This window comes from Eretmochelys imbricata, chromosome 1 (genome assembly GCF_965152235.1).
Source record: "Eretmochelys imbricata isolate rEreImb1 chromosome 1, rEreImb1.hap1, whole genome shotgun sequence".
Classification (NCBI taxonomy): domain Eukaryota; kingdom Metazoa; phylum Chordata; order Testudines; family Cheloniidae; genus Eretmochelys; species Eretmochelys imbricata.
The window spans coordinates 318,493,155-318,565,243 of NC_135572.1; the positions used below are offsets into that span (position 1 = coordinate 318,493,155).

Consider the following 72,089-nt stretch of genomic DNA (forward strand, 5'->3'; position numbering starts at 1 on the left):
CCTGGGCCCTTTAAATCGTCCCCGGAGCCCCCCTGCCGCTTCCCCAGGGCTCTGGCAGCAGGGCTCCGGGGACGGGGCTCCGGCCGCCACTACCACCCCGGACCCTTTAAATCATCCCTGGAGCCTGCAGGAGTGCTGGGAAAGCGGCGGCGGGGCTCCGGGGACGATTTAAAGGGCCCAGGGCTCGGCTGCCGCTACTGCCCCAGGCCCTTTAAATCGCCTTCCAGCCCCGCCGCCGCTACCCCAAGGCTCTGGCAGCAATTTAAAGGGCCGGGGGCTCCAACTGCTGCTCGAAGCCGTAGGCCCTTTAAATTGTGCCTGGGGAAGCCAGTCCACCCCAGTACGGCGCACCGGCTCTTGTACTGAGGCATACTGGCTTACTTTCACCTCTGCCCAAACCTAAAGACAATGCCTCCAGCATGGACCCCAGGCCATCACCTGTCACATCACATCCTCCTCCCCCACACTGTACCAGTCTTGTCTATCTTAGGTACTTCTCTGGCCCCATCACTGTAATATCGGAGTGCTTTACAATGTTAATGTATTGATTCTCCCACTATTTTGTGAGGCAAGGCAGGTCTACAATCCCCATTGTACAGATGGGAAACTGAGGCACAGAGGGGCTAAGTGACTTGCTTAAGGTCACACAGGAAGTCAATGGCAGAGTGGGGAACTGACCCTTGATTCTCCCAAGAACTAGGCTAGTGCCATAAGACCCCAAGAACTAATTTGCTTCTGCTGCACAACACCCATATACAGAGCCAGTGCCTTGCCCCGCCAGTGACCCTCCATGAAGACCCACCTTGTCAACCCTCACGATTCCCCTACCCCTCGGTGGCCCCCTTGTGAGGACCCACCCTATGGCCCCCCACATGATCCCCACTCTTTGTCAGGGCCCACCCCATAAGGATCCACTCTTTCGCTCCTTATGTGACCACACCTCCATCCCGCCACCCGCCCTTCAGTAATAAACCCCTTGAAGTAGGTTTCAGAGTAACAGCCCTGTTAGTCTGTATTCGCAAAAAGGAGTACTTGTGGCACCTTAGAGACTAACCAATTTATTCGAGCATAAGCTTCCGTGAGCTACAGATAAATTGGTTAGTCTCTAACTTGCCACAAGTCCTCCTTTTCTTTTCCCCTTGAAGTAGGGTTGCCAACCCTTCAGGATTGTTCTGGAGTCTCCAGGAGTTAAAGACTAATTTTTAATTAATGATTATGTCATGTGATGAAACCTCCAGGAATAGGGCCAGCCAAACTGGGCAACCCTACCTTGAAGGGGCCCACTCTAACACCCCTCATATGACCCCCGCAGTAACACCCGCCCTCTGACCCCCTCATGTAATCCCACCGCTCCATGACCCCCTCCCCCCAGGACCCACCCTGCCAGCCCTCATGTGATTCCCCGCCCCTCACGTGACCCCCCCACCGCCCCTCAATGACACCCCCGCAGAGACCCAGCCTATCACCCCCAGGCTCATCCCCCCCCCCTTTCCCGCAGCCCACGTGCCGCTGAGACCCGCCCGGCCGCGCCGTCCCGAGCCCCTCCCAGTCTGCGGCGACTCAGCCAGCGGCAGCCTGGGGAGAAGGGCGGTGGCTGGGATCACGTGCGTCTGCCCGCTCAGCTGCTCCGACTCCGGTGCTGTCCCCAGCGCAGCCGCCGCAGCGACCGGAGCCGCCGGAGTTGGGAGGCGGGACGGGGGCGCTGGCCGGGATGCTGGCGCTGGTGGCCCGGCTGCTGGAGTGGCTGCGCTCGCTGTTCTGGAAGGAGGAGATGGAGCTCACCCTGGTGGGGCTGCAGTACTCGGGCAAGACCACCCTGCTCACCGTGCTGGCGGTACGGCCCCGGCCCCGGCCTCCCCGCGGCGTGGTTGTCGGTCTCCGGGAGAAGGGGGCCATGGCGCTGGCCCTCCGGCGGGTTGGGGGGGGGGCTGGCTCCAATGAGGCGGGGGAGGGGGGCTCTGTCTTGTGGCTGTGCCTTTAATGAGATGGGAGAGTGTCTGTAGGGCAGGCGGGGGAGATCTGTGTCTGGATGGGTGGGGGGCGGCGTCTCGGGTGGGGGTGGTGCGCCTCTTTAAGGAGGCGGGGGGGGAGGCTGTGTCTGGTACACTGTCACTGGGGTTGGGGGGGGTGTCTCTCTTTAAGGGGGCAGGAGGACCCTATCTGCTGCCAGAGGGCCGTGTCTGGGATTGTCTCTCTTTAGGGGAAATGGAGGCGGTCTGTCCCTGGGTTTGGATGCAGCAGGCCCCCAGCCCTGCCTGCTGGATGAACCTTGCCTGTGGTTGGTTCCCCCTCCTTGGGAGTGAGCCCTTGGGACGGTGTGTAGTAGTACTGTGGTTTGGGGTCTGCGATCCCCTGGGGGGAGAGGGGGGAGGCTGCAAGCAGGTTTCAGGTGGTCTGCCAAGCATGGCTGGCATTAGACTTGCTACGGCCCAGGACAGAAAGCCGAAGCCCTGCCACAGGGTATTGCAGCTCAGGGCCCCAAGTCCCACTGCCCCAGGCTGAAGCTGAAGTCTGAGCAACTTAGCTTTACGGTTTCCCCTGTAGTGTGGGGCCCCAGGCAGTTGCCCTCCTTGCTATTCTCTAATGCCGGCCCTAGCCTTTATATGCAGAAAAACAGTTGTGGCACAGCTGGGCCAGTGAAGTTTTTATAGCCTGTTGGGTGAGGGGGCCCCAGAAGGAAAAAGGTTGAGAACCCCTGTAGTAGTATATGGGGGAACATGGCTTGTATTTGAAGCTGGAAAGCAGATGGTAGCTAGAAAATTTGTTAGGATTTCTAGTGCCTTGTAGCTGAATGCCTGGCATTGCTCTTCCCTCCTGCTCACCTCCCCATGCCCTCAGGAGAGAGGGTTATTGCTTGTGGTGAAGTCCTCATCCTGTCATAAGATCTCTGTAGTGAGTGGGGGATGGGAAGAACCCTGGGACAGTGATCATTTTGCAACTGCTTTAATATCACACCAACAACAGATGTGAGTTTAAAGTAGGTTAGAGATGAGAAAATAGCTATTTGATTATCAGGTTCATCTATCTCACTCTGAATCCCCCAGGCAAAGGATATTTGTACATTATACAAAGTCACTTTTTCTACAATAAAATAGTGTTTGTTTTATATAAATCATCACAGCAACACCGCCTATCTAGCCAAAATTCACCTGATAAAATAATGTTCTAGTCTGTCACTGAGACTTTATCACCACCTTCACTGAATCCCTTCAGTGACTCCCACTCATCCATCACATCAAGTTTTAAACTTTTTTCACCTTACTTTCAATAGGTTTACATCAGCTTGTGTGTCTGATCTGCAGTATTATTGTGTCCTCCTCACACGATGCTGCCCTTAATGTCCTGTTCATCTCCTCTTCTCATTTCCACTTACATGCCCTTTTCCATTCTGTCCCTGTGCTTAGAATGCCCACTCCATATCAGTTTGTCAAACCACCACTCTTCACATCCAAGTCCTTCCTAAAGATTTGCTTCCCTGATGCCAAAAAGTACACATTGAATATTGAGCTGTTTGGAACATGGAATACTTATTTTGTAGGAAATTCCAAAATCTATGTAGAATAGGAATGTAACAATTTTTCAAAATGTTCATTGGAGTAAAATTCTGTAAGTTCATTTTGGAAGAATTCAAATGACATTTTGACTGTGTCCAAACATTTAGTTTTGACTTTTATAACAATGCATAAAAGTCTTGTTGATTGTAATGGAATATAAAGATTGAAAGATTTTTACTACTATGTCATGGCAGCCAAGGAACTAGGTAATAGGCAAGCTGGCCAGCAGGTAGCGATCTGAGGAGCTGACCAGTGTTCCCTCTTAATTTTTCCCACATGTGTGCGGAATGAATTTTGTTATGTGCACCAGTACAAAGGTGATGTGTGACACATCACCTCCATATTGGTGCACATAACAAAATTCATATGTGGGGGTGGGGCTGAGGGGTTCAGGGTGTGGTAGGGGGCTCAGGGCTGGGGCAGAGGGTTGGGATGTGTAGGGGGGTGAGGACTCTGGGGTGGAGCCAAGGATGGCAGGTTCAGGGCTGGGGCGGAGTGTTGAGGTGTGGGGGGGGGGAGTGAGGGCTCCAGCTGGGGGTGCAAGCTCTGGGGTGGGCCCAGGAATGAGGAGTTTGGGGTGCAGGCTGCCTCAGGGCTACAGTTCTCCCAGTTCTCTCTCCCTGCAGCACCACCTGTGCTGGGGCTGCAGGATAGGCTCCTTTCCCCTGGCTGTGGCAGGTCCAGGCCAGGGCTAGGGGAGGGACGCCTCTTCCCCTGGCCACAGCAGGTCTGGGGCTGTGCTGGGTTGGGGCTGGTGGGGAAAGGCATCTCTCCCCGCCGCAGCCCTGAGCGCCTGCACAGCGCTTAATAGGCTGCTGTGCAGCTTTGAGGGCACTTTGGCAACCTGGCTGGTCAACTCCTTTCTGCCTGATTTCTTTCGAAAGTTTCAATGGACTTGACACATTTGCATGGAACACTTTGATTCCATCAAATCAGCATTTTCTGATGGAAAATGTTGACCAGCCCTACCTGTCAATATGTACTGATCAGCTAAACTATCTTGTCTGTCTGTCTATCTATTTATCTATTGTTACTCAAAGTTAATCTTTCCTTTGGGCTTCCTAATGGATCCCATTGTCTCCATTTTGCCTGTCATTGTTACTGTGATAAATGAAAGGGGGGTAGCTCTCTTTTGTGGACACGCAGCCAGCCAGTTAGCTATAGAATCCCTCTTGGTAGCTGTTCTCTACTTGCTTTATCTGTAAATGGTTTAAAAAGTCTGACTGCATGCCTAGGTAAAGGAAAGTGAGTGGGCACCTGACCAAAAGAGCCAATGGGAGGGCTAGAACTTTTTAAAATTGGGGAAAAAACTTTCCCTTTGTCTGTCTGTCCTTTTCTCTGGAGAGAGGAGACAAATAGCAGCAATGCTATAAGAAGCTTTAAGCCAGGTATGGAAAATCATCAGATCATATCTAGAACTACTTATCTGAACCCCAGATATGGGAATGTCTAGGAAGACGCGATTAGAGTTATTTCTTTTATTTTTTTATTGGCTCGTGGACTCCTCTGTGCTAACCCCAAATGCTTTTGTTTTGCTTGTAATCTTTAAGCTGGACCTTAAGAAAACCATTCTTGATGCTTAATTATTATATTTGCTCTTTTTAATTCTAGCAATAGCCTAAGTTCCAGATATATTTTCTTTCTTTTTGTTTTTAATAAAATTTACCTTTTTTAAGACCAGGTTTGGCTTTTTTTGTATGTCTTAAGAGGTTTGTGCATATGGTGTTTAATTAGCTGTTGGCAACAGCTGATTTCCTTTGTTTTCTTTCTCAGCTCTTCCCCAGAGGGTAGGTGAAAGGGCTTGAGGGTACCCCCACAGGAAGGAATTCCCAAGTGCGCCTTCCTAGGTTCTCAAAAGGGTTCTGCACTTGGGTGGTGGCAACATCTACCCATCCAAGGTCAGAGAAAAGCTGGAAACTTGGGAGATCAATACCAGCGTGGAGTGGCCAGTATTAATATTTAGAATCCTTGTGGGCCCCCACCTTCTGCACTCAAAGTGCCAGAGTGGGGAATCAGCCTTGACAGTTAGTACTAACTTATGTTGCGGTATCATCCATATAGACACTTGATGAGTCAGTCCCTACCCTGAAAAGATGGCAGCTTAAGAAGACAGAAAACAGAGGAAGCATGTGAGGAAGAGATTGGGGTGGTGATAAGCACACAACTTCAGTCCACATTTGTTTCTTGTTTTACTTTATAATATGGGGACCAAGGTGCGTTGAAGGGAAATGGCAGCGGGGGTGAGATCAGAGGAGGAAGGAAGCAGGATAGAAGAGGAAAAAGATGAAAGGATGAAGAGAAGCATGCAGGTGTTGGAGAGTGAGGCTAGCAGTGGGGCCACTGGGAGGGTATGTTGTGGGGAAGACCATCAATCAGCAAACAGAAAAGGACGTCTGCAGTTCAGATTGTAAAAGGCAGTTTGCTAACATATCTGGCATTCAGGTGATCTGATGATATGGGCCTCAGCGGTGCTGCTGTTAATCTAGTCTTGTTCTGCTCGCAAGGGCTTGCTATGCCCTGGGGAGTTCTTGCCTGGCAAACAATAAATCATCTTGCCGCTTGCAACCATTGCAAAAATGGAAATAGTCTTACGATAAGACAACAGCACCAGTGTAATAATAAGTGCGGGTGTTAGCGCTTAATGATTTACAAGGAGTTCGCTTCCCACTAGCAGTGTGTTTATGGTGCTCTGTGCAGGTACACTGGGACTGGCACAAACTCTAAACCTTCTGCTGTAGGTTAGAGGAGAACAAGTTAGCTAAGAAATAACACCTTTTGGTCTTGGGCTGCATTTACATTAGCAAACTCTGTGGCTGTAAGTCATCACGTCACAGCTCAACCAGTTGTAGCGATGTTGGAAGTGGAGCACAGACAGGACCCTCAACTTCTTGTTGTCATGTTATGTAATTCTACTCAGAATGTGCTAGACAATATGGTGGTACAAAATGGGCTAGACAATATAGTGGTACTGTGTATGCTACAGTTTCTGCCATTACTATAATCAGTGGAGATACACTACTGAAAAATTACGTGTCTAATTTCTGCCAGCACAGATGCAGTCTAAGAAGAATGTTATGAGATGAATCACTTTTAACCATATTTTCTGATTTGGGGAAGGGCACAGATTGCAGCTATGGAAAAGAACATGTATTGTGTCCTTCAAGTTGGAGATAAGGTATCATGATAGAGAAGGGTTGTTTGGGAACCAGTTCTGAAGTAAACAGTCCATGATAAGTGGTTCACAGTGGATTATTCTTGAATACAATAGACCTGAGGGGATTGGAAGTGTGTGGGCAGGGGGAGGGGACAGGTTGAGTGGGAAAAGAGAAACCATCATGACAAAGGACTGAGTGTATTAAACTCAAACTGTGGTGGACCATAAAACACAGGGATAGGATGTTGTTTGTATTGCAGTAGCTTTAGATCCTTGTTAGGGTCCCACTGTGATAAGCCATGTACAAACATATTGTGAGACAGTCCTTGCCCTGAAGAGCTTGGACAAGATTTTGCCCTGTTCTACCAGTGTAAATCCAGACAAATTCCACTGTATGTAAAGGAGTTATTTGGGATTGAGCCTGTATAACTGAGCAGAATCTGGGCCATTGTTAATGGTAAGAGTGACTGTTAATGAAAATAGTCCATGTAGTTAACTCGGGTTTCAGAGTAGCAGCTGTGTTAGTCTGTATTCGCAAAAAGAAAAGGAGTACTTGTGGCACCTTCGAGACTAACAAATTTATTTGAGCATAAGCTTTTGTGAGCTAGAGCTCACAAAAGCTTATGCTCAGATAAATTTTTAGTCTCAAAGGTGCCACAAGTACTCCTTTTCTTTTTATAGTTAACTCAGTATTTGGAACTATTTAATTCAGTATGCCAAAGCATTTATAAATCCAATGCCAAAGCATTTATAAATTTGTAAGCATGTATAACACAGGCACTCAGACTAGATGATCACAATAGTCACTTCTGGCTTTGGAAGCTATGAAAAATTCATTTCAAAACCCTCAAGCATCAAGTCTTTTGTCTCCTTCAGATTGTCGTTTGTTTTATTGAAATATGATAGAATAAGGATGTCTGACTGCACACCCCTGAATATTTACAAAAACAAGATACGTATCTTGTTTTATCAGACTTATTTTTTTCACTTCAAGGCTCCTTATAGTTCTTGAAACAAATAATCTTATCACAACAGATTCCTTGATAAGAAACTAAACTGTAGCTCATGAAAGCTTATGCTCAAATATATTTGTTAGTCTCTAAGGTGCCACAAGTACTCCTTTTCTTTATATGCTGATTGGGCAACAATTGGTAATTCTTCGTCCCCACTCCCACCCCTCCCAGTCTTTCAGCTAGAAAGTCCAAGATTGTATATGGAGGAGAGAACTATAAAAATGTCTAGCTTGTAACTGTTTCTTTTCTACCATAATAGAAATATCTCAGAAAGATAAAACCAGATATCTAGATAGGAGACATTAACTGTTTGTGGAACCCAATATATACATTGTATCTCCAAACCAGGGCAGTTATGGCTTTTATTTTATTACATATGTCTTCCTTTTTAATATGTCTGATGTATACTTTGCTAATAAAAATGAAAGACTTCCTTTGTTAGGATTAACCAAATTCATGGCTTTTAATGGATTCCTGGCATAACTTTCTAGTTTTTTCCCCAAGATTCCACTATTTGAAGAATAATCACATTTCTTCTGGTTTCTCGCTTTGAAAGTCAGTTCAGCATAAAATAATTATTCAGCATATAATATTGAACAAATTAGACCAACGTCTTTACCGGAAGATTGAAACTAACTAGGCTTTGTCTGATTTTATTGGCATTCCAAATTTCTGCTTCTGTTGCTGCTAGGCATGTGGTTTTATATAGGAGCACAGATACAATTGTGTTTAATGATGATGTTTGCATGTGGAGGCATTTATAGAAAGTGAATGAAGCAAAGAACAAGAGAGGGGACATATAGAAACAAAGGATGGGGGAAAAGCACGGGAGAAAATTTATCCATAAGACTGCCTGTAGAGAAGTTTGGTGTCCTGGGAACAATATACCCTGAACAAACCAAAGAACTAACTAATAGGAGTTGTTTTAATCTGAAAGGTAGAGAACATTAAAAAAATCATCAAGTGAGAGTAACAGATCTTTATTGAAAGTTTTGTGACTTTTTAAGCCCTAGATTAACACGGGTTTTCCATAGTTGGTAGATAAAGGATAGAGCGATGGAATCTTATCCTCTTAACCCCAGTTAATGAAGGGGAAAGATGCAGCAAGTCTGGTATGACCAGTGATAACACTGGGAATCAGTCAGTTGTCAAATGGCATAGAAAATAGCTCCAGTGTAAAGTTGTTAGTGCGAGAAAATGCTGACTATATTTATTAAAGGTACATTTTTGGAGGTGATGGGTGGAGAGGGCATAATGAGTCCTTTACTTAGGTTCTCATTTTTGACCTCCTCCTCTCTCATGGTCTATTTTAGCGCTTTGGTACTGTGGTAAAGTACGCTTTAAAAAAAACCTAAGTTCCTTTATTGTAGCAATGCTCATTTCAACTGTGAGGCACTGGACAGGACTTCCCTTAACTTTGTGTATGAGAGAGTATTTTCCTAAAATTTCCCAAATTATCACTCACTCAGCTCCACTTATTGCAGGAATAAGAACCTGAGGGGAGGTGGTGCTTCCAACACCAAGCTACTCAAAATATCAGTTATTCCCTGCAGCACCACCCACTTTCACCATTGTTACTTTTGGTGGAGCTGAACCTATGGTAGCACTGGTGAGGAACTTTAGGAGAAATATCCTTTAGTGTTGTCAAGGCCTCATAGTAATCCAACAATGCTGCCCTCAGTTTAACTAAAGGAACCAGGTGAAGTGTATTGAGAATTTCTTTGACTACTCAGGATAATCAATCTAGGAACAAGAGGCCAGACATGAGTCAGTTTTCTCACGATGGCAGGACAGTGTGTTAATCAAAGCATTGGTTCATATTATTTTAAATAATTTACGTAATTCTCAATTTATGTTGTGAAAATGAAAGATTATTTAGATTACAAATGATGAATGTATTCTTAATTAGTTATATTAATTATAACTTTTCTTTTTTTTGTTTAGTCAGGGCAGTTCACAGAAGATATGATTCCGACAGTAGGCTTCAATATGAGAAAAATAACAAAAGGAAATGTCACCATAAAGGTAAGTGTTCTTGTTTGAATTATACAAAAGAGGAAGTAACTATTAAAACCAAATATTTTAGCATGGAGTGTGTGTGTGTGTAATATTTAGTGAGCATGGTGAAAATGACTGCAGTTAGAATAATTGATGACAGCTGTCATTTTTGTTGTGTGATATAATAGGATGGACTATTCTTTTTGATAATCTTTATTGAGACTTCTTTTGAATATGCACTCTGGTCAGTTATTTCAAGAAACCAACAGAAATTTGTTCACTTTTATGAAAACAGTCCTACATAGTGAAGAACACATTATTAAAGTAATCAAGCAAACTTAACTCAGTCTATTTAAAAAATAAAGTTAAAACTATTTTCTACACCTACCACTGCATCTCTTTCAATACTTGTGACTTTTCAATGACTCTTATACGTTTGAACTAATCATCTTCTCTGTGCTCTCTTGCTGTGTGAAAAACAGGAAAAATTTACTTGACAATACAAGGATGTAGTGAATCTGACTATATGAAGAGCTGTCCAATGCACAAATTAAACTGAAAATGATGATTTATTTTCTCCAATCTTTTTCAAATATAGTAATCTTACAGTTAAAACATCAGTGCGGGTGAAAAGCAGACAAGTGTCTAAGATGACAATGTTCTTTTTTAGATGTTTCAGATCAAAACATGTCATCTTTTTTTCCAATAAATACATTCTTATTTTATTTGTCACTGGGAAGTCCCTGCCATGCCAAGCCTTCCCTCCATACTTCTTCAAATGGAAGAAGTTCAAAAATTATAGGATGGGCTGAAGGAATTTCTTTTGGCTCCAACTGATCTAAATTAGAGCAGTATTGAATATATTGAAATTACTGTGCTGTCTCATATGTAAACAGTTATCTGCTACTTCTCCTTTTTTCTTGGACCTGTCTTCTCTGTTCTCCTTCATCCTTTCTCCTCCATTTCTTGGAAATTGTCTCTCTTCCCTCTGGATTTGTGGGATTCCTGCACCTGGTTGAAAGCCTTGCCTACTTAGGAAAGTTTGAGAGGGTTTTTGTTTGCTTGTTTTTTAATAGTCTAAGATATTAATTTAAACTGTTGTTAAACTGCCAAAACCTGTCTGTACACTCTTAGGGTATTTCTACACTATGAAATTAGGTCGAATTTATAGAAGTCGTTTTTTTAGAAATCGGTTTTATATATTCGAGTGTGTGTGTCCCCACAGAAAATGCTCTAAGTGCATTAACTCAGCGGAGTGCTTCCACAGTACCAAGGCAAGCGTCGACTTCCGGAGTGTTGCACTGTGGGTAGCTATCCCACAGTTCCCGCAGTCTCCGCTGCCCATTGGAATTCTGGGTTGAGATCCCAATGCCTGATGGGGCTAAAACATTGTTGCGGGTGGTTCTGGGTACATATCGTCAGGCCCCCGTTCCCTCCCTCCCTCCGTGAAAGCAGCAGCAGACAATTGTTTCATGCCTTTTTTTCTTGAGTTACCTATGCAGACGCCATACCACGGCAAGCATGGAGCCCACTCAGGTAACCGTCAGCGTATGTCTCCTGGGTGCTGGCAGACGTGGTACTGCATTGCTACACAACAGCAGCAACCCCTTGCCTTGTGGCAGCAGACGGTACAATAGGACTGGTAGCAGTCATCATCATGTCCGAGGTGCTCCTGGCCACACATGGGTGCAGAGACTACATTAGAAGTGACTTGACCAGGTCATTCTCTTGAGTCCTGCCGTCAGTCCTATTGAACCATCTTATGGTGAGCAGGCAGGCGATACGGATGGCTAGCAGTCCTATTGTACCATCTTCTGCCGAGCAGCCATGAAACGTGGATGGCTTGCAGTCCTTCTGCACCGTCTGCTGCCATCCAAAGATGTAAAAGATAGATGGAGTGTATCAAAACAAGAAATAGACCAGATTTGTTTTGTACTCATTTGCTTCCCCTCTCCCCCATCTAGAGGACTCATTCCTCTAGGTCACACTGCAGTCACTCACAGAGAAGGTGCAGCGAAGTAAATCTAGCCGTGTATCAATCAGAAGCCAGATCAACCTGCTCGTTCCAATAAGAACAATTACTTAGGTGCACCATTTCTTGTTGGAACCCTCCGTGAAGTCCTGCCTGAAATACTCCTTGATGTAAAGCCACCCCTTTTGTTGATTTTAATTCCCTGTAAGCCAACACTGTAAGCCATGTCGTCAGTTGCCCCTCCCTCCGTCACAGCAACGTCAGACAATCATTCCGCGCCTTTTTCTGTGCGGACGCCATACCACGGCAAGCATGGATGATGCTCAGCTCACTTTGACAATTAGGAGCACATTAAACACCACACGCATTATCCAGCAGTATATGCGGTACCAGAACCTGGCAGAGCGATGCCGGGCGAGGAGGCGACGTTCGCACGGTCACGTGAGTGATCAGGATATGGACACAGATTTCTCTGAAAGCATGGGCCCTGCCAATGCATGCATCATGGTGCTAATGTGGCAGGTTCATGCTGTGGAACGCCGATTCTGGGCTCGGGAAACAAGCACAGACTGGTGGGACCACATAGTGTTGCAGGTCTGGGACGATTCCCAGTGGCTGCGAAACTTTCGCATGCGTAAGGGCACTTCCATGGAACTTGGTGACTTGCTTTCCTCTGCCCTGAAGCGCATGAATACCAAGATGAGAGCAGTCCTCACAGTTGAGAAGTGAGTGGCGATAGCTCTGTGGAAGCTTGCAACGCCAGACAGCTACCGGTTAGTTGGGAATCAATTTGGAGTGGGCAAATCTACTGTGGGGGGCTGCTGTGATGCAAGTAGCCCACGCAATCGAAGATCTGCTGATATCAAGGGTAGTGACCCTGGGAAATGTGCAGGTCATAGTGGATGGCTTTGCTGCAATGGGATTCCCTAACTGTGGTGGGGCCATAGACGGAACCCATATCCCTATCTTGGCACCGGAACACCAAGCCGGTGAGTACATAAACCGCAAGGGGTACTTTTCAATAGTGCTGCAAGCTCTGGTAGATCACAAGGGACGTTTCACCAACATCAACTTGGGATGGCCGGGAAAGGTACATGACGCTTGCATCTTCAGGAACTCTGGTCTGTTTCAAAAGCTGCAGGAAGGGACTTTATTCCCAGACCAGAAAATAACAGTTGGGGATGTTGAAATACTTATAGTTATCCTTGGGGACCCAGCCTACCCCTTAATGCCATGGCTCACGAAGCCGTACACAGGCACCCTGGACAGTAGTCAGGAGCTATTCAACTACAGGCTGAGCAAGTGCAGAATGGTGGTAGAATGAGCATTTGGACGTTTAAAGGCGCGCTGGCGCAGTTTACTGACTCGCTTAGACCTCAGCGAAACCAATATTCCCACTGTTATTACTGCTTGCTGTGCACTCCACAATATCTGTGAGAGTAAAGGGTGGGAGAGTTTATGGTGGGAGGTTGAGGCAAATCGCCTGGCTGCTGGTTACGCGCAGCCAGAGACCAGGGCGGTTAGAAGAGCACAGGAGGGCGCGGTATGCATCAGAGGAGCTTTGAAAACCAGTTTCATGACTGGCCAGGCTACGGTGTGAAAGTTCTGTTTGTTTCTCCTTGATGAAAACCCCCGCCCCTTGGTTCACTCTACTTCCCTGTAAGCTAACCACCCTCCCCTCCTCCCTTCGATCACCGCTTGCAGAGGCAATAAAGTCATTGTTGCTTCACATTCATGCATTCTTTATTCATTCATCACACAAATAGGGGGATGACTACCAAGGTAGCCCAGGAGGGGTGGTGGAGGAGGAAAGGAAAATGCCCCACAGCACTTTAAAAGTTTACAACTTTAAAATTTATTGAATGCCAGCCTTCTGTTTTTTGGGCAATCCTCTGTGGTGGAGTGGCTGGTTGGCCGGAGGCCCCCCCACCGCGTTGTTGGGCGTCTGGGTGTGGAGGCTATGGAACTTGGGGAGGAGGGTGATTGGTTACACAGGGGCTGTAGTGGCAATCTGTACTCCAGCTGTCTTTGCCGCAGCTCAACCATACGCTGGAGCATGCTGGTTTGATCCTCCAGCAGCCTCAGCATTGAATCCTGCCTCCTCTCATCACGCTGCTGCCACATTTGAGCTTCAGCCCTCTCTTCATCCCGCCACCTCTCTTCCCAGTCATTTTGTGCTTTCCTGCACTCTGACATTATTTGCCTCCACGCATTCGTCTGTGCTCTGTCAGTGTGGGAGGACAGCATGAGCTCAGAGAACATTTCATCACGAGTGCGTTTTTTTTTCTTTCTAATCTTCACTAGCCTCTGGGAAGGAGAAGATCCTGTGATCATTGAAACACATGCAGCTGGTGGAGAAAAAAAAAGGGACAGTGGTATTTAAAAAGACACATTTTATAAAACAGTGGCTACACTCTTTCAGGGTAAACCTTGCTGTTAACATTACATACATCGCACATGTGCTTTCATTACAAGATCGCATTTTGCTTCCCCCCTCCCCGTGGCTAACAGCGGGGAACATTTCTGTTCAGCCACAGGCAAACAGCCCAGCAGGAACGGGCACCTCTGAGTGTCCCCTGAAGAAAAGCACCCTATTTCAACCAGATGACCATGAATGATATCTCACTCTCCTGAGGATAACACAGAGAGATAAAGAACGGATGTTGTTTGAATGCCAGCAAACATACACTGCAATGCTTTGTTGTACAATGATTCCCGAGTACGTGTTACTGGCCTGGAGTGGTAAAGTGTCCTACCATGAAGGATGCAATAAGGCTGCCCTCCCCAGAAACCTTTTGCAAAGGCTTTGGGAGTACATCCAGGAGAGCCGCGAATGCCAGGGCAAATTAATCCTTTCACATGCTTGCTTTTAAACCATGTATAGTATTTTAAAAGGTACATTCACTGGAGGTCCCTTCTCCGCCTGCCGGGTCCAGGAGGCAGCCTTGGGTGGGTTCGGGGGGTACTGGCTCCAGGTCCAGGGTGAGAAACAGTTCCTGGCTGTCGGGAAAACTCGTTTCTCCGCTTGCGTGCTGTGAGCTATCTACAACCTCCTCCTCCTCATCTTCTTCTTCTTCTTCGTCCCCAAAACCTGCTTCTGTGTTGCCTCCATCTCCATTGAAGGAGTCAAACAATAGGGCTGGGGTAGTGGTGGCTGAACCCCGTAAAATGGCATGCAGCTCATCATAGAAGCGGCATGTTTGGGGTTCTGACCCGGAGCGGCCGTTGGCCTCTGTGGTTTTCTGGTAGGCTTGCCTCAGCTCCTTAAGTTTCACGCTGCACTGCTTCGGGTCCCTGTTATGGCCTCTGTCAGTCATGCCCTGGGAGATTTTGACAAATGTTTTGGCATTTCGAAAACTGGAACGGAGTTCTGGTAGCACGGATTCCTCTCCCCATACAGCGATCAGATCCCGTACCTCCCGTTCAGTCCATGCTGGAGCTCTTTTGCGATTCTGGGACTCCATCATGGTCACCTCTGCTGATGAGCTCTGCATGGTCACCTGCAGCTTACCACGCTGGCCAAACAGGAAATGAGATTCAAAAGTTCACGGTTCTTTTCCTGTCTCCCTGGCTAGTGCATCTGAGTTGAGAGTGCTGTCCAGAGCGGTCACAATGGAGCACTCTGGGATAGCTCCTGGAGGCCAATACCGTCGAATTGTGTCCACAGTACCCCAAATTCGACCCGGCAAGGCCGATTTAAGCGCTAATCCATTTGTCAGGGGTGGAGTAAGGAAATCAATTTTAAGAGCCCTTTAAATCGAAATAAAGGGCTTCATCGTGTGGACGAGTGCAGGTTTACATCGATTTAATGCTGCTAAATTCAACCTAAAGTCCTAGTGTAGACCAGGGCTTATTCTGGTATGAGTACCTTTTTTTCGGTTTAGTTTGGTGGGTTTCATCTAAACCAAAAAAGCCACTCTTCTACTAGAATAAGAGTGTCCACGTGAGTGGGCTATACTGGTATAGCTGTATCAGTATAACTGTCAAAACTTTCCCATGTAGACAAGTTCTGTGCTTGTACAGCACCAAGTACAATAGGTTCCCGGTCAATGACTAGGACTCCTAAGTATTAAAGTTATACAAATAGGAAATAAGACCTTAAACATTGCATTTCAATGTTTTAATATTTTGCATTCAATTTTTAATGTTATTAGCTTGTAGAATAATCATAGGACGAGCTGTTAGGTCCCAGTATATTGAGGTTACCTAAACAATTGCATTATAAAAGATTCTTGCCAACTTTTTTTGAGAAGATCTAACATCTCAGTTATTTGCAGAAGGCCTTTGAAATTAGGCAGAATGAAAGCTCTCAAGCTATAGAAGTATTCTTTTTCTTTTTTTAATGGTCCTTGAAATTCTATTCAATTTTGGCTGAGATATAAACTTAAATATCACAATCTTTCTGCTGTGGTTTGCACTTGTGGGGAAAATTTTGACAGCATGCCAAATAAATAAACATGAACATTCTAAGGCTGGGTCCACACCAAAACACAGCAGCTCTCAAAGTTAGGAAATGTGAGCTTTGCAGTTGCCTCTGAAACATTAAATCTGCCATCTTGTGCATAAACTTTATAATACAGCCTTTAAATTACATGACCACAAACTATTTTTTCTGTACGATCCCTGTCTTTGTTAGTGCAGCGGATGGATGAATAAGGGGCAAGGGGAATCTGGTATTTCCTAAATACCAAGTGTTTCAGTTTGCAACCTAAATAACATTCTGTCAACATAGGGGTGGCTTTTTTGGGGGTATATGATACAATGTATATTACATGAACACAATTGCAGAATATAATCCAAACTAGCCAAATCTCTTTGAAACAAAAAAAGTTCCCTCTGAAGATATGACAAATCTTAATTGATTTACTCCCCAAAATGGGGAACAGTCTTCCTTATTTGAAGTTTTGAGCAACAACCACGTTCTGCCATAATCATAAGGGAATATGTGCTATTTCAAAATATTTCAGAAATACAAAATACTATATTTTTGGAATAAAATGCCTGTTTTTTTCTTCATATTTTAGAAAGAAGGGTAAATGTTGGGCGAGTTATAGAACAAACTTCCCCAAGTTATAAAGAAGGGAATGATCCTATTCTATACTGGAAAATGCTGTGGGAATGCTCACATAGATATTGGGAGCAGCCCAAGAAGAAAATTTCTGCTGTCCAGAAGAATATTTCTGCTGTCCAGTTCTCCTAAATTTCATAGCTTTCCCAGAGTTGGGATAGAGACTGGATGAGCCATTTACCTTCACAAACAAGCACTTGTCATGCTGTTCTGTTGTATGCTATTTTCTCAGATACCAACTTTTTCAGCAACATTGTACTAGACTTCATTCTGCTTCTATAAATAGCATGACTCAGAGCAAGTCTTCCTATTAGTGGTCTGCGGCAAGCATGTGAGAACTGGTGGCAGTTTGTGCAGATGAGATTGATGGCCAGATAAACTTAGTAACTTTGGTGTGGGACTGTCTGAGCAGCTAGCCAAGACTAGCATTACCTACAGCAGCAAGCAGTACTCAGAAAAGATAGAGGAGCTTAAGCTCCTCTGTGACAACACCTGTGACAATAGTAATAAGCCTGGAAAATATGTCTGGTCTATGGAGAATTGGACCAGATCCTCAGAACTCATCCCTCCAACCAGCCCAAAGTGCTATAAGGTTCATTTAATTGCAATGGTAAGGGACAAAGAGGATCAGAAAGAAAACACTAGCTCCGTGAATCAGAGGAGAGAGAGAGCCAACTGGGGGGTGCCTAAAAAACACTACCAGAAACTTTTGGGGGACCTAGGATCTAGAGATAGCGGAGGAAATAGCAACTGAACTGGGAAGAGGAAATAGTGGTTGAGGGACCATCACCTGTGTACAACAGGTATACTGCTTTTTATTCTAAATGTGTACCATAGAGACTGACTTTGTCATCCCCCCCATCCCTGACTTGTGTATTTGTTATTTTCAGGGGTTTTATGGATGCTACCATTAGGATAAATTAAAGGCTAGCCATAACTTCACATCAGTGTCACTACCTGTCATGCAGCACTTCCAGCCATTACTTCCATCAGCTTAAACCGTTCTCCTTACCTTCCCCTTCCCCCACCACCCCTTCTTCATGTCTACAGCACAAGTAGCAACTGCCAAACCCCTGTTTGTCCCACCTGGTTCTACTGCCCCACAGTCAGCATCACCCTTGGTAACACTCAGCCTTTGGCTACATGATCTCGCCATCCCCACTTAGCGTGAAAGTGCCCAGATGAACATGCCCAGCGGTTGCTGTGCCAGGTCATGTGTCTGGACTGAAAATGGAGGACAAGAACAGGGAAAAAAATATTTTTCTTTTGAATAGAAACTGCATTATAAAAAATATACAGATAGGAAATTTTTTGAAAGAGTCTTCATATCGGTCACTGTAGCTAAAATACTCGCATTGCATTGCATGTGCTAGGCCATTGCACCTTATTAGCAATCACAGTTCACTTTTTCTGTTTGATACATGAAGTATTCCCAGGCATTGTGAGAAACAAAGGCTAATTAGGGGGAGCTGCTCAGGCTTTTAGGTTGACCAGCTGATGTCCACCAAGGTCCTCAAAGGTTCTATACCCTTGTTTGCTCATTGAAAGTAATGTGGCTGAGTGTTCTATTTATACATTTTATTTTTGATTAATTGTTTTAATAAAATCGCAAAAACATCCCCAAAGCTAAGATACTGTTAATAATATTCAATAATACTAAGACTAAAGCAATACAACTTTCAAATAAACAAATCGCGGTTGACTCAACAAGTTAGCTTCAATACTGGATTGGAATTAAATAATCAAATTAGTTAGTTGTAAAATTAATACAAGAAGTCTAAATTCTAAGAAGGAATTCAAGGAGGTGGCAGTCCATTTGGCTATATACCAGTTATAAGAAGTTTACCAAAATTGGTTGTATCTATAACTTGAAGATGGCTAAATATTTTGATAATGAAATGAAATTATTACTTTAAGTCTAAACTACTATCTTAGAGCTTCTTCCTTAGATTTCAGTTGCTGTGTAGTGGCTAACCCTTTCCTGCCCTATCCCTAAACAGAGATAATACAGCCCAGACCTAAAAGAACACTAACAAAACTCTTGTTTAGCAGTTGACAGCCGAGAGCTTCAAGTTTCTTAGGACGCTCAAAAGCAGAATGCCGAGCACGCTTTAGTGAATATCTTTTGAGATTGTTTTAGGGCCGTTTAAACCTAGGGAACTTTCTTTGTGGTGCCTTCCCTAGGTGGCTTTTTACAGGCGCTCATACACCCATGCATAAACAACCCTACCTTTCAACCCTAAAAACTAGAGAATAAAAAGGCTGGGATGTCCCCCAACTAATAAAAACAAAGACAAAAATAGAAAAAGTAAAAATAAGATACTGAAGATTAGGGTTTCTTTATTCATGGTCAGCAGTTTAAATAAATCTGACCCAAAATTTTATAAAAATAACTGGAAAGATCCTAGCAACAACCAGCCATTCAACATTCATCCATCAACAAAATTAAAAACAAATTTGAACATATTATGACCAGATATTGTTCTTGCAAACAATACAATTTAGTAATCTTGATATTTATGACCTGGGTCAGAAATCAAACAGCTTATCTTTGAAAGTGTCATGTTGATAAAGAAGCTACTTAAAACCTCTCAAGAAATAAAAACAACTAAAGTTTATAAAAGGTCTCTGTTCGCATATATGCTATTTCTCTCACAGGATATTATGCTAGAAAAGTGTCAGACTGTTAGGTTTGGGGGAATAAGTGAACTATCTTTCTTGTCTATTTTCAAATATTAATTTTTTAGAAATCTAGTGGAGATACTAATGAATCTGAACATTTTTTGCTCAATTTTCTGCAATTATGTCCTAGAACCTTTCATAAAACGAGTGTTTGACTTTTGTAATCAAGGCAAAATTCCTTCCATCCCCACAGAAACTTGCACAGCATTTCCCTTCAGAGAGCTGATTCTGTACTGTCACCTGTATGAATAATTCTAGTGTGAATTTATCAATCTTTCCCCTCTCTCCCTTGCAGGTGTGTTCTGCAAACTGGGTGGGGATGTTTTTCTGAGGCTCCTGTTTGCTTGCATTAACATTTTAGTCCTGTTAGACTCACCACCAGCTGTCCCCTTCAAAGGTGTTTTTTTCCCACCTTCGAGGATCACTTTCTGATAACAATCTAGCACCCCCAATTACCCCTATAATTATGTGCTAATTTTAATTTTAGGTCCTTAAAAGTTCTAGGCCAAGGAGAAAGGGCATTGGAATTGAAAACTGAACTGAAATTGTTATCTTACAGTATTTCTTTGGTTAATTGTGGTTATTTCATCTTTCACTGTAATTGCCATGGCAGTGCTATGGACTTCTCTGAACAGTGGTGGGGAAAGGAAATGAGAGTCCCAGTGATGAAAGCGTTATGAAACAGAGGGCCAGGGAACAAATCGTGTAAGGAAGACCTACTTCTGGACACACACAGTGACATTACTGGGACTCTGAATGTTCTGGGTCAAGGAACCCAAAAAGAAGATTTAGGCAAGAGAACAGGGAATTGATGCAGGACTGTTGGGGCTTGAGAGGGAAATTGATTCTGTTGAGTATATGAGAAGTCAAGAAAACCTGAGTGCCTAAGTGGAAAGTAACCACAGGGAAGGGTACTGGAGTGAGTGAGTGAACCCCGAGGTTGGTGGGAACATGAAAAGATGTGGGGGAATAGAGGAGCCTGAGGGTGGCAGGCAGAGGTATTGAGGTGAGAGGGCCCAGAGTGGGGAGATGTGTGGGGGAGGGGGATAGAGGGAAATTGAGGGAGACCCACAGAAGTGGATTAGAGGGAATTGGAGAGGAGATGTGTAGCTAGGATGATGGGGTGGCAGCTGTGTTGCCAGCTCTTGTGGTATTTTGGTGAGTCCAGCAACTTTGCAGCGTGGGTACTGGTCTGTTGCAATCTCATTGGAAGATCCTGGGAACTCTAACATTTTTGCCTGTGCTGTAACTTTGCTGCAGTTCTGGCTGGAACCACCAGAGGCAGGCACTGGCAGGTTGAGCTGCAGTTCTAGCTGTTGCCAGCAGGGGCTGCCCCTCCACTTGCTGTGGAATCTGCTCCCTCAGTTGAGCTGCTGCCTATGCAGTGCATGGAAGCCCCAGGGGAAGGCAGCTCAGGGAACCAGTGCCGGATTAAGGTATAAGATAACTAAGCTACTGCTTAGGGCCTCACAATGAGGGACCTCTAATAAAGAAAAAACTGACTCCATTTCAAATTTTATCAAAATCGGTTGATGAATAAAGGAGATACGGGGGAAAAAAGATGCTCTCTAAATATAGACATTTTCATTCAAATATGACAAATATATACTACACACATACCCGAATCCTTCACTAATTGTTCATTATTGACAGGCGGGAGGCTGGGGCTGAGAAAAAAAAACAAAAATTGCACTTGTAAAATTAGTGTTTCTATGAATAAGTCTGCTATCAGTCTCTTAAGGCAGTGTTTTGTTGGCAAGCTGCTACTGTTAAAATTCTGACCGTACCATCATACCTTAGTTAAACAAATGGATAATCTCACTGCCGATAAAATCGAGAAGAATGTGAGGGCAGAGATGGCAGTGTTGTGAAGCAATCCTGCCAAGCTCGTGCTTGTACGTTAGTGTGTTCTTTCTTCTTTTGATCAGTACATCCGTACAATTGTGTATTTTAGTGTGCACGCCGCTTTCTGCTTCATGAGCTATCCATGCTTCACATGATTGAGTTTGCAGGTGATCGTCTTATGGACTTGGGTCGAGTGGATCTTGAGGATAAATTTGTGTTGGCTTCCCTCCGTCAGTTTCGGGAACTTCACAGTAAATATCCGAGAGTGCTGACGAAAGGATAGAGTGTTTTGAGAGAAATGAAGAAAGATATCATATATATCAAAATATTCTGAGTACTTGGTGAGCAAGTTATTTCAAACTATGTGCATGTATGATTTATAGGCTATTAAAGCCTATAATAATCATTATATTTGCTAGAATATAGGATAGCTTTTCTCATTTTCTCATTGCCTGTCTAGAGATTACCAGTCTTTTCTCTAGTACATTCTTTGTCTCTTCCATGCATATAGCTTCTTGTCACTCTGTATGTCTGAGGTGTTTACTCAAGATTAATTAGTGGTCCTGGGGAGATAGAGTATAGAGAAGCGAATGTGAAGAGAGGGGTCTGCCTAGAAAAAAGACTGAGATTTTCTGCTCACCAGGTTTGGAGTGCACAAGAGAGCATACTACCTATAATATATTATGTAAAAATTCTTATATAGACTTATAGACTGGAGTATGGTGTCCAGTTCTGGGTGCCACGTTTCAGGAAGGATGTGGACAAATTGGAGAAAGCCCAGAGAAGATGGGACAAAAATGATAAAGGTCTAGAAAACATGACCTATGAGGGAAGATTGAAAACATTGGGTTTGTTTAGTCTGGAAAAGAGAAGACTCGGGGGACTGGGGGGAAGAGGGCGGGGATGATTACATAAGTTTTCATTTATGTAAAAAGTTGTTACAAGGAGGAGGGAGAAGAATGGGTTTTCTTAACCTCTAAGGATAGGAAAAGAAGCAATGGGTTTAAATTGTAGCAAGGAAGGTTTAGATTGGACATTAGGAAAAAAATCCTAACTTTCAGGGTAGTTAAGCACTGGAATAAATTGCCACGGGAGGTTGTGGAATCTGCATCATTGGAGATTTTTACGAACAGGTTAGACAAACACCTGTCAGGAATGGTCTAGCTAATATTTAGCCCTCCCATGAGGCAGGGGACTGGACTAAATGACCTCTCAAGGTCCCTTCCAGTCCTCTGATTCTATAAATCACATATCCTATGCATAATAGATTGTATTTTTAAGTATGGCAAAAGAAAAATCCCAACAATTCATTGTTTTGTAGCAAAAATTAAATTGGAATAAACGTTTGTAAATATATTTTATATATAGCCTGAATAAACTTCGTGTTTCCCTAGCAAAATTAATCATTTTATTAATTTTTCATTTATTCATGTGAAAAGAATAATAATTGTCCTTATTCATGGTGTAAAAAAATTATATATCCGCTCTTGTTTTCCTGTGAGTACATAGACGAAATAGCACCAACTTTCACAGAAATATCCTGGTAAAATAACACAGGTTTTCAGCGTATATAATATATAAATAAAAATATTATTTTTGTTGTATAGATATATAAATCTCAAGGTTTATAATAGAACATTACATTTTTTACTTGTTACAATAAAAACTTTCTGCTATTAATTTTAGTACCAATCCTAGATAATTCAGCATAACCTTCTATAAAAACAAAACAAATCAATTTATTGGAAAAATACAACCTGCATACAATTTTCTGATGGCTTGCTTATTACCTGGGTGTAATTCATATCAATATAACTAATAGTTGAGCTTTAAGCTTATGGGTTATCCACATCCCATATCCTTTATTGCCTCTTGTTGCCATCTTATATCCTCTAAGAGTCTCATTGCGTATTCAGACAATGAATTCCACAATTTAAATGCCCCAGCAGAGAAGAAAAAATTCCTGAACTCTTCTAGTAAACTGTATTATTTACTGTATTTTTTAGTATTTGTGTATATTGTATTATTTACTTACATATGCAATTAGTTCAAAGAATTTGTCTAAAATTGATTTCTGTCATGTCATCGTTACAGAGAGGGCTGCTGAAAATGAAGATTATTCTATTTTTACAATTTAGCCTTTGTATAGATGCAAATATAAAGCTTTCATGTTTTGTATATTCAATGTCGTTTCTGTGAAAATAATAAATTCCTTTTTTTTTAATGGTATGGGGCTTCTTATACTTAGGGTTGGAAGAGACCTCAGAAGGTCCTCTAGTCCAGTCCCCTGCTCAAAGCAGGACCATAGCTTAGGGCCTCAGCGTGTCATAATCTGGCCCTGGTTGGAACAGAGAGGTGTGAGAAGGAAGTGATCCTAGGTGTGCGTGCTTCCCATCTTTACATCCTGTGGGGAGCCAGTTCCTTTGCTGCAACTGAGCTTCAGCATGGAATGGGCCAGGCAGCGGCCGTAACGGGGAGTGGAGAGGGATCTGGGCAGGGATAGTGATTTGGGAGGAGGAACTGAGCAGTGTGTGCCAGGGATTGAGGGGAGAGAAGGTGCTGGGACAAGGCCAACATCTGGTGATGGGGGAGGCGCAAGGCTGGGTCTGTGCCCAATGGAAGTGGAGAGCATGAGACAGAATAATGCCCATTGGATGGAGGGGCCTATAGGGAGCAGGACATGGATGAAGAACCACAGAACAGTGCATGGGGAGGGGATCAGGGAAAGTGTTGAAGTGTCCCACCTATCAACTAGGAGTAAAAAAGAGTAGGTCCTCCCAAATGTGAAGTGTGCGCGCACATCTCCCCCCTCCCCCACGAGTTCAGAAAACAGACCAAAAAGGCAATGGGAGTGTAGCTCAAAAATCGTGAGTTTTGTAATCTCATGATTTTTTTTGTTTTTGTTTGTTTGTTCTGTCATGATTTTTCAGCTCAGGGGTAGTCAGTACTGGACTAGGTAGAAGTGGGTGGATGGAATAGAGGGGAACAAAGCGAAGGAGGAATTTGAGAAGGAGAGACAGGGTGACCAGAAGTGCCCCCCACCTTTCCTGATTCCTATCCTATATAATGAGGAATTTTGTGGATGAACAGCTAGGGCTTGGGCCATCAGAATGTAGTGTTTGGTCTTGGGGTTATGGGACAGAGAAATATGGGATTTAGGGAGAGAATGTAATTGATTAAACTGGGGCACAGAATAGACTAATAGCCACTGGGGGCACAGTGGCTCTCAACCTTTCCAGACTACTGTACCCCTTACAGGAGTTTTGTGTACCCCCAGGTGTCACCTCACTTAAAAACTACTTGCTTACAAAATCAGACATAAAAATACAAAAGTGTCACTGCACACTACTACTGAAAAATTGTTTGCTTTCTCATTGTTACCGTATAATTATAAAATCAATTAGAATATAAATATTGTACTTACATTTGAGCGTATAGTATATAGAGCAGTATAAACAAGTCATTTTATGAAATTTTAGTTTGTTCTGGCTTCACTCGTGCTTTTTACGTAGCTTGTTGTAAAACTAGGCGAATATCTAGATGAGTTGATGTACCCGCTGAAAGACCTCTGTGTACCGACCCCCAGCGGTGTGTGTACCCTTGATAGAGAACCACTGGACTAAAAACTGAGAACTGAACTGTCGGAGGGGGAGGCATACAACGGATGAATTTCAGAGAAGGATTGGGTGGAGGTTCAATCTCAACTGTCTCAGGCCTCTTTGCCCTGCTGAACTAGGCTATGGGTGGGAGTGACAGAGAGTGAGTAAATCCTGAGTTCAGCCCCAGAGGCAGGAGCGGGAGAACTACTCGGTAGACCCCAGACCTGAATGGGGGGAGCAACTGTGGGCATGTGGAAAAAGTTGTGAATAGAGCCCTGCGTGGATAGAAATTTATACCCGTGAATGCAGATCTCCTTGGATAGAAATCGGTATCTGCAGAACCGCGGGGCTTTCCCAGGAACCATAGCGGTGAAAGGAGCAGAATGTGGGGCTGCCCCTCCCAGGAGCCAGCAGCCCGTGCCGGCAGTGCCTCCAGCACAGCCCACTGGGACAGGCACCAGGCTCACTGGCAGCTGTCCCTGGTCACGCTCTTGTGTTCAAGCGGTGCACATGCCCCCAGACAGGAGATGCAGACAGCTGCATAGAAGGGCAGGGGCAGGGATGGGGCTAGAGGTGGTACAGCCGTGCCAGAAGAGCTGCTGACTTGGGGCGCTGGCTCCATGTTCTGCTCCTTTCACCGCTGTGGTTCCTGGGAGAGCCCTGCAGTTCCACGGATACCAGTTTATATCCACATCTGCGGATATAAATTGGTATCAGCATAGGGCTCTCGTTGTGAACTGTCCAGGAGAGCTCAAGCTGGCATTGCCAGCCCTCCTTCTCTGACTGCTTAACTACTGCTGCAACAACTTCTCGTTCCCATGGAGTATATAGTGCTGTGAGTCCTGCTGCCTTTTCACTGTTCTTTAATAATAAAGACCTCATCTTTGCTTTAATATACGTTATTCAAAACTCAGGAGACAAATTGATAATCACTACATTAATTACTGACCCATCTCTGTAGGCCAACAGCCCTTCCTGTCCTGCTTTCAGTCTCCCAAATAAAGGTGAGCAAATAACACATTTTTTGGTTTGGTGGCCAAATTTGCAGGGGAGGAGCAGGAAAAGAGTTGGGGGATGGATAGGTTCCTTTTGAACCGAAACTGATGGGGTGGGTTTTTCTTTTCCCCCCTGAAATGAAAATGCAACAAATTTTTGTTCGAGTTGAAATGAAATGTTTTGAATGTCCAAATTGACACTTCTAAATAAAATTAAGTTTTGAAATGGTTCTGCAGATTTCTTTTTTTAAACAAACTTTTGGCGCTTCTGAAATTTTTATTTTATTAACTGACTCAGCATCTCACTGGGTTTGTATAATCTAGGAGCAGTTTCATGAGCCATGGCAAAAGTGGGTATGCATTGTCACCCAAAATGAGTGTGGGTTGAGGCACCATTAATGTCAATTTTGTTTAATGGGAATAGAGTTCCTTTTGTGCCCTCTGAAAAGTCCAGTTTTTGAAAATTCTGGCAGCATGCCCTTTTTCTGGCCACCATACATGTCCATGATGATTCACTAAGATCTGCATTGCCACTGAGTAATACCGCTTTCTGTTAATGTACTCTTGGCCTTTTTTTCAGGAGCTTTGTATGCTCAGCTGTTTTTGAGAGTCAGGCCCTAAATATGTTTCCATTTGATCATTAGAGAAGAGAATCATGATTAAATTTTAAAAATATAGTGCATAAAGTGTGTGTCTGGGAAAATTACTCTTGTTTCTCTCAGAAGTAACACAATATTGCTTATCTTGTTACCTAACTGGAAAAATGTCATAGAGTTAGGGCTTCATCCACCTACAGAAAATTGACGGAAGGGTTCTTCAAAGGGCCAGGAATTATTTCAAAGAACGTAGTGTTCTCTGATGTATTGCCTGGTGGAAATGTAGTCATGTGAAATATTGTTTTCAATGTATACAGAGCGAGTCATAAAAGGAATCTACACTGCAAAAGGTGAGATGATAGACCATTAAGAAGTACATCTGGCACATCATTTGCATTGAGCAGGGGAGTGTGTCTTCCACAGCAGCTAATTTGGCTAGTACTAAAAGAAGGCATCTCTTATTAGATACCCTATATACCTATCCACAGAGATGATTTGAAGGAAATTTCTATTGTTACTTTAATTGAACTGCTTTTTCCCATTTCCTTGACAGTGAAGTTGAGTATTTCCTGAGTGCTATTCCCACTGATAATTACTGATAATAACAGTTACTGATAATTACTGCCTTTATATTGTGACTTTGGGAATTGGCATTAAATATTATAGGTTTGCCTAGGACCTCTGTAGAAGCACCTTATTCCTCCCTACTTATCAGTGTACAGTATAATGTTGTCAGAAATTTCTGGTGTATGTTGCCCTGTGAGCAGCACACTAGAAATCTGTTAATCTCTGCACTGTCCAACGATTTAGTCTCTCCCTGGGGAGATGGTTCCCATCTCTGTTTCTACAAGATTTACTGTTTTTACTTCTGAAAACAGTTTTTTTTTGTTTAAATCCTGTCTGGTTGCAAAGATAACCTTCTGAGTAGAAATAAATGTGGTTGTATGGAGGCAGACATTGAAAGAACACCATAAGACAAAACTACCCTTTCCCTTCTTGCAACTTCCTATTACCGGTCAAATCTTTCCACAATAAACGCTTATCAAAAAACCACCAGTGCATTGAGTCCCTAATCCACCTACAGCTTTCCACACTCTTAAGCCTGCCTCCAACTGCATTCCTGCTCCCTTGCTAAAACTTTCCTGGGCACAAAAGGGAAAGATTTTCCCCTTAAACCTGTTATTCAGCAGGATAGCTGGAATTTTAAGAAAGAGTTTTACGCCCAGATAAAGTATGGAAATTGGACAAGAGGGATTCCTGTTTTTGAAGAATTTGATTTAACAGATCAGTGTAAGGACACTAAAAGGAATGGTGAATTTAAAGCATACTGATTACCCTAACTTGCTAATTAAAACATTAACTAGTGTTTGTACTGGACAGCCCTCTCAGAATATGAAACACTTCTTATATGCTAAGAATTATTACTCCACAGAAGCAGGAATGAATGAAACAATTTATAAATTTCTGTGGGGAATGTGATCTGCCTCTGAGATTTAGTCTGAACAACATCTGCTTAATGTGATTTACATATCCTCTTTAGCAATGCATCCACCTAACAAAGAATCTTCCTCCTTATTCTACTCCTGGGGGAATTCTGCACCTGTGCATAATTAGTAAGCCATGTGTACTTTTAATTTTTGCACAGAAAAAAGCTGTTGCTGAAAAATTGCTGCAGTTCCACCTTTTGCCCACCAGAGGGCACTGTGGCAATAGAACACAGCAGCTGTTCCCAGCCAGCTAGGGGGGAGAGAGTCTGCAGAACATTCCTCACAGCGCCTTTAGGGCCAGGTCGGGAGATGGGCTTTGGGGAGACAGTGTCAGGCTGCTGGAAGGTCAGATGGGCTCATAAGGGCTAGCGGGGGAGGACAGACTGGGGCAGGGGCTGAATGGGAGTGGAGGCACAGGGCTACATGGGGCGGGGATGCAGGGCCACTTGGGATGGGGAGAGTGGGTGTCTGAGTGGGGGTGGAGGGACACATATGCCTGATTGAATGGGAGAGGCCAGGGGTCAGCCAGGGTCTGCATGGGGGGAAGCTCCCTAACAGTCCATCCCCATCTCCCCCCCAAAAAAAACCTGTTCCATACTTTTCCCACCCATACCCAGCAACCCTCCAAGTTCACACCTAAGCTTCTTCCCAGCAATTATTTCCCTCTCACTGCTCTGTCACCCCAACTCTCCCCAGCCGTTGCACTGCTTCTGGGGAGTGCGGGAAATATGGTTCTCTATTGTAGTTTAAATGAATCGTTACTCAGAGTTCTATATTAATAGGCCTACTAAGGAATCTGTTTTTCAAAAAACATTTTCTGAATCTTTTTTGTTGTCTGCATTGTTACAGACATACTTGCTGACAGGTATTTTGAAATAAATGACCAAAAATAATTGAAACTGGTGTGATTATATTGTGTTATTTTTACAAATAAAATATGCAGAATTTTAAAATCTTGTGCACTGAATTTTTAATTTTTTGGTGCAGAATTCCCCCAGGAGTAGTATTCATTTTGGGCATACTCCAGGGCATTTTCCAGTTCTTCAGCTGTGCTGGTCAACTTGGGATAATATTGCCTATAAAATGTGGCCATTCTAGTCATGAGGGATCAAAGAAGACTGCAGTAACAATTTAAAGTCTAATCTACATTTAATATCACCTAGCACAGTGGTTCTCAACCACGGGTCTGGGGCCTCCTAGGGGGCTTTGAGAAGGTTTCAGTGGGGCCTGTCAGCAGGGCCAGCATTAGACTCACTGGGGCCCACGGCAGAAAACTGAAGCCCCACCGCATGGGGCTGAAGCCCAGGTCCCTGAGTCCCGCCACCTGGGGCCGAAGCCTGAGCAATGTAGCTTTGTGAGGGCCCATGTGGCATGGGGACACAGGCAGTTGCCCTGCTTGCTACCCCCTAACGCCGGCCCTAGCTTTTATATGCAGAAAACCAGTTGTTGTGGCACAGGTGGGCCATGGAGTTTTTATAGCCTGTTGGGGAGGCCTCAGAAAGAAAAAAAAAAAAAGGTTGAAAACCCCTGATCTAGACAGTTTGATTTTTATAGTGAGTTGTATCTTGTGCTATTCAGTCATGGCTTCCCTCCTTTACCAGTATATACCCAACACATAGGTTTTCCCTGTATCAGCGGTCCCCAAATTGTGGGACGGATCCCCCTGGGGGGCACAGGGGAACGTTTGCGGGGTGGGGGTGCTCGGCAGGAGTGCCACCCATCCCTGCACTGTCACCAGGTCTGCTCCAGCCCCAGCTCAGGCCCGAGTCACAGCCTTGGCTCCTGGGCCCTAGCCTCCAACCCAAGGCCCCGCTCCCAAGCGTGGCTCCAGCTCCTGACCACAACTCCAGCCCCACTCCCAGCTGCAGCTACAGTGGTGGGGAGGGAGAGAGACATGAACAGGTTCCATTACAGGTAAGGGAAGGCATGACTGAAAAAAATTGGGGACCACTGCCCTATACACTGAATACTGTGATGCAAAAATGAGTTATGTACTCCGCATACAGGGCATGCACAAGAATACATTTCTATGACCAAGTCGAATGTATGTCTTGAGTCACCACCTAAGCATGTATCTTTAACCCATGTCTTTCCTCCCCTTTCCTCTTCCTGGTGTATGTTATATCCTCATTTGTCTGTCACATCTGTCATTTGGATTGTGAGCTGTTTGGGGCAGAGGCCTGTGTTTTCTATGGAGTACCTACCACAGTTGTGGGCTCTGTAAAATGATAAATAAGCATAAGAAGGATGGTACTAGTATGAACAATAGTTACCTAATCATTTTTATTTGGATAGGTAAAGGGGTACAGATGGCAGTTCATACACTACCCATTTTTCTAGTTAATCAGTTTTGTCTGTTTTCTTTCCCTATTAGCGATAACATCAGTGTCTCCAGTTATAGATTAAAATGTTTTCCAAATCCTGTCAAATACATTCGTACCATTTTGCATGCTGTATGCCATTCTCCAATGGACTGCCAACAGGTTTATTGAGAAAACTGATTCATACTCAGTGGGGTGGGAGGAGGTATTGTTTCATATTCTCTGTGTATATATAAAGTCTGCTGCAGTTTCCACGGTATGCATCTGATGAAGTGAGCTGTAGCTCACGAAAGCTCATGCTCAAATAAATTGGTTAGTCTCTAAGGTGCCACAAGTCCTCCTTTTCTTTTTGTCTTTCCAGTGTTTCAGGATGATTCTGCTGATTAGACTAATGCTCATATATCTGAAGAAATATTGCATAGATCAGGTATACTGTATCACTGTATAGGGTGGAACTGATATCTTTGTATCTCAGATTCTCATTTTTACTCCAAGCTACAGCGATTGAATGGATAAGACAGAGTCCGTCTGGGCAAAAATTACATTGAGGAAGAAAACTACTGGAGCCTCCCCTGGGATAGTGCTTGGGGTGTGCTATAGACTGCCGGGATCTAATTTGGATATGGATAGAGCCCTCTTTAATGTTTTTAATGAAGTAAATACTAATGGAAACTGCATGATCATGGGAGACTTTAACTTCCCAGATATAGACTGGAGGATGAGTGCTAGTAATAATAATAGGGCTCAGATTTTCCTAGATGCTATAGCTGATGGATTCCTTCAGCAAGTAGTTGCTGAACCGACTAGAGGGGATGCCATTTTAGATTGGTTTTTGGTGAGTAGTGAGGACCTCATAGAAGAAATGGTTGTAGGGGACAATCTTGGTTTAAGTGATCAGGAGCTAATTCAGTTCAAACTGAATGGAAGGATTAACAAAAATAAATCTGCAGCTAGGGTTTTTGATTTCAAAAGGGCTGACTTTCAAAAATTAAGGAAATTAGTTAGGGAAGTGGATTGGACTGAAGAACTTACGGATCTAAAGGCAGAGGAGGCCTGGGATTACTTTAAATCAAAGCTGCAGAAGCTATCGGAAGCCTGCATCCCAAGAAAGGGGAAAAAATTCATAGGCAGGAGTTGTAGACCAAGCATGTTGGATGAGCAAGCATCTCAGAGAGGTGATTAAGAAAAAGCAGAAAGCAAACAGGGAGTGGAAAATGGGAGGGATCAGCAAGGAAAGCTACCTTATTGAGGTCAGAACATGTAGGGATAAAGTGAGACAGGCTAAAAGTCAAGTAGAGTTGGACCTTGCAAAGGGAATTAAAACCAATAGTAAAAGGTTCTATAGCCATATAAATAAGAAGAAAACAAAGAAAGAAGAAGTGGGACCGCTAAACACTGAGGATATAGCAGAGGTCAAGGATAATCTAGGCATGGCCCAATATCTAAACAAACACTTTGCCTCAGTCTTTAATAAGGCTAAAGAGGATCTTAGGGATAATGGTAGCATGACAAATGGGAATGAGGATATGGAGGTAGATATTACCATATCTGAGGAAGAAGCGAACCTCGAACAGTTTAATGGGACTAAATCGGGGAGCCCAGATAATCTTCATCCAAGAATATTAAAGGAATTGGCACATGAAATTGCAGACCCATTAGCAAGAATTTTTAATGAATCTGTAAACTCAGGGTTTGTACCATATGATTGGAGAATTGCTAACATAGTTCCGATTTGTAAGAAAGGAAAAAAAAGTGATCTGGGTAACTACAGGCCTGTTAGTTAGATATCTGTAGTATGCAAGGTCTTAAAAAAATTTTGAAGGAGAAAGTAGTTAAGGAATCATAGAATCATAGAATATCAGGGTTGGAAGGGACCCCAGAAGGTCATCTAGTCCAACCCCCTGCTCGAAGCAGGACCAATTCCCAGTTAAATCATCCCAGCCAGGGCTTTGTCAAGCCTGACCTTAAAAACCTCTAAGGAAGGAGATTCTACCACCTCCCTAGGTAACGCATTCCAGTGTTTCACCACCCTCTTAGTGAAAAAGTTTTTCCTAATATCCAATCTAAACCTCCCCACTGCAACTTGAGACCATTACTCCTCGTTCTGTCATCTGCTACCATTGAGAACAGTCTAGAGCCATCCTCTTTGGAACCCCCTTTCAGGTAGTTGAAAGCAGCTATCAAATCCCCCCTCATTCTTCTCTTCTGCAGGCTAAACAATCCCAGCTCCCTCAGCCTCTCCTCATAAGTCATGTGTTCTAGACCCCAATCATTTTTGTTGCCCTTCGCTGGACTCTTCTTCAATTTATCCACATCCTTCTTGTAGTGTGGGGCCCAAAACTGGACACAGTACTCTAGATGAGGCCTCACCAATGTCGAATAGAGGGGAACGATCACGTCCCTCGATCTGCTCGCTATGCCCCTACTTATACATCCCAAAATGCCATTGGCCTTCTTGGCAACAAGGGCACACTGCTGACTCATATCCAGCTTCTCGTCCACTGTCACCCCTAGGTCCTTTTCCGCAGAACTGCTGCCTAGCCATTCGGTCCCTAGTCTGTAGCGGTGCATTGGATTCTTCCATCCTAAGTGCAGGACGCTGCACTTATCCTTATTGAACCTCATCAGATTTCTTTTGGCCCAATCCTCCAATTTGTCTAGGTCCTTCTGTATCCTAAGGACATTGAGGTCAATGGTAAATGGGGCAAAATACAACATGGTTTTACAAAAGGTAGATCGTGCCAAACCAACCTGATCTCCTTCTTTGAGAAAGTAACAGATTTTTTAGACAAAGGAAATGCAGTGGATCTAATTTACCTAGATTTCAGTAAGGCATTTGATACCATGTCACATGGGGAATTATTAGTTAAATTGGAAAAGATGGGGATCAATATGAAAATTGAAAGGTGGATAAGGAATTGGTTAACAGGGAGAAAAAAGCTAATGCGGTCTTGGGATGCATCAGGCGAGGTATTTCCAGTAGCGATAAGGAGGTTTTAGTACTGTTATACAAGGCACTGGTGAGACCTCACCTGGAATACTGTGTGCAGTTCTGGTCTCCCATGTTTAAGAAGGATGAATTCAAACTGGAACAGGTACAGAGAAGGGCTACTAGGATGATCCGAGGAATGGAAAACTTGTCTTATGAAAGGAGACTCAAGGAGCTTGGCTTGTTTAGCCTAACTAAAAGAAGGTTGAGGGGAGATAAGGTTGCTCTCTATAAATATATCAGAGGGCTAAATTCCGGAGAGGGAGAGGAGTTATTTAAGCGCAGTACCAATGTGGACGCAAGAACAAATGGATATAAACTGGTCATTGGGAAGTTTAGACTTGAAATTAGACGAAGTTTTCTAACCATCAGAGGAGTGAAGTTTTGGAATAGCCTTCCAAGGGAAGCAGTGGGGGCAAAAGATCCATCTGGCTTTAAGATTAAACTTGATAAGTTTATGGAGGAGATGGTATGATGGGATAACATGATTTTGGTAATTAATTGATCTTTAAATATTCATGGTAAATAGGTCCAATGGGATGTTAGATGGGGTGGGATCTGAGTTACTACAGAAAATTCTTTCCTGGGTATCTGGCTGGTGAATCTTGCCCATATGTTCAGGGTTTAGCTGATGGCCATATTTGGGTCGGGAAGGAATTTTCCTCCAGGGCAGATTGGAAGAGGCCCTGGGGGTTTTTCACCTTCCTTTGTAGTATGGGGCACGGGTCACTTGCTGGAGGATTCTCTGCTCCTTGAAATCTTTAAACCATGATTTGAATACTTCAATAGCTCGGACATAGGTGAGAGGTTTTTCACAGGAGTGGGTGGGGGAGATCCTTGATGATGCGTTGGAGAGGTTTTAGTTGCGGGCTGAAGGTGATGGCTAGTGGCATTCTGTTATTTTCTTTGTTGGGCCTGTCCTGTAGTAGGTAACTTCTGGGTACTCTTCTGGCTCTGTCAGTCTGTTTCTTCACTTCAGCAGGTGGTCATTGTAGTTGTAAGAATGCCTGATAGAGATCTTGTAGGTGTTTGCCTCGTCTGAGGGGTTGGAGCAAATGCGGTTGTATCGTAGAGCTTGGCTGTAGACAATGGATCGTGTCGTGTGATCTGGATGAAAGCTGGAGGCATGTAGGTAGGCATAGCGGTCAGTAGGTTTCCGGTATAGGGTGGTGTTTAAGTGACTGTTGCTTATTTGCACCATAGTGTTCAGGAAGTGGATTTCTTGTGTGGACTGGTCCGGGCTGAGGTTGATGGTGGGATGGAAATTGAAATCATGGTGGAATTCCTCAAGGGTTTTTTTTCCATGGGTCCAGATGATGAAGATGTCATCAGTGTAGCGCAAGTAGAGTAGGAGCATTAGGGGACGAGAGCTGAGGAAGCGTTGTTCTAAGTCAGCCATAAAAATGTTGGCATATTGTGGGGTCATGCGGGTACCCATAGCAGTGCCGCTGATTTGAAGGTATACATTGTCCCCAAATGTGAAATAGTTATGGGTGAGGACAAAGTGACAATGTTCAGCCACCAGGTTTGCTGTGACATTATCGGGGATACTGTTCCTGACGGCTTGTAGTCCATCTTTGTGTGTAATGTTGGTGTAGAGGGCTTCTACATCCATAGTGGCTAGGATGGTGTTTTCAGGAAGATCACCGATGGATTGTAGTTTCCTCAGGAAGTCAATGGTGTTAAAGCTGTCCACAGACATACATAAGAGATTGTAACTGAAGTCACCAGTTTATTGCTTGTATTCTGTCATTTCTGCTATTTTGTTTAATGTTTTATTTTCCTTTCTTTAATAATAATAGCCATGATTAATACTTGTGATTATTTTGCTTAGTCTTGATCACTGTGTCCTCTAAGGTATGTAAAAGAACTCCTATGACTAAGTAGTGGGAGTCACCCCACTGAGTTGGCTTTAAGAGAAACAATAAAAGATGACCTAGCATTTTTTGTTTCTCAGGACTAAAATACCTTTACTATTTTTTAAAATAAAATTACTTGTCATCCAAAAATTTAAAATTACCCTTTTTCTACCCCACATAAGGTAGAAAAAAGAGTCCCATCTGCTCCTGGGGGTTATCAAACCAGTTCCCCTTCCTTCATTGGGAAAATAATCTACTCCAGATACCTTCTGGTACTCGAAAATAGAGGAGGATGGAGACCAATCCTGGATCTCAGAGCTTTGAACACATTCATCCAAAAGCAGAGGTTCAGGACAGTAACACTACCAACAATAATACCATTGTTTGATCCATGGGACTGGTTTGTGGCCCTCCACCTTCAGGATTCATATTTTCACATAGAGGTGCATCCAACTCACAAACCCTTCTTGCAGTTTATTGGCAATGAGTGAGTGCTTCATTTTTGCTTCTCAGCTTGCCCAAAAGAGTCTTTATGAGGGTCTTCTCGGTAGTGGCAGCCTAACTACAATTGGGTATAATGGTCTTCCCCAGTCCAGATGAGTGACTCTTCAATGATTGGTCATTCCTTGAGGTTCAGTCCACAACCAACAAGTCCTATGCCCTTTTCTACTCACTGGTGCTGAGGCTTAGCATGGAGAAATCCACTCTGATACCCATTCAGTACATTGAGTTCATCAGGCCACTGTGGATTCCATGATTGCCAGGGCTTGCTTACCTATGGACAGGTTCATCACTATGTCCAACCTGATCTCCAAGCTCCACTGAGCCCCCAAGCCATAGCGAGTACCTGGCTGCAATTACTGGGTTGTATGGCAACCTGTACATTCGTAACACCTAATGCCAGACTGCATTCCTGATGTCTTCCAGCCTGGTTCAGGACTGTCTACATACTGAACAAATACAACTTGTCCGAGTGGGTGCAAGAGTCCTTACAGAGTTTGTCCCACTCTTGCATCCTACCCCAATAAGGATTATAACCACAGATATAATCCTGTTAGGCTGAGGGACTCACCTCCAGGACCCTATGGCTCAGGGCAGATGGACTTTTCAGGAATCTGCCATACACATCAGTTCATTGTTCATGCAGCCACTTATTACACATAATGGAGGGCAAGTTAGTCAGGATCATGGCAGATAACAGAGTGGCCATGTGTTACATAAACCACCAGGCAATAAAATTGTGGAACTGGTGCATAAATCACCAAGTAGGTATACTGCTGAGATGTCGATCAGGTCTGCAGAACCATAACAAACACATTTTGCTAGGATCACAAATTGGAGCCAAACAATCCAAACCTATTGGAAATATTCTTCACCTGGGGGATTCCTGGAGATAGACCTCTTTGCAAAGTGCCACAAATTTTGCTCAAGGGGAGGACACAGCCACGGTTCCCTAATATAGTGGTCCCCAACCTGTGGGGCACACTCCCTAGGGGGTGCATAGAAATATTAAGGGTATGTGGTGGAACCCAGGTCAGCCCCCAGGGGGGCAGGAAGGGAGTACCACCCATCCATGGCCTTGGTTCCTGGCCCCAGCCTTGGTTCCACTCCTGGATGTGGCCCCAGCCCCGGCTCCCGGCTCCCAACCACGATTTGGGGGAGGGGGAGTGGACCACTGCTCTAGTGGAGATGTTTTCCTCATCTCTTTGCCACAAATTTTGCTCTATGCTTGTCCCCCCACACTGTTGTTTCTTCAAGTCTTGAACAAGATAAAACAAGAAATTTGAGATCATCTTCGTAGCACCAGCTTGGTCAAGGTAGATACGGTTTTCAGACCTGATTCATCTGTCATTATGGCCACCACTTCTTGGACTTCTGACAGCAGACCTAACGACTCCGGGATCAGGGAGACTGAGCCACCACAATCTCCCCATACTACATCTTGAGGCCTGTCTCCTGGAGGTTCTTGGGCATAGAAATGGATTGATCTTTCAAAATATGGAACGTACTGTTGAATAGTAGGAAACTGTCCATGAGAGAGACTTACATGCAAAAATGGAAGCAGTTCCACTCCTGGACAAACCAGCAGGCATTGTCTCCTTCCAAGTCACGTCTCAGTCACATATTTGACTACCTGCTGAGTTTAAAAACCTCAGGTTTGTCACTCAGCTCCATCAAAGTCCACCTAGCAGCTATTATAGCTTTTCACCTATCTGTTGATGAGGTTTCAGTGTTTGTGTATCCCATGTCTAGGTTCATTAAGGGCTTCACCAACTTCTTCCCACACATCAGAGACCCTGTGGTGCCTTGGAACCTTAATCTCATTCTCAGTGTCTTAAGGAGACCATGCTAAAATCCATAAAGACATTCACTCCTCTATTTCTCTTTCAAAATCTCCTTGCTCATAAGAGAGTAGTGGATTAGGAGCCCTTGTGGAGGATCCATCCTATGTGGTATTTTACCAGGACAAAGTGCCTATGCCCCTATCCTCATTTCCTGGCAAAGATCTCCTCTGGCTTCCATATTAACCAAGACATTCAATTGTAAGTCTTCTACTCTAAACCTCACAACTCTAGGGAAGAAGTTAGTCTTCACGCTTTGGAGCTCTCATGGTCTACCTACAAAGAAATATGCCCTTTAAGGCTTCTCTTAAGCTTTTTTTCTCTTTCATGGACACAATGAAGGCAACCCCTGTTTCCACCCAAAGACTATCAAAATGGATCTCAGTTTGCATAATGTCATGCTAAAAAATCTCTGGCATGTGATGCCCCTTCTAGGATGGCTGCCCATTCACCAGGGTGCAGCCCACCTCTGTCGCCCTGTTTAAGAACACTCCCATCGCAGATTATGATAAAGCTGCCACCTTGGCATCCATTCACATCTTTTTGCAGCACTACACTATTGTGTATGCTTCCAGGGCAGATGCAGTCTTTCAAATGGCTGTTCTTCAATCTGTACTAAATTGAACTCCTCAGCACCTGTCCCCATAGTTTGGACACTGCTTGAGAATCACCTGAAGTGGAGTACCCATAGGGACAACTACTCAAAGGAGAAGGAGAGGTTACTTACTTGTACAGTAACTGGAGTTCTTTGAGCTGTTTTGTCCCTATGGATGCTCCACTACCCACCCTCCTTCCAGTCTGCTTCAGAGTCCTTGCTTCTGGCAGGATTTCATCTTGGAGAAGGGATTCAAGTGTCATCGGGTCTGCTGTCCCCGCTATACCCTCAGATTGGGACATGAGACTGTACAGGGGATGGACCACTCAGACAATGCTACCAAAATCTATGATCAGAGGTTCATGGGCGTACACACCTGACACTGAGCACCCATAATGACAAAACATCTCAAAGAACTCCAGTAGCATTTGCTTCCGTTGAAGTCAGTGGGGCTACTCACATGCTTACGGTTAAGCATGTGCATAAGTGTTCGCAGGATTGTGGCCTGAGTGATTATTTTCAACCTATTAAACTCTTTTAAGTAGAATGTATGTATATTTGAGCTTTTCTTTTCATGTGGTGAACTGATTAGTCATATGTCTCATCACTGAGTGGTTCTCCAACTTTGCAATTGACTATCATTTTCTTTCTTCTTCTGATTGTCTTGACCTCATATCTTTAAAAGCCTCGTCAGCGATCAAATGTGAAAGCTATTGAGATAATAGAGGTAGCCAGATTAGTCCATCATTACACTGGCTCATTCTTTTCCCCACCCAGCTTTTTACTTTCTGTCCTTCATGTCATTGGAGGGCTAATGCATCCTTTCTTCCAGTCTCCTTACCCTCACACATAACGTTGTTAATGTGATTGAACAACTTCATCTTTATAGACATTAAAATTTAACTTAAGACTTCTGTTCTAATTTCTAAATCTCTGTTCATGCTAACGGTATATTCAGAATAACATCGGAAGCCTTTTTTCCCCTCCAGGTATGGGACATTGGGGGACAGCCAAGGTTTCGAAGCATGTGGGAGCGCTATTGCAGAGGAGTCAATGCAGTTGTGTAAGCTTCTTCATGTATCTCTTTACAAATCAATGATTTAAATATTTTTTGTAATATTGCCAATTTCCACTTTCAGTCCCCTCCACCTACAGATATTTCTCAGTCATTTACCTCTTTTGTGTGACTGCCTGCTTTCCATCATGGTTATATGTTGAATTTAACTTGGTAGACAGTGCTTTAAACCTTAAAACAAAAAAAGCTTTAAAACATGGAGTAGCTTTTTTCAACATTTAGTCTCTGGCCCCAAAAATAGATGAATTAACCATACTTGTGGATACGATTATGTTACAGAGGTCACTACTGTCATTGAATCGGTGAATTTTGCCATTTGTTTCAGTTTGACGCTGCGAGAATGCCTTAAAATGCACCATTCCATCCCTGTAAAACTGTTCAATTTTTTTACTTGTAAGAACTAGAAGTATATGGAAAAAAAACCAAAATAAATTTACTAACATTTGTTTGACTGTAAACAAAGTGAGTGGTGGTGAATGCAGTCTTCCAGCAACAGTAACTAAGAACGTTACATCATGTGGCCTTCATTAAATTTCACAAGTAAGAGTCATGCATCTTGTAAAGGAAGAGCTTATAGCGATTAATTTGAAATTAGACTAGGAGAACAACAGCAAACAACAAAAAAAAAAATTAGCAAAGTAGCAAAATTAAGCGCTAAGCAGTAACCAGAGCAGTACATTCCGTGAAAGTGGAGGAAAGTTATTTTGTATGTCATGCAATGTACCTGTTGATTTTATGAGAAAGGCTGGCTGTGATAAGTATAAAGAAAAGGAGTACTTGTGGCACCTTAGAGATGAACCAATTTATTTGAGCATAAGCTTTCGTGAGCTACAGCTCACTTCATCGGATGCATACTGTGGAAAGTACAGAAGATCTTTTTATACACACAAACCATGAAAAAATGGATGTTTACCACTATAAAAGGTTTTCTCTCCCCCCACCCCGCTCTCCTGCTGATAATAGCTTATCAAAAGTGATCACTCTCCTTACAATGTGTATGATAATCAAGGTGGGCCATCTCCAGCACAAATCCAGGGTTTAACAAGAACGTCTTGGGGGGGGCGGGGTAGGTAAACACAAGGGGAAATAGGTTACCTTGCATAAGGACTTAGCCACTCCCAGTCTCTATTCAAGCCTAAGTTAATTGTATCCAATTTGCAAATGAATTCCAATTCAACAGTCTCTCGCTGGAGTCTGGTTTTGAAGTTTTTCTGTTGTAATGTCGCAACTTTCATGTCTGTAATCGTGTGACCAGAGAGATTGAAGTGTTCTCGGATTGGTTTATGAATGTTATAATTCTTGACATCTGATTTGTGTCCATTTATTCTTTTACGTAGAGACTGTCCAGTTTGACCAATGTACATGGCAGAGGGGCATTGCTGGCACATGATGGCATATATCACATTGGTGAATGTGCAGGTGAACGAGCCTCTGATAGTGTGGCTGATGTGATTAGTGGTTTCCGGTATAGGGTGGTGTTTATGTGACCATCGTTTATTAGCACTGTAGTGTCCAGGAAGTGGATCTCTTGTGTGGACTGGACCAGGCTGAGGTTGATGGTGGGATGGAAATTGTTGAAATCGTGGTGGAATTCCTCAAGTGCTTCTTTTCCATGGGTCCAGATGATGAAGATGTCATCAATATAGCGCAAGTAGGGTAGGGGCGTTAGGGGACGTGAGCTGAGGAAGCGTTGTTCTAAGTCAGCCATACAAATGTTGGCATACTGTGGGGCCATGCGGGTACCCATAGCAGTGCCGCTGATTTGAAGGTATACATTGTCCCCAAATGTAAAATAGTTATGGGTAAGGACAAAGTCACAAAGTTCAGCCACCAGGTTAGCCGTGACATTATCAGGGATAGTGTTCTTGACGGCTCGTAGTCCATCTTTGTGTGGAATGTTGGTGTAGAGGGCTTCTACATCCATAGTGGCCAGGATGGTGTTATCAGAAAGATCACCGATGGATTGTAGTTTCCTCAGGAAGTCAGTGGTGTCTCGAAGGTAGCTCGGAGTGCTGGTAGCGTAGGGCCTGAGGAGGGAGTCTACATAGCCAGACAATCCTGCTGTCAGGGTGCCAATGCCTGAGATGATGGGGCACCTAGGATTTCCAGGTTTATGGATCTTGGGTAGTAGATAGAATATCCCAGGTTGGAGTTCCAGGGGTGTGTCTGTGCGGATTTGATCTTGTGCTTTTTCAGGGAGTTTCTTGAGCAAATGTTGTAGTTTCTTTTGGTAACTTTCAGTGGGACCAGAGGGTAATGGCCTGTAGAAAGTGGTGTTGGAGAGCTGCCGAGCAGCCTCTTGTTCATATTCCTACCTATTCATGATGTCAACAGCACCTCCTTTGTCAGCCTTTTTGATTATGATGTCAGAGTTGTTTCTGAGGCTGTGGATGGCATTGTGTTCTGCACGACTGAGGTTGTGGGGCAAGTGATGCTGATTTTCCACAATTTCAGCTCGTGCAAGTCGGCGGAAGCACTCTATGTAGAAGTCCAGTCTGCTGTCTCAACCTTCAGGAGGAGTCCACCTAGAATCCTTCTTTTTGTAGTGTTGGTAGGGAGGTCTCTGTGGATTAGTATGTTGTTCAGAGTTGTGTTGGAAATGTTCCTTGAGTCGGAGATGTCGAAAATAGGATTCTAGGTCACCACAGAACTGTATCATGTTCGTGGGGATGGGGGGGCAGAAGGAGAGGCCCCGATATAGGACAGCTGCTTCAGCTGAGCTAAGAGTATAGTTGGATAGGTTAACAATATTGCTGGGTGGGTTGAGGGAACCATTGCTGTGGCCCCTTGTGGCATGTAGTAGTTTAGAAAGTTTAGTGTCCTTTTTCTTTTGTAGAGAAGCAAAGTGTGTGTTGTAAATTGGGGACAATGTATACCTTCAAATCAGCGGCACTGCTGTGGGTACCCGCATGGCCCCACAGTATGCCAACATTTGTATGGCTGACTTAGAACAACGCTTCCTCAGCTCTCGTCCCCTAACGCCTCTACTCTACTTGCGCTATATTGATGACTTCTTCATCATCTGGACCCATGGAAAAGAAGCACTTGAGGAATTCCACCACGATTTCAACAATTTCCATCCCACCATCAACCTCAGCCTGGTCCAGTCCACACAAGAGATCCACTTCCTGGACACTACAGTGCTAATAAACGATGGTCACATAAACACCACCCTATACCGGAAACCTACTGACCGTTATTCCTATCTACATGCCTCCAGCTTTCACCCTGACCACACCACACGATCCATTGTCTACAGCCAAGCTCTGCGATACAACCGCATTTGCTCCAACCCCTCAGACAGAGACAAACACCTACAAGATCTCTATCAAGCATTCTTACAACTACAATACCCACCTGCGGAAGTGAAGAAACAGATGATAGAGCCAGAAGAGTTCCCAGAAGTCACCTACTACAGGACAAGCCTAACAAAGAAAATAACAGAATGCCCCTAGCCGTCACCTTCAGCCTCCAACTAAAACCCCTCCAACGCATTATTAAGGACCTACAACCTATCCTGAAGGATGACCCAACACTCTCACAAATCTTGGGAGACAGGCCAGTCCTTGCCTACAGACAGCCCCCCAACCTGAAGCGAATACTCACCAGCAACCACATACCACACAACAGAACCACTAACCCAGGAACCTATCCTTGCAACAAAGCCCGTTGCCAACTGTGCCCACATATCTATTCAGGGGACACCATCACAGGGCCTAATCACATCAACCACACTATCAGAGGCTCGTTCACCTGCACATCCACCAATGTGATATATGCCATCATGTGCCAGCAATGCCCCTCTGCCATGTACATTGGTCAAACTGGACAGTCTCTACGTAAAAGAATAAATGGACAGAAATCAGATGTCAAGAATTATAACATTCATAAACCAGTCCGAGAACACTTCAATCTCTCTGGTCACACGATTACAGTCATGAAAGTTGTGATATTACAACAGAAAAACTTCAAAACCAGACTCCAGCGAGAGACTGTTGAATTGGAATTCATTTGCAAATTGGATACAATTAACTTAGGCTTGAATAGAGACTGGGAGTGACTAAGTCCTTACGCAAGGTAACCTATTTCCCCTTGTTTTTTCCTACCCTCCCCCCCCTTCCCCCCCCTCCCCCCGACGTTCTTGTTAAACCCTGGATTTGTGCTGGAAATGGCTCACCTTGGTTATCATACACATTGTAAGGAGAGTGATCACTTTAGATAAGCTATTACCAGCAGGAGAGTGGGGTGGGGGGAGAGAAAACCTTTTGTAGTGGTAAACACCCATTTTTTCATGGTTTGTGTGTATAAAAAGATCTTCTGTACTTTCCACAGTATGCATCCGATGAAGTGAGCTGTAGCTCACGAAAGCTTATGCTCAAATAAATTGGTTCATCTCTAAGGTGCCACAAGTACTCCTTTTCTTTTTACGAATACAGACTAACACGGCTGTTACTCTGAAACCTGTGATAAGTATATTGGAAGTGCAACTCATAAGCGCAAATGAGAGGCATTACAAATGGATGAAGATAGAAATTTTTAAAAAAAGCAGAAAGCTGTTTAATATCAAGACCGAAGAGCAGCTTTACAGGAGAAATGTAGTGTTCAAGTTAACAGAAGTCTTCTCTGCTGCAAATATTCCCCTGAATACCCTCGACAATCCAAAACTGTGAGAAGGTTTTTAGAGAGCAAGGTAGGTGTTATACCAAGTGCAGATCAACTTAGAAAGTTTTACCTCCCCAAAATGTTTGACTGACATTTTGAAGAATTTAAAAGAAAAGTTGCAGTCCTGTGAATGAATTAGCATTGTGGCAGATGAAACTACCAATGCTGAAGAAAGATGCGTGCGTAACATTCTTGCCGTCCCATTCCCGCAAGCAGTGATAATGCAGGTGAACGCAAGCTGGGTGTTTTTTTGTTACACTGTGAAGTTTTGGAAGTAGTTGATTTAAAAACAGTCAGCAAAGCAATACGGGAAATTGTTGAAAAATCCACAATACCGTTTGATTCCATCACTGAGTTTGTGACCGATAATGCCACCTACATGGGAAAAGCTTGGTATTGAGGTTTGAAACCTTTGTTTTTAAATGCTGTATCTCTTACATGCATGGCACATTTGCTTAACCTTCTGGGCAATCTGAGGAGGAAGATACTATTGAAAGTAAATGAATTAGTTGTGGCTGTGAAACATGCTTTCACTGCCTGCCCTGCCAGAAAAGCCCAGTTCTGCATGTTTCTAATGGAAATGGCACAAAGTCCTTCCATCTTACCAACCGCCATAATAACCATATGGAACAGCTGGTTCAATGCAGCCCTTTATCACATTGGACACACTGAGGATTATGTTTCATATTTTTTACAGAGGAGAATGGTTATAGCAGTAGTTCAAGTTTTCAAGAGATCGTTATCTTTGCCAATCCGCAGCATTTATTGAAGAACTCCAGGCTCTAAAAGAGTTTGCACCCCAAATCATGAACATGCTTACAGCTTATGAAGAGCTCACAGTTCTTGCTCATGAAGTCAAAAATTAAGTGTGTGACCCTGCATTGTGGGTAGAGAGCTGCTCTGAATCTTGCCAACACCCAGCAGCAAAACCAGCACTCTTGGAAAGCTCAAACAACAACAACAAAAAAGGTGTCATACATGGACACTGACTCAACCTCCCACTGTCACCCATCTGCTGCCGCTTTCTTCGGGCATGCCGTGTATTTGAGCCAAATCAAGCAAAACACCTTGAGGTTTGTGAAAGCACAGAATTTGAAAATATACCATTGTTTGAAGACAAAATTGCTGCACTTAGAAGATTGGGCTTGCTGTGGAGCAGTTCAGGAATTGAGGAAAGAGCATGTTTTCCAGTTCTAAAGAAGTATGATGGCCAGATTCCCAGCTCTGTCAGCAGTTGCCCTGCGATACTTAGCATTACCAGTCAACGATGTTGATGCCAAATGCTCCTTATCCTATTAAAAATGTGCTTGGTGTCAATAGACACCACATAAAAAATAACTTCTTATACCAAAATTGCAACAGTTTGTACAAGGGACTTAACAAAAATAACTGATTCTTTTTAGTAATATAGCTTTTCATTATTTTTGTTTGAAAATTGATTGCACACAATGCATATATAATTTCAAAATAGTTTACTTTGACAAGGAAATGAAAATTATTGCGTTAACATTACACTGTAATACTTTGTTAAATTGTTAGGCAATTTTTGTTGCCATGCCCATACTCTGATTTTGTACATTTTTACCATAATTGTTCCGTGAACGTTGCCTAATTTTACTGTGACAAAATCATATCCATAGTCGTACTAAAATTCAACAAGAAAAATCTACTTGGTCACTAACACTATCTTTTGTGTAAAAGTGGGATCATTTTCTTAACCCAGTCATTCTTGGTCATATGCAGTGAGTTAAACCGATGGCCAGATTTTGGAGGTTGGGAGAAAATTTCTCTCAAATGGTCTATTGGAAATAACATTGGAACATTAGAAGGATATACACTTGTAGAATTTAGGAACCTGATCCAGATCCCATTGATGTTAGTGAAAAGACCAGGCCCAAAAATCAGGCCCTAGATGAAGATCTATTAAATTATCCAGTCAGTCCCCTCGCTTATGCAAGATTATTCCCTACACTTCAATTATTCCTGGAGATTTTGATTCTCACATACGTATTTGCCGGGTGCACATGCTTCACGTCCGTTTGCCCGATATAGTTTAGTAGGTGGTGGTTCCTTATGCTTGGAGTGTAATACTGCCCATCTCCTGCCAACTGAGAAGGTTACTCCAAAAAAAATCTTTTTTTAAACTATGTTTGGATCTGACAAGTCATTAAGTAAAAGGACGTGGCACACGTATATGGTATATTTTGCACATCCAGCATCCTTTGTATTGCAATCAATTACATTTTCCAGAAATTTCTGTCTTCCCACAACCTGTATTTAATTTTCTTTTTTTTCTTTATTCCCAATGAAATAGGAAAAATTGATATTTCAAAAATCATCTGCTCAGTGGGGGAGGAGTGGGTACATTGGACACATTTCAGATATTTTTAATAAAGTTTTCTATGTGTAATGGATAAAAGTACAAGTGACAATTTTCCCATTTTAGTTACATGGTGGATGCAGCAGATTTAGAAAAAGTAGAAGCTTCGAAAAATGAACTACACAGCTTAATAGACAAGCCACAGTTGCATGGAATTCCAGTAAGTGTTTTTGAGTTTTTGTATTTATGTAATTGGTCTGCTATGGTGTCATTGATATTCAGACATGAATAAATGGATTTATTTACTTACTTAATTGTTCACATGTGAATTTAGACTTTATAGCTTGAGTCTGGGATTTTCAAAGAAACCTAAGGGCACCCGACTCCCAGTGAACTCCATTCCCTGAAACCTTTGAAAATCCCAGCCCAAATGTGATGCAGGTTGGCTACACAACACTAGAACTGGTTGGACATTTTTTTCACTGAAGTGGTTTTTTGATGAAGAATGCCATTTTTGTCAAAACTGAAAAGTTGCATAAAACACATCCATTTCAATAGAATTTTGTTTAGAAAAAACAGAAGTGAAGCTTTTTAATAATGTTGAAATGTAGTGTTTTGACATTTTCAGAATGAACTATTTTGATTTTGTTTCAAAATTACTTTTTTTTTATATTAAATTATTTTTTTTTAAAAAAAAGGTCAAAATCTGAATGAAATGCTTTGATCGACCTGAACTATTTTTTGTCAGACTTTTATTTTCCAATACATTTAGAAATGTTGTGGCTTTATTCCTTTTCAGAATGGAAAAAACCTCAAAATCGCAGAATTTCCCACAAAACATAAAATCCAGTTCTGTTTTTGTGAGAATTTGTGACAGTTTTCCACAGAGCTCTGGTTATTATCACATGGTATCACTGCTACAGTGTGTGTTTGTACATCTTCTGGTGTGAGGGTCAATAAAAATTTGGAGGTGGATTGAACCTATCAAATTAATTGCACATAGGGCATTATCAGTTGGTAATACTTTTCAGTCAGTACCAGTGTGGGCCAGATTTGAACTGGTGACCCAGAGATATTAGTAGCAATATCTTAAGATGTATGAGACTTGTCTTTGTAGAGGCTGGTTAGCAGAACTCAAGCATGAAGTAGTCTTCTGCTTCTACAGGTCAAGGAAGATGTTGGCTGCAAAGTAAAAACATGTAAATATAAAAAAGAATGCAAAAATTAATCTGTCCTCAAGCAGGATCTTGACTTTTGGCAAAGAATAATGTGAGCTTGAAGCACCATTAAGTAACTGAGGAGGTGGGACTGAATGTTTTGTTAAAAATAATTTGCAATTTTATAATAGGTTATCCTCAGCCTTACATCATTCTTCTGTCTGAATACTGATATCAGCAAAAGAGGACATGGGGCCCATCCACAGAGATGATGTTTTGGGAAGGAAAATAGATTGTTCTCTGACCCAGGACAAAGAGTATTAGGAACGTAGGGCTATTGCTTGTCCCCTGCGTATTTTCTATGGGCAGCTACTTCCAGTTCTGTCCAGTCATTGACCTAGGAAAATGCTAGCTAAAAAGAGCTGGATGAGAAGGAGTAGACAGTAAACTGACATCCAGATAATTGCAGTAAGATGAGATTTGCAGAATGAATCCAGGCAAAATTTCTGATCCCACCCACTATTGCAACAGAAAGATTTGAGACCCCCCTCTGTAACCTCACTGCATATTATTGGACCAGTCAACTAGGGAAGAGAAAATAGAACTGCAGCCAGGATTTACAAGGACAGGGACAAAAAAGTAGGGAGCTCCTATTTCAGTTTTTCGTCAGATTTCCCCATACTGTTGTGCTCCTTACCTACTGAGCATGAGGAGATTGAAAGGGATCTGAGATTTTTAGCAGTGCATAATGAAGTTCCTTTCCTTTTGTGTGCTGTTATATCACAGTCTGTGGGTCCACCAAAATTTTCAGGTTGCAATAGTATGTCGTTTTTACTTATTAGTGTGTTGCAAGTAACTAGTATTGAACTATTCTTTATTTACTGCAGTTATTCCTTGGCATAATAGTAAGATAGTGTTATTAACCCAAGGATGACAATGAATGAATTTTAATGTGTTATTTCATTTTAATCTGGACTTTTACTTGCAGTTGTGACATACATTAAAACAGTAATGTGACCATGATTTTAAAACCCCTCCCTCTCTTATTTTGTCTTCCATTAAAATATACAGGAAGTTTATCCAGTGTTAAGTTATACATGGTGCACTTTGTATTCTTTATGCAGTTCTGTGAGCACAAGCATCTATTTTATTTTATTTTTTCTTACATCTCTTACCTAGTTCTAAATGGAGGCTCCTATGACTGCTTCTGCATGGAAGGGATACGGGGTGGGGGAGGGAATATGGCACTGGCTGCTTTTTGTGTGCCTAACTTGAAGCACCTTAAAGGGTTGTAATTTTCAGCCTGTGAATGCTCAACCCTTTGTGAAAATCGGGCCCTTTTAAGGTGTGTTCCATGTGGAACACAAATATCACTAGTCACTTTTGAGAATGTAGGCCATCTTGTCTTAAATATTTAGGTGTTAAAGGTAATAGAATGAAATTATGATACTAAATAGTTAATAAAATAAAAAGAAATTACATGAAATTTACATTAATTTGAATGTGAATTATTTCACAGGTGCTAGTCCTTGGAAATAAAAGAGACCTTCCTGGTGCACTGGATGAAAAACAGCTAATTGAGAAATTGTAAGTAGCTGGCCTATCTAAATAGTTGGGGCATTCTGAAACACTGTTGTGTAAAGGCAAAATCATTGGAAGCGTGCTACAGTGACAGATTCTATTTTACATTCTCAGATGCTCCACTTTTAGCTGCACTGGCATCTAAAATAGCAATGGTTGATGACTGAGGAAACCACTATTGAATCTTTCCTTCTGATAGTTTCAGTTGTATAAAGTTGTTTCAGATATGTTTTTTTTCCTCATCACTGAAGATGCAACTAATGTAAAGAGTTTTGTTCCTTCTTACGCTATCCAGGATGCATTGTAATGGCAGTTTTATGCTTGACTGTTGTTAGAAGAGAGTCATTTGAAACTATTGTCTGTAAACTTAAGCAACTCAATATTTTTGGCATACAACCAAAGCACATAGTTTTTGATTACTGAAACTTGCTTAAATTATTACAGTGGATAAGGGAAATCTACTTTTGTACAAAGAAGTCTAATACATAGGGACCTAAACAAATTCCTGGCCATGAAAAATGGGTCATGGACCATGAAATCAGATCTCCCCAGTGAAATCTAGCTATTGGAAGGAAGGGGGAGGGAGCAGGGCTCAGGACACCTAGCATGCACCGGACTCCAGCTGCTAGTCCCAACGGGGCTGGGGAGGGACAGGACTTTCTCTTCCTCTGCAGGGACTGCTTCCAGTGGGAGATCAGATCCACCTCTGGGTACCTCCCACAGCTGCAGGAAAATCCGCAGCAAGGTGGGTCTGATCAGTGATGAGCTGCCAAAAGCTGAAGAACCGGTTCCTTCAGTCGCTCTGGGTCTTCGGCAGCACTTCGGCAGCAGGCCCTTCAGTCGCTCCGGGTCTTCGGTGGCACTGAAGGACCCATTGCAGAAGGCCAGGAGCAAGTGAAAGACCCGCCACCAAAGTGCCGCCGAAGACCTGGAGCACCTCTGGGTGAGTAAAAACTAAAAAGGGATTCTCAGGGGAGCCTCCCCAGCCGAGAGCTCAGGTGGGCTGTACAGGACAGTCCTGTGGTGCGGATGTGGCCCGCGGGCCGGAGTTTGCCCACCCCTTTAACAACCGGTTCTAAACCGGCTTCAAAATTTAACAACCGATTCACGTGACTCCAGCTCGCCGCTGGGTCTGATCTTCCCCCCTCCCCTCCGAGAGCAGCCATGCAAGGAAAGAGGAAGTCCCTTCCCTCCCCAGCCCCACCAGGACTAGCAGCTGGGAGCCCCTGTCTGGGATGCTCACAGCAACATGGGGGAGATCAGACCCATCTCCAGAAACCTACCCTAGCTGCAGGAAGCTCCATGGCTGCTGCCTTCTGAGCCCAACGGGTGGCAGAGAAGTGAGGGTGGCAGTCCTGCAAGCCCTTTTTGGGTCGGAATCCCCATGGTTACAACACTGTGAAATTTCAGATGTAAACATCTGAAACCATGAAAATGACTAATTTTAAAATCCAATGACCATGAAATTGACCAGAATGGACCTTGAATTTGGTAGGGCCCTGCCAATACAGCAGTAATTTTGCTTAAATAAGTTTGTGCATCAAACCACTTTTTCATTTGTGGGATGCAATCCCTTTTGAAAAAGAATTCAGAGAGGAAGGATGGTCCAGTGGTTAGGGCACTAAGATGGGACTCGGGGGACCAGAGTTCAATTCACTGCTCTACCAAAGACTTCCTTTGTGACCTTGGACAAGTCACTTAACCTCTCTGTGCCTTAGTTTCACATCTGTAAAATGGGGATAATGGCAGTTCCCTACCTCACAGGGGTGTTGTGAGGATAAATACATTATAGACTGTGAGACACTCAGACACTAAATAGTGGGGGACATATAAGTACCTAAAAAAGACTAAAAATATTATTTAAAATACAGATATTTTTTTCCCCACAGGCAGCATCCACATTTATACAGGAATCTTAGATCCTTAGTTCTTAACCTAGTAAACTTCGCATGGTGTTGTGAACCTCCGAAAGAATGCTGTTGAGCTCCTTTGAATACTATTGTTGCAAAATGTTGTAAACTCATAAAAACGTTGGTTTCTGATACAAAAGGGTGAAAGTTTACCTTTTAAGACAAGGCACTGTTTCCTAGTTACTACTAAGAAATATTGTCTCAGACATATGGATGCCTACTCTTTTCCATCTTTCTCTATTAAACCTGGCTTAATCAGAAAGGCTTTGAAGCCCTTAAAACATTTAACACTTTAAAAAATGCACTTATTGTAAGCAATAGTGGAGTTTTAAAGTTGCATGTCAGAGGTTAGAGTTTGGCCCTTTGAATACAAATTTGCAAACTTAACTTAGTGGATTGTGTGGAAAATGCTTGGGTTTGGTTTTGTGGAATAATAAAACTACTTAATGGAATTTCCTTTCTATAGAAACCTTTCAGCTATTCAAGACCGAGAAATCTGCTGCTATTCTATTTCCTGTAAAGAAAAGGATAACATAGGTAAGCATGTTATTTTGACAATACTTTCTGTGCACTACTTACATTATGATTGAGATTTTAATGGGGAGTGAGCATCCAACTCCCTTAGGCAGCTTTATAGCTGGAGACGTTTTGACCCAAGCCTGCTATTAAAGGAACCCTTCAAAACAGTCTAGAAATTTTAGGAAGCAAATAGACTAGTCAGACAGACATTTAGTTCTGCAGAAGATCATTAAATTAGTTTAACTGAAGCCTTGAAGATGCATCTTAAACATAAACTAAATATATTATACAACTTGTGGTACTTGCAGACTGTTATTTCTTGGATAGAAAGATACCAGTATGTTATCTAATTTAATAAACTTCTGATGGATAACTGGTCTTGTAGGCAGCCGTCAAGTAGATGTTACTCCTAGGGGCTGCTGCAGACTTTTAAGCTTTAAGTCCTCTGTACTGGAACGTCTTTGAGTTCAAATACATCCCAACTAAGCGCTAAGGAGTTCACTATTTCCCAGACCACTTATTTAAATATTGGATGTTTTTCCATTCTTTAGCAAAATAGTGCCAGACCCTCAGCTGGTATAAATCAGTGGAGCCCCATGGACCCAATGGAATTATATCGATTTACATCCGCTAAGGATCTGCTTGACTCTTCTATCCTACACAAAGCTGGAGAAGAGCAGGGCAAGGAGAAGTAATCCCTTGTCTTCGGCAGAGCAATAGAAATCATTACCATGCCCTAACCCAGTACTCCCTGCCCCTGCTCCCCTCCTCCCATGGAGCCTGATAAACAAATAGGGAAAACTGGGAACTCTCATCTTGAGCATATCACAGCGGGGGATGGGTCACGTGTAAAGTGCCCAAGACTGTAAGCTACCTGTGAAGGTCTTGGCCTTGAAACATACCCCAACAACACCCCAAAAGCTTGATGACAATTTTCTTCTCACTCTTTTGAAATGGATATAAAGTCAAATGTGAGGCTTCTGTTTTTTTTTATTGTAACGGCCTTCTAGCATTCTCATGTCCCTTCATAGATTATTTGTTTTTTATCTGTCCTTGCAGACATAACATTACAGTGGCTTATTCAGCACTCCAAATCAAGGCATTGTTGAAGAAAACTTTTGCTGAAGATAACTTTTCTTTCCAAATCTCACTGGTCCCCACCTGCTATACACTATTGAAAAGATAAGGAATGAAACTAAATACTACTAGGACTCACTTTCACTAGATTTGTTAACAAATGTAAAATTTCAGTCAATTACGGCCTTTAAAAAACAAACATACAGACATCCAGAATGTCTGTATGTCTGTCTGTCTGTCCTAAAAGCCTTAATATAAAACTGAAAAAAATGAATACTTTTTCTGAGCTGGAATGTTTTGAGTTTATGCATGTGAATTGTCAACTGTTCAGTAATTTTTTTAAATATGAAGCTGAATAAACTGCACAATAGAAACTGGTGTGTCTTATTGTAAGGCGTATTGCAGAGATGATAAACATATGCGCACAGTATTTATGGTTATGTTGCTATTAATATCTATTTTCAATTGCCAATACTGAGTTAGTTAGTTCTTGAATATTGAAATCTTCCTTTTTTTAAAAAAAAGAACGTATCAATCAAAATGTTGTTTAAATGGCCAGATGTGGAAAAGAGCTGTTTAAGAATTTGCACATTTATAATCGGGTACCATAGTCTCCTCATAGGCATAAATGACTCATATTCATTTGTCTGTTTTATGTAAAAAAAAAATCCCTTTCTCCACATTGTGGCAAATCCCACTCCACACTCTAGTAGCTGACATTGAGTGTGTGACTGCAGTGAAAGTGATGTGATGTCCCACCACGTGGGTGAAACAGGATGCCTGGCTTCATGCAGGGAGATAGATGTATTAGATCCCTACAACAGCTGCCCATCAGCACCGACATATAGAGGAGTAGGCCAGAGCGCATGGATCTATGACTGCACAGACTGACTAGCCATCCTACCCTTCACACCCTGCGATCGATTGGCCATTTTCTCCCTGAGGCTGCAGCAGCACTCCAAGTGGTTCTAGTGCTGTTGTGTGGCCTATCAGTGGAATATTCTTTCCCTCCCTGGCCCCTGCAGAACTCTCCAGCACACAGCCTAGGTCCTTGGGCTCTGTACTGGGATTACGATTTGCTCCTTTGCCAACAGGCTAAAGAAGCAGTTAATTTGTTTTATATTACTGTGTGTACCTTATTATTCTTCAATCCCATACATTAGTGATATCCCCCTGCCCTGAAATGCATTCTTATGGAACCTGTTGTATATGTACACAGATCAATATGATTCTATTAATGGAACTTTAAGGCGCAAATAGTGAGTAGACCTTCAGAGGTAACCAAGACAGCTGACCAAGGGCTAAATCTTTCCTTTAGATGTTTGCAGGTGCAGCATGGAGAAAAGCTGTTGGGTTTACTGGTCTAAAGATGGCATGTGGAGAGATGGCTACAGCAGTCAACATAAAGTTGTTATATGTTTGAGCACTACTTAAACATTATATGTACAAATGATATAAATGGTAATAATTTTGATGCAGCTTCAGTTTGAAGATGCTTTTTGGATGTAGCTTTAGTGAGTCATTCCCAGTACCATGCTAAACAAAGCTGATGGAATCTTATTTTACTGTCTACCAGTGCCACTGCAATCAAGATTGGCTCTTCTGTCAAACCCCCTATTTTCAGGGGCATATAGCTTGTTTGTAAATGTTTGCAGCATGCTGGTATTTGCATGCAAAGTCACAGTCTGGAAACCATTTTGTCTAGCAGCTAAAAGAAAATAATGTGGCCACTATACAACTTCGAACAGGAAAAACAAAAATGCAAGTGTCTTGGGCTGGGGTATTTTTGTTTTCTTATAAACAACCTTGATTCCAAACTTGGACAAGTAACTGTAGTTTAGTAGTCTAATTGCCTTTGGTATTTTGAAAACCAGCACTAGTGACAAAACTAATAAATCTTGAACAGTGATTACCATCCATGCTCAGTTTTTGTCTTTTTAAGGGACGGGGTTACTGCTGCTGCTGGAGGCAGAACCTCAGCACATCCCAGAATCATGTTGTGCATGCCACAAAGCGATCTGCATCCACGCCAAAGGTCTCCATCACTACCAGGACTGTGCTGCTTGTCACGAGGGGATAGCTCCCTGAGAACGTTCTATGCTACTGCTTCTGCATGGGGAGTTCCAGGGGTGTGTATCCATCCCTGCTGTTCCATTCATAGTTTGGGGACATTTCAACCACTTCACTGCAGGAGGCTTGGGTGTGGTTGCCCCACTGGATTCTTTGCTTGCTTGACACCTGGTGGCAGCAGCAGCTGCCGACCTATGTAAGTAATGGGTAAGGAGAGGCAGCGCTTACTTTCCACCTTCCCCCTACTTGTGGTTGGTTCTCATTTCTTTACTCAGAGAAACTAAGTAGCATGCTTATTATGTGCAGCACGCATCCTCCTTCGCAAGCTGGAGTCAAGGCTCTTCAGAGGGAACAGGCTCATGTTTGGAGCCAGCTGAATGAATCCCAGAGAGCAGGCGGTGTGAATGAGGGATTTGATGATTAAGAATGTCTCATTATACAACATCTACTGAATTCCTTCCCTTCCCCCCTACTGTGTGAACCTGTTTCTGAGCCCCAGCCAGCACAGTGCAGACACTGGCCTTGCTGTCCCCATTCAAAATATCCTGTCCATTTTTCTTCCTCAAGGATAACTTTTCAAAGTGGGCTTAATTGTAGATGAGCTTTTATTGTCACACACAATAGCAGGGCTAGGGAGATAGGGTGCATCTGACTGTAGAAATTGGCATCATCCTGTTTCTGAGGCTATACACAAACATACAAGATCACAGAGACTAGATAATAAGACATAAGGGTGCAGAATAAAAGACTTAAAAGGGGTTTCAAACAGCTTCCTGAGAGTACCCACCCCAACCAGCACCGAGCTGGTGTTAGTGCTATACAAACCCGCAGCCCCAGCCCCTGGTGTGAGAGCCATATTAGCATGTTTCAGGGGCAGGCTGCAATGCAGAGCTCTGTGGCTACTTGCTGCTTCCTTGAGCTCACAAGAGACTCACAACGAGAAGCTTACTGAGTTTGAGTAGCCTCCAAGCTGCTCTAACTTATACCGGGGGCTGGGCAGGGCCCTGAACAGCCCAGCATGCAGGGAGCACAAAAGTGACTTAGACACATTTTGTTTGTATGTATTGTATAAAGAAATTCTGTAAACTTAAAACATAAAATTGTCGTTAAATGGTATGGGGGAAAAAAATCAAAGGAAAGTCAAGTTACCAGGCACATGAAACAACCCTGCACAATTGCAGCAGAGAACAGTGACTCAGAAATAATTTGTTTCTGAACAAGTCATTTTGTAAAATGCTGGTACTTCAGTCACCTAGGCAAAATAGTAAACTGAATAGCTTTGTTATATGCTCTAGTAGAGCGTGTCCTAACCAGCTCTTAGTGGTCTTCATAGCAAGCTTGTAGGACAAGTAATGGGTTCATGTGTAAGTGGCCAAATAAATTAACTAACTCCCAAAACAATATAGTAAGGTATAAGTCTTTCCAGTGATGCCAGGGGGCAGCTATCCAATAAACAGCAGCAAATAAGGCTTATTTTAGTGCAATGCGGAAATGATGTTTCCCTGGTTCATAGGTTTTCAAACTTTTTCACCTCTCATTTGCAATCACATAGCATGCCAGTGATAACTACAGTAATTTCTTATATTGTACAGTAATATTAAGAGAGTTTTCAGCATACAGGTATGTCTTTCAATGCAATGAGAAATGCATTGATGAGATGCATAAATGCATTAATGAGAAAGAGAGCCAAGTCTGGGTGACCAGCCATATTTCTGTGGACACCAGAGGCTCTCAGACCAGTGTCGGAGAATTTCTGCTCCGGATGATTCCACGTTCCAAATGAGGCTTTTGCCGTGATATGCTGGAGTGAGTTGGTGAGGGTCCACCAGTGAAACTGAAATTCCACCAGTGAACTGACGAGAGTGAAGTGATTTCCCTGTCTCTCAGGGGAGTTCACCCTTTCTCTCAATACTGCTTAATCATCCCTAGCCGAGACAGTTGATCCCTGGGGCTCATACAAACACATTTGGAAAAGTTTTGTTGGCCACTGGAATGGACCAGATTGCACCAAATGGTAGGTAGCTTCCAAATATGGCCCCAGAAGAACATAACTCATCTCCCTTCCAGTTCCACAAGCTGAGCGCTATGTGATGCTAGCAATACCCTCAGTATACTTTTCAGGAGCAAAGTATAAACGTTTACAGTGAAGTGCACTTATAATAAGCGTGTTGGCCAAGCTGTGTCATCTCATTCCTTGGTTATTGTTACATGCAGATGAAGTGGAGAGTGTTTTTGTTTAAGTGGAAAACACGTTAATAAACTTCTTCAATTCTTCCTCCATTCTCTGTGCAGACACATGCAGTTCTGGTATGCAGGCTATTGTCTTTGGTTAAAGGAAGGGAATTGTGGGAATCTCCTTTTGATAATCTTGGCAGCACTTCACTGGATTTGTGCTGACTGCCTGTCAGAGCTCTGTTGGGTCAAGGGACTGGCATTGCATGGTAGTCCAAGCACAAACGATACTCCATCCATTGGGTCAGGTCGCTCCCTCCTATGTTAAAAGTCAGGAAACTCAATCCCTAACTAAGCATCTTCCTCGTACAGTTGAGAGGAGGGGTTTGTCCCCCTTTGGAAAAAGGGCTGGTGCCAATCCCAAGAAGGTGGGACCAGGGGTGCAGTGGTCCTGTTCATCTGCCCCCTGCCTTTCCTCCTCCCCTAGCTTCCTGATAGTGCCACCCCAGTGAAGTCATTCTAAAAGGGACTCAGCCTGACAGCAGTAGCAGCCCTCTGGGACTGTACTTTCATTCTGGGTAACATCTCTAGGGCTGGAGGTGGGCGGGGAGTGACATACATCCTCTCGATGCACCTACTCTCCTTCCACTCCCCACCCCACATGGACGCTGGACACACAGAAATTGTGGGAGGAGATGGTGCTGTGATTATGATGGAATTCCTCTGGTGTATGGAGGACTTTCTTGTGGATAAAAGGGGGGTAATTTGGCCCTTTGATGCTCAATTGCCTTCTCAGTCATGGATTAACTAGGCAAATGAATGGGTATATGTCAAATGTATACCTGCAAATGTACTGGCTTGCAATACTAATGTAACCCCACACCTCCTGGATGTGGTGCTCTGTCCCATCTAGTGGCACTAAGACCATTTAGAGAGAGATTAATAACACTTGTAACATAGATTCCGGTCATCGGCGGGTGGGATTGAATGTGGAATCTTTGAAGTTTAGTGCATTGGCCTCTACTGCATGAGCTAAAACCCACATAGACTTTAGTTAAGTCTGTAGCAGACTTACTAATCTCTCTCTAAGTGGTCTTGGTGCCACTAGATGGGATAGAACACCACACTCAGGAGGTGTGTGGGTTATACTAAGACTTAACTCTTAAGAACAGGTTTCAGAGTAACAGCCGTGTTAGTCTGTATTCGCAAAAAGAAAAGGAGTACTTGTGGCACCTTAGAGACGAACCAATTTATTGGTTCGTCTCTAAGGTGCCACAAGTACTCCTTTTCTCTTAAGAACAAACTGATAAACTAAACGCCACTTACCAAGAATAAGATATGAGACATGAGTTTGTTAATTTGTTTTTAAGGTCACAAATAAACAGAGATACAGATTAATGTTCAGCTGGCATAGTGTACAATTTCAGCAAGCGGGGTTTTGATCATTTATCCTTTACATTTATTTTCAATACTATGGGCCAAAGTTAGAGGCTTGGGTCCACATACAAAAGTGCACCCTTAACTGCATGTGCAGTTACTGTGACTGAGTATCAATATGGTAATAACCTGTGAATAGATAGTTGAGCACCTGACTAGCTGTTTAGATAAGCTGTGTAAGGGTAGGCTTGAGGCCACCTTTTTGGAAATACGGTCCCATGTGCAGAAGAACCCATCATGTCTTCTCCGTAAAAATTAATGTAGATTTACAACGCTACATAAATTATTTGCTACTATAAATATTTTAATTTATTGCCAATTCATGAAAATAAGCACCATCAACATTCTCTGGGTGCATTTACCATAGTATGCACAAGGCCACCAAATCCAATAGTCAGCTCAACTAAATTGCCCCTACACTACTGACATGTTGTTGCCTTCACCATACTCCAACTCAAAACAAAATCTCACTCCTTTAACCTTCAAACGCCACCACAAAAACCACTCCTCTGTCCTCTCCCAAATACTTGTGAACAAAGGTGGTGATGTGCAGTGTGTGAGGAAGGCTAACAAATCCAGACTCTGCCACCTCAAAGATGGGAATGAGTTCCAAAGCCAAGGAGCATTCAGACAATACGATGCTGGTGGTTCTTTACATGATCTCAGATCCAGCCATATGTCAGGGAAAAGAGAGGAATAGCCTACACCTGCTCTTCAGCTGTGAAGTGTTTCTTAGGTTGTGCCATACAACAAGCTACTACAATCAAAAGACAGGCTGGGAGCCATGTCCGAGCAGAAAAGTGGGTGTAGAAAATGTCTTACACGGCATTTACAGACAGGCCCCAAGATGCTGCAGTTCTACCTAAGGAATGGGGAAATGGCTTGGCCCATCCCCACCAAACTACCTTTAAGGATTGGGAAAGGTGCAGTACACTGTACACAGATACCCCAGTGCAGGGCTGCCTCAGTGATGAAGAATGAATGAATGGGAGACCAACTTCCTTTCTTGGTTTGGGAGATAAATGTCCTGTCTGCCTCGTTCCATGTCTGAGTTAATGACAACTCACGATGGTCGAATAACAGGCTCAATTGGAATGATTTAATCAAAGATCATCAGAGATTAATATAGCACTATGCAGAATACAGAAGGTATAGATACATTACCCCCTTTATGTGATGATATGATAAAGAGCTGGCTCTGTGTCTCTTCTTCATTGTAACTGGAGGGACACAGCAGATTCATTCCCCAACTACATTCCAATACTAGTATCATTATATAGGGTTTTCAAAGAAAACAATATGGTCGGCATCTCAGTTTACCTTATTTGTGTGAAGGCATGATTATTTACAACTGAGAGGACTCACAAGTGTGTAATGTATTTCAGTGGGTCTTTCTTACCCCATAATTATTCTTGCCTCTTGATTCCCCAACAGAAGATATCTGGCATATATACACAGCTGAAGAGCAGGTGTAGGCTATTCCTCTCTTTTCCCTCACATACTGCTGGATCTGAGATCATGTAAAGAACCACCATATATATATATCCATATTGTCTGGATATATATATGGTTTCCCAGACTATCTGTACTTCTATGGACATACAGGCATCCAGGATTATTAAGTACCGTCTAGCACATAGAATTCCTGAATAGGGTAATTTATGGGCCTTAGAATTCAACATATTCTTTGTTAATCTCCTAAAGATTCTAAAGAATAGTTAATAGTAAATAAATAAAATATACAGAAAGTGAAGGACTAAAAGGGTTAATAATTACTAACAGATACTAACATCCTGCTAAGATTTTTTTTTTTGCAGCAAAGGTCAGACACCAACGTAATATGTAGGCAATGGGCCTCTGTAGCTCCCCCCCTTTTTTTTAAAAAACGCTTTTATTGTTTTATTTTATTACTTATAATCGTTATTGTACTTCTTTCTCAACCACAGTGGCGAACGTCATCATCCCATCTGTCACTCAGGCCTGTAAACTGGAGGTCATCTTTGACTTGGACTTTCCTCGAGGTCTTCACATCCAGGCTACATCTAAGTTTTGCAGACTCTCTCTTTCTAAGATACAGTCTTTCCTAGCCATTTATACAGCTGAAACTCTTGTCCAGCATCATCACCTTGCATCTCAATTACTGCGTTTTTTTTTTTTTTCTGGTCTTCACAAATGCAGTCTTGCCCTGCTCATACCCATACCTATTTCTTTGACTATGTCGCCCATCTCTCCGAATCCCTCCACTGGCTCCCTCTTATCTATCATCACTTTCAAAGCCTTTCACAACCTATCCCCACCCTACGTTTCATCTCTCATTCAGTATAGAAAGATTGACTCCCATATCTGATCTGCCCAGGATGTCAGCCTCCATTGTCCTCTTGTTAAATTTTCAAGCTTTCTCCCATGTTGCCCCTCACACTTGGGGAAAGCTCCCTGTAAACACATGAAAAACTAACTCATTATTCTACTTAAAATCCATCCTTAAAATTTTCCTTTGCTGTGATACCTACAGAAAACTCAACAGTGGCTAGACAATGTTAGCACACTTGACAATATATGCTAAGACCATAGCCTATCATGCTGACCAGTATGATCTCATTGTTTCTTTGTACTCTTCCATCTTTATGTATCCATCTGTGGTAGCTGAAACCTGTCATTATGTACTAACATGGCTGTTACTCTGAAACTTGTCTTAGCTTGTAAGCTGTTTGGAGCAGGTATTGTCTTTTTATTCTGTGTTTGTATAGTGTCTAGCACAATGGGGTCCTTGCCCATATACAGGGCTCTATGAGAACACAAATAATAAGAAAACATTCGATTTTTCCTTATATGCCAAGGCTTCCTTAGTGTTTATGGCCCAGAGTATTTGGGTTTCTGAAGCCTCAGAAATCATGAGCTTGGACTATGGGGTTTAGTTCTTTAGTTCTCTGAATACAGGAAAGAATAAATGGAGCCACCATTTACGTAAACATCCATATTTGGGCATGGAATGATACTTTTCAGTTAATATGGAGAAGGTGAAATTATTAATCTATAATTTGTGAGTCTTCCTTGTGTTTCCTACAAGCAAATACCAGTGTATAATGTCACCTTCTAACACACCTGTGCAGTTGCCATTAGTCTATCTACTGTTTAAAATGACCCTATGATCAAGTAGACAAAAGTTAACATGCCCATCTTCAGTGTGCTCACATTACGGAAGAGTGAAATTATGTGACCTGTTCCAATCCTTTTAACCAGTTCCTCAAACTTTCCATGACGTGCTCTATCCCTCCTGCTCCCCTTTCCCATGTAACTGGAAAGGTCTCCAAGTCACACGTAATATACAGCCATTTTTCACACACTTGATAAAGCTACACTGCATGCCTCACTTGTATCAATTATGCAAAAATTAGAGATGACTGGCTCATAAATGCAGGCAGAATAGTATTCTTAATGTTGCAAGAAAGCAGCACTTAACCAACAGTAGACAGCATAGTATCTGGTACTGGAACCAGATCCATTCTTTTGAGGACCTGTTGGCACACTAATGGCAAAATAAATTGCAACATGCTTGTGCCTTTTCCTGCACCATCAAGACATCTCTAAAGAAATCCAAGGGTTAATCTAACCCCCATTTACACTTTATTTGCTGTTACACTGCTCCTTGTAATAATTTTTTCCAGCAAAAAATGCAGCAGAATCGTCATGCCCTTTTTTGCCTGAGTGTGTGTGTGTGTGTGTGTAATCATCAGAAAATATATCCCAAGTGGGGTCACACATCTCTGAAAATTCAGGGAAAAGATATAGAATTCTGAGAATTAGGAGTCCTTTCTTCCTGGGGAATTATACTTCAAAAGAGCTTTGTTTGCCTAAGGCTTTTCTTACTGATGTATATTATTGGGTTTTCATAGATGGGTTTTCATAAATCCGGAATTGTTACACTGGCCTAACTGGATCAAAAATAAAGTTTAAAAGCTGAAGTTCAGTTCATCTTAAATTTACCATAAAAGAGGGAAGCACTAATAAAATAATACTGGAACTTTTAGAAAAGGATTTCCAATTAAGGCTACTGTAAAAGAAAGACTCAAAGTACAAAGAAACAAAGAGTCAGAAACCAGATCTAATGAAAGACTGAGCATAAGGCTTTTTCTGGAATATCAGTTTCACTGAAACTGTAAATTAACAAATCGATTTCTTTATACAATGGATTAAAGATTAGTGCTCAGCAGGAGTAATTTTCTTACTGCACAAAGCAGTGTATTAATATTTATTTTGCTTGGTTTTAATTATATTTAGGGAGTTGTACTTAGAGTATTATAGTGGAAGACTTTTCTTGAGGAGGTTTAAAGAATTGCCATACATAATGCAATAAAGGTTTTGGGCTAGATCAGGCCCCAGGTTTTGTATCTTTAAAGACCCACTTCTACAACAATGCTTATAAGAAATGACTCAGTAAAGACATTTATTTAAACAAAAACAAAGGAAAACAAAATTTTCTGTTCTACCATATTACACTCCAAGCTTTGTTGAGTAACCATGAGATCTCTTTGCAGTATCTTCTGTCCATCCTCCCACAGTCCCTTCCTGCTATCTTGATACTTTCTTCATCCCAACATGTCTGAAATAAGATTGTAAACTCTTTGGAACAAGGGCCCCTGTCTTCTTATTTGTAGCATAAAGCTTTAGCATTTGTTTGGATGCTGGGAAGTAATAAATAGCATCCAGCAAATATGGGTTTCTGCTTTTAATTTTAGAAGAATTATACCTGATAAAGATCTTTTTGCCTCCATTGACACATATTCAAGGAAGGCTTTGTGGCATTGGTATACATCCTACAGAAAATTATGCAGAGAAGACTTGAGGAAATACTGGGAAAGGATTTGCAAAATGTTATTGAAACAGATGCTGAGACTTTGTTTCAGCAGGTTTTTGTGACCCCTTTCGTTGGCTTTTACTAACATTTGTGACAGCAAGAACACAAGCATAACTAAGGAAAGAGGACATATTGGAAATTATTTTCTTAATGAGTTTATTAAGGTTTACAATGACTTAGTTTCCAAACAAGTATTCCTTTATTAGTTCAAAGGCCACTTGGTATTGATTATATCCAAAATATCAACATATGCGTATACACCCCAATATTCTGTATCCTAGCAACACTAGAGCTAGAAGCATTGGCCAAATACTCACTGCTGGCTCAGGCCTGGAAGACACCTTCCCATCATGGCATGAGTCTAGAGGGGCAAGGAAAAGCTTTGACAAAGAATCCTTAGAAAGCCTTTTGTTTTTCAGACACAATAACATACAAACAATGTCATTGCTGGTTATTGGATCTTAGCTAAAGTCAGCTGAAGAAGTTTAGGGCTGCACTCTGCTCTCTTCATGGTTTTTCTCCTTATCTCACTTTGCCATATTTTTGCCTCACTACTGGACTAAGCATTTCTAACCAAATTATTTACTGCACCTGCTGCCCAGTTAGCCATGTTTTCTTTATTTCTATTGGTCAGTCCAAACCTTGAATAAGATATCACTGGTGTTTCCAGGCTCACTACATGTTTTAACACAAACAATCCTTCTTTCTCATGAATTCGTTCTTTTTGATCACATGCTTTGGGCCTATCATTCATGCTAAGATCCAAACTCAGTTTAAAACTATAGTTCACCCACGTCTAATATGGTCCTATACTCCTACAGGACATGTCACACATACTTATTTCTGAAAGCTGTTTGGCTTTTAGAGTCATCCAGTCAGGGAGCAGAAGCAACACACAGTGCAGCACAGTGTTTCTCTGTCCTGCTGCCCCGAGAGGGCTGGGATCAGGTCACTTCCTGCTCACCAGTTCCCCCCGAGACCATTGGTACTGAGGGAACCATAGTATTGCCAACCCAAGCATTCAAACATCATGAGTCATCCCCCATTATCACCAAAGATCCGGAGATTGGCTTAAAAATCAGGAGAGCTTTAAAAGTAGTACCTTGGGGTTCTTTTCATTGGAGCCTTTGGGAGTCACATCTCTTCAACCAAGAGAGCTAGAAGCTTACTTTAGAAAAGAAAGAAAAGAAAAGACTGAGATTATCACACAATCCTTTGACTATGGAAGCTGAGGCTTACCCCCCCGCCACTCCGAGACCTGAAATACTACTACTAGATTTGGCAAGACTTGAACAGTGTCTGGTGCTTCCTGAGCCTAATGGGCCATCAGCAACTGGCAACCCACTCCAAAGACCCGTAGGGAAGTGAGAGGGAGACATCAGGCATCTCTGAAGAAAACAACAGTTAGTAGGGGCCCCAGGGTTTGTTTGGGCACAAAGGGTGATGGTGCGGGGGAACGAGGGACCCTAACTGAGGCAAATGCAAGAGGCTATCCAATCAGATGAAGGAAGAACGTTCAACAGGGTTTGTGAAACCCACCACTGTGCAAACTTTCATCTCACTGCTCAAGTGGACATTCAAGTTCAGTCTGAGTAGGTTCAGTATGAATGTTTTGTCCAGTCTAGGATAAGAACCTACAAGCCATTCCACAGCCCAGTACACACATTGCTTTGATAAAAGCTGAGAAGTCCTGAAAATGCCTAGTAATCCACAGCCAAGAGGCTTTAAGCATCTGACTATCCAAGCCTGCTGTATGATTTTTCCTAAGAATGGAAATAATATCCATTAGGGAAGCACTAATGCCTAATGGGTAGGGCATTAGAGTGGGACTCAGGATACCTGGGTTCAATTTGCTACTCCTGAAAGACCTGGGGCAAATCACTGCACTTCTCTGTGCCTCAGTTTCCCCATCTGTAAAATAGGGGTACATGATATTGACCCCCTTCGTAAAGTGCTTTGAGATCTACAGATAAAAAGTGCTATACAAGTGCTAGGTATTATTATTATTTGCATGGGGCCAGATGATTTTTTAAAAAGGGCTTGATCCTGTAGACCTTACTTGTAAGTACTCCCATTAAAGTTTTCAAGATAAAGCTCTAAGATAGAAAACCAAAACATGAGTTTGAATTGCATGTGCCTTTTTTGTTCATGTAGTGTAACCATGTTATCATCTGGTATTGAAAGGGTATTTATATAGGTTTCATCAACCAAGATCAAACCATTTTTATAGATGTTTGGTTTCTATCAGGCAATGTCATATACAGTAACGCCTCACTTAACGGTGTAGCTATGTTCCTGAAAAATGCGACTTTAAGCAAAATGATGTTAAGTGAATCCAGTTTCCTCATAAGAATTAATGTAAATAGGGCGGGCTAGGTTCCAGGGAAAATTTTTTTTTGCCAGACAAAAGACCACACACACACACACACACACACACAGAGTATAAGTTTTAAACAAACAATTTAATACTGTACACAGCGATGACGATTGTGAAGCTTGGTTGAGGTGGGGGAGTCAGAGGGTGGGATATTTCCTAGGGAATGCCTTAGTGCTAAATGATGAACTAGCAATTGGCTGAGCCCTCAAGGGTTAACTCATTGTTGTTAATGTAGCCTCACACTCTCAGGGCCGGCTCTAGGTTTTTTGCCACCCAAGCAAAAAAAAAAAGAGTGGCCGGGACACCGCCCCTGGCATTGTGCCGCCCCAAGCTCGTGCTTGCTTTGCTGGTGCCTAGAGCCGGCCCTGCACACTCTACAAGGCAGCACGAATGGAAGGAGGGGAGACAGCATGGCCAACTGAGACAGAGACACACACCCTGTGTGTGAGAGAGAGATGCACGTTTCCCCTTTAAGTGCACTGATACCACTCTTAAGTACACTGCCTTGTTAAGGTAATCAGCAAGCTGAGACTGCTGCCAGGAAGCTCCCTCCATCCCGAGCCCTGTCGTGTGTCCCCCCTGTGCTATGGAATTGGGGTAAGCGGGGTGCAGGAGCAGGGGGACACCCTGACATTAGCCCTCCTCCTCAGCAAGCAGGAGGCTCTGGAGAGCAGCTCCAAGGCAGAGGGCAGGAGTGGCACAGGGCAGTGGGGGGGAGGGACAGCTGAACTGCTGGCAATTGATAGCCTGCTGGGCGGCTGCTGCACAGGGAACTTAGGGGAGCGGGGAGCTGATAGGGGGGCTGCCGGTCCACCCTGGTTTCAAGCCCCCACCAGCTAGCTCCAACGGGCTGCTCTTCCTGCAAGCAGTGGACAAAGCAGGCAGCTGCCAAAAGACGTTATAAGGGATCATTGTGCAATTTTAAACGAGCATGTTCTCTAATTGATCAGCAACGTAAGAACAAAACAACATTAACCGGGATGACTTTAAGTGAGGAGTTACTGTACTTGATATTATCCACTTGACTATGCCAACAAGAAATGCTCCTTTTGATGTATGCAAACATTGTAACTGATAGACAAGAGAGCTCTGCTTGACTCAATTGGAGACACTGGGTTTTGCTGGCAACTGGAGAGGTTTGGACCCTGCAGTGTTTATTAAACTGGTGAACTGGATATTGCTGAGTCAGAACCTTCTAAATTGCTTTGGGCTACGAAGGGGGAGGTCTCCTCATTTGCTCTAGCTTTCGGGTCATTTACAGCCAGCCAAAGAAAATTCTCTTGCTCTAATTAAATGAAATTTGTTTTGTAAGCAAATAGGCTGCTGGTTTTCTTGCCTCTGTTAGTTTTATTTCTAATTTGTAGCAGAAATTGGATTTTTTTAAAGAATGATTTAATGTGCAGAAACCAATGGTCCTCCTGTTAAATATACTATACAAGCTCTGGTGAGTGATGTATTATGTGCCTTATGATCCTTAGAAGGAGAAAGATAAACTAAGATATTTATATTATACTTCACAGCCAAACTAGTAGTTATGTAAAACAAACTGCAGCCTGCTCTTGATTGTGAAATCGGAGTTGAGGACAGATGCTATATCGATATATTTCCAGGATAGAAAGGCTGAGTGCAATAAAGATGAACTGGTTGGCCAGAATCATTCACTTGTTCTATATGCCACCAACTGATTTACCTTCATCTTTCTTCTCCTTGTGATTAATACTGGGATTTGCCATTGCCTTTGTGCTGAAAGACCCTGAGTCAAATTTAAGATATTGCAACAAAATAAATTTATTTAAAACAACATAAATCTTCTATAAGCACTGGGATTCCTTACGTTTGTAGGTTTCAGAGTAGCAGCCATGTTAGTCTGTATTCGCAAAAAGAAAAGGAGTGCTTGTGGCACCTTAGAGACTAGCAAATTTATTTGAGCATAAGCTTTCGTGAGCTACAGCTCACTTCATCGGATGCATTCAGTGGAAAATACAGTGGGGAGATTTATATACATCGAGAACATGAAACAATGGGTGTTACCATACACACTGTAACGAGAGTGATCACTTAAGGTGAGATATTACCAGCAGGAGATTCAGTATTTTCCACTGAACGCATCTGATGAAGTGAGCTGTAGCTCACGAAAGCTTATGCTCAAATAAATTTGTTAGTCTCTAAGGTGCCACAAATACTCCTTTTCTTCTTACGTTTGTAGGACTTGCTGGACTTTATATTACTCTGGTAATTTTTTGGAGGTTAAACTTAGTCCATTGTCATTCAGTGGATATAGCACAGACCAGCTTCTGCCATTAAACTTCCTCAGAATGCTCCCACTCAGATGTAAGTGTCAGAAATCACCATCCCTTAAATTCTTCTGTGATTATAATTTGAGAGACACTAAGGACCAGGTGAATTCCCTGTGTTCAGATAGTGGCAGTCCTCTTCCCTGCTTAATAATGAATGATGTGATCAGTATAAGGCAGGTAAAAGGACTTATTTTCTACTCACAATTCTTTTGGGGGCTATAGATTAGTTTTGATAGCTAAAGTTAGAACTGAGGCCCAGATCCTCAAAGGTATTTTAGGCTTCTAACTCCTATTGAAATTAAGTGTAACTTTAACTACATTCCTTGTGAATTATTTGTCCTTACTAAGGACATTTAACATCACATCATTCAGCTCCCAAATAAAATTGAAAGGATTATTTCTCAGTCATTGAATATCAGAAATCTTAGTTTTCAGAGTAACAGCCGTGTTAGTCTGTATTCGCAAAAAGAAAAGGAGTACTTGTGGCACCTTAGAGACTAACCAATTTATTTGAGCATAAGCTTTCATGAGCTACAGCTCACTTACAAATCTTAGTGGAAACCTTTTGCATGCTCTTTGTAAAGTAACAGCCTTTTGTCAAACAATGGGAAGCGATAGTGCTGAAGTTTGGAATTGGAGAGAGAGATTCCGTTGCTCTAAGAACAATTGACTTTGTTTGTAGTGTGACAGTGTTGCCCTAACATTTGGTTTAGGTTTTTATCAGTGCCCAGACAGACTTCACAGAATGGATATCAGAGAGATGATGCAGATGCTTCAGCCCTAAGAGAATGCAAGAAGCCAGAGGTTTTTGATGGAACAATACATCACACTGGTTCAAACCAGAAGTAATCCCTGTCTGGGATGGTCTTTTATTGAAACAGTCTATAGCACATTTCAGCTAAACACAAATAAAGGGTCCTGGGTATCTTCTCTCTTGCCAGGTACTAGTGACAATTATGCACAGCTAAAAAAAACACTAAAATTAACAAGCCTTTGTCTGATGTTGGTTAGGCAAGAGCTGAAAAAAGGCTTCATTTTTCTGCTAAACTGTTAATTTTCTCACCTCAGCCTCCCACCCACCTTCTCCCCATTTGTCTGTTTTGACCACCTGTAGTGTCCTGTCTGGCACCAAGACTGTAAGATCAGTAGGGCAGAGACTGTCTTTGTTATTTGGCTGTACAGGACTTGGCACAGGACTTGGTGGAGTCCAGTCCCTGGCTGGAATACATAGATGCTGCTGTAATACAAGTAATGAATAAAAATAATACAGATAATTTGTACTCAGCCAGCTATTTTAAAGTCATCCAGTCACAGGAGCCTTACACTAGTCTCTCCCTTTAAAATTCCTCTCCTGAGGAGAGGCCCTTTTCTTAGAGAAACAGAGGACAGGGAGCTATGCTAGTGGCCTCCTATTCCCCCTCCTCCTTCCCCCCATGTTAAGTGTAGTTATTCTGAAAGAGAGACAAAGTGTTATCTCAGATACATAGGAATTGCCATACTGGATCAGAACCATGACCCAGCTAATCCTGTTGTTTGTAAGTCACAATGGCCAGTACCAGATATGTTAGAGCAATGTTTCTCAATCTTTTCAGGTTGGAAGGAAAAAATGTTCAACCTCGTTTCTATAAAAGAGCAAAAAACGTCTCAGCAATAACAATGATAAGCCTATGTCATTTATTTGTTTTTGTGTTTTGAGAGGTTAACTGAGAATAATTGACCTTGAAGGGTAAGGGTGTATGGGGTAGGGAGATTTTGTTTGCTTCAGATTGTAATCAATTTTTCAATGTCTTGTGATCCCTTTGATTGCCCTTCATGAGTCCCTCAGAGGTCATGACCCACCAGTTGAGAAACATTGTTTTAGAGGAAGGTGCAATGAAAACCAGCAATAGGCAATTATGGAATAACCTACCCAAGGACAGTTCCCTTTTAATCGCTGTTCGTTAGAGACCGATTTGTGCTCTGACCCCTGAAGGTTTATAACCTTCCAAAATGCTTTCTCTTTTTAATCATATTATCCATATAAATGTCCAATCCTTCTTTTAATGCTGCTAAGCTCTTGAACACAATGAAGTCTTGTGGCAATGAGTTCCACAAGCTAATGGTGCATTGTGTGATACCCCAAAAGTCCTGTACATCTCTAAAAAACTTCTATACCCATTACAGGGAACTTTGCCTCAAATGTTACTGCCTTGTCCAAACATTTAATTTTTGGAATGAGGTAACAGATTTCTCTTTACTGAGAGAAATTAAGCTCTTTAATTACTACTGAAATTCTAGGTTGATGGGGTAAAATCCTGGCTCCGCTGAAGTCAATGGCAAAACTCCCATTGACTTCAAATCGGTTGGATTTCACTAACCATATCTTTGATAATTTGTGCCAAAGTATGATCAGTTCTTAGCTGTTGGTGGGCAGATAATAAGATTGTCTATTTTCCATTTCAGAACAGACTGCCAATAATTGAGGCACATTACAGAACTGGAGAGATTCCATCTGGAGAATAAAAGAATATGTTTTCTGTTTGCCCCAACTAATTAACAAGGACAAAATTCTCCTAAATGTCTGTATCCGGAGAGCAGAATATGATCAAAGGCTGGTTTTTCTATTAGTGCCATAACTACTTCTGACATTTTGATTTATTTTTATTTTTCAAAATATGGTGGTGTTATCTTGATGTGTGAAGGAGTCTTTAGTAGTGAAGGGGGAATCTGAAAAGGTTTGGAGGTTCAGCTAAGCAGAACAAGTTTCATTGCTTCTGAATTCATCCAGACCTCTTTGGTTTAGTAAAATGGCAGGAAATCTTACAAGCTGAAGGCAGTGAGGGTTAATGGATAGGACTGGATTCTATTCTGAGCTCTGTCGTGACTTGACCTCCAGTTCAGCAAACATGCACTACATATTAGTATTGTTACTGTGAACTTTCTGTTTCTTCCATTGTCTGCTGCAGCAGAAATCAGGGAGAGAAGAGTCAGGCAAAAATAAAAAGTTAACCAACCCTTTTCCAACTCCAAAATATGAAAAGGGTGAAATTACTCTTCCAAAAATATTAAAGTATGAAATAACATCTTGGGTCAAGTGACTGGTAACAAAACAGTCTTCCATTTCTAAGTAACCAGTTCCAATCTCTCCCAAGCCAATTGTGACCAAAGGCAATAACCATCCGTTCAGATGGCATTTGGGGGTCTATGAAGCCCATGTTTGCAGCCTCTCATCCTTCTCATTTGGGGACTTTACAGACATCCAAGTCAATCTTAGCTTGTATTTAAAATCAAGTTTTAGTCATTTTGTTCACAAGGCTAGCTTTGAAAATATAGTTTGGTCCCAACTATTGAAAGTCTGTCAGGCTGATGTTTCATGGCGTCTCCACGATATAACAGCAAGTCAAAAAGTGAGGCCATTTCTGAAAGCAAAGCAATTGATGTTTTGAATTTTGAAATTTCATATTATTTTTAAGGGGAAAAACATGTCCAGCAGCTCTATAGATCGTTAAAAAAAACTGGAGAGAAGGAGCTGGATGGAGAAGAGTGTGGTGAAATATTGCTAAAACTTAGCCAGTCTTTCCTGTGTTTTTCGATTTTTTTTAAAAATGTGCATGTGTGGACGGGAGGGATTGGACTTTGCACCAGCTGTACGTGATATTTACATTCATTCCAACCCCCTCCCACACCTGCCCTTTGAATCCCATTCGCCACAGCTCTCCGGGTTTTGGAGTGGACCCGGCCCCCCTGCGTGGCTATAGAGGTTGCTCAGTCCACCACTGATGGCTCTAAGACTTCTGGCTGCTGGCCAGCAGTGTAGCAGCCTCTCACTTCCACAGGAATATTACGAAGGTTGCTGACTTGGGCAAGCCGGCAGTAAGATGCACACAGACAGGTCTTTTATTAACCAATAAAAGGCAAAGAACTTGACAGGCTCTCAAGTAAGCTTTTGCAATCCCCCTAAAGCCTGAGAACACTTTACTACATTCCTTAACCTGAGGGCCAGTACCTGGCCAGTTTTCTGGAGAATGCAGCAAAATCAGTTTTTAGCAATTTTAGAGTGACTTCAGCTAATTATCCACCTGTGCACCTATCAGTTAGCCCCAGCTGGTTTTCTCTGCCTCGTCACAGTGATCATCAGGAAGTGACTGCTGTACCAGTGAGGATTCTCTGAATTTCCTTAGCAGCACAACTCCTAAAAGCCAAGTCAAATGATTCCCCTTTCATTAGGGAAGCTCTCAAAGTTCCAGGTCATGCAGACTGCATCTTCCACTAACTGTGGAGTTTTGCTTCTAGAGCACAGTACACAAGTGGAAAACAATAGCAACAATGACAAACAAAAACCATCACCACAAGAAACCACCATCCTCCACTAAAAGGGACGGGTTCCTCACTATCTGAGGCAGTGTGTGGAAAACAAAAAGCTACAGTAGATTGGAGGCTGCGGATGGCAGGTAAGTATCATACATGTGACCATTTGTCCCAGTAAATAACTCTAGAGCAGAAGTGATTTCCTAGAACAGTGGTTCCCAAAC

At 42.6% G+C, this 72,089-nt stretch overlaps 1 protein-coding gene across 2 annotated transcripts; it reads left to right on the top strand.

Moving 5' to 3' along the window:
* Positions 1-1,699: 1,699 nt before the first annotated feature.
* Positions 1,700-52,651, top strand: LOC144259558 (ADP-ribosylation factor-like protein 8B). Of its 2 annotated transcripts, XM_077807842.1 has the most exons (7): positions 1,700-1,834; positions 9,666-9,746; positions 39,059-39,132; positions 46,253-46,346; positions 48,803-48,870; positions 51,241-51,311; positions 52,353-52,499. In XM_077807842.1, exons 1-7 carry the CDS (start codon positions 1,712-1,714, stop codon positions 52,400-52,402), a joined length of 561 nt encoding a protein of 186 aa, XP_077663968.1. In that variant the 5' UTR covers positions 1,700-1,711; the 3' UTR covers positions 52,403-52,499. The 2 variants fall into 2 exon arrangements, with proteins under 2 accessions (XP_077663968.1, XP_077663969.1); XM_077807843.1 differs by lacking the exon at positions 51,241-51,311 and having other exon boundaries at positions 52,353-52,651.
* Positions 52,652-72,089: the final 19,438 nt, after the last annotated feature.

Bases quoted from the DNA above. Each gene is read 5' to 3' on its own strand.
- LOC144259558 (XM_077807843.1), top strand. From the start codon at position 1,712: ATGCTGGCGCTGGTGGCCCGGCTGCTGGAGTGGCTGCGCTCGCTGTTC. The intron at 9,747-39,058 runs GTAAGTGTTCTT...TTTCCCCTCCAG, and splicing joins AAGGAAATGTCACCATAAAG to GTATGGGACATTGGGGGACA. The intron at 46,347-48,802 runs GTAAGTGTTTTT...ATTATTTCACAG, and splicing joins CACAGTTGCATGGAATTCCA to GTGCTAGTCCTTGGAAATAA.